Source organism: Spermophilus citellus (assembly GCF_964194105.1).
Source record: "Spermophilus citellus genome assembly, chromosome: 5".
Taxonomy (NCBI): Eukaryota; Metazoa; Chordata; class Mammalia; order Rodentia; family Sciuridae; genus Spermophilus; species Spermophilus citellus.
In genome coordinates, this window is record NC_138186.1 from 144,814,063 (window position 1) to 144,886,151 (window position 72,089).

Genomic DNA, 72,089 nt, shown 5'->3' on the forward strand with positions numbered 1-72,089 from the left:
ATATAAAGACTTAACACCAAAAAAGCAAATAACCCAATCAATAAATGAGCAAAGGAGCTAAACAGACACTTCACAGAAGAAGAAATACAAATGATCAACAAATATATGAAAAACTGTTCAATATCACTAGCAATTAGAGAAATGCAAATTAAAACAACATTGAGATTCTGTCTCACTCCAGTAAGAATGGCAATCATCAAGAATACAAGTAACAATAAATGTTGGGGAGGATGTGGGGAAAAGGGTACACTTATACATTGCTGGTGGGACTGAAAATTGGTGCAACCATTATGGAAAGCAGTGTGGAGATTCCTCAGAAAACTTGGAATGTAACCACCATTTGGATCTAGTTATCCCACTCCACGGTGTATACCCAAAGGACTTAAAATCAGCATACAATAGTGATATGGACACATCAATGTTCTTAGCAAAATTCACAATTGCTAAGCTATGGAACCAACCTAAGTGCCCTTAATAGATGAATGATGAAGAAATGTGGTACATATACACAATGGAATATTACTCAGCCATAAAGAAGAATGAAGTTATGGCATTTGCTGGTAAATGGATGGAACTGGAGACTATCATGCTAAGTGAAATGGGCTAATCCCAAAAAACCAAAGGCTGAATGTTCTCTCTGATATGTGGATGCTGACTCATAATAGGCGAGGGGGTGGGAGGGAGTGGAAGTTCACTAGATTGGATAGAGGAGAATGGGGAGAGGGGGGGAGGGGGATGGGAATGGGAAAGACAGTAGGATGAATCGCGGACATAATTTTCTTATGTTCATATATGAATACACAACCAGTGTAACTCCACATAACCTACAAACACAAGAATGGGAAGTTGTACTCCATGTATATACAATATGTTAAAATACATTCTACTGTCATGTACAACTAAAAACAACAACAACAAACAAAAAAGAAACAAAATGTCTCCAGGCACTGTCAGATATCCCCAGGGGGCAAAACTGCCTAGTTAAGAACCATTGCTGCATTTTATAAATATAAATTAACTTATTAATTATCCTACGAGTACTCATCTTGTTGATACTAAAATATACTTACATTCGGAGATCCATAATTCTCAAAGTGCTGTCTTTGGTATGAATTAATAAACGTTTTCCATTGGGATGAACCTCCAAATAACTTATTGGAATCCCCTTAAATTCAGTTTCCTTAATTTCCTAAAATGAATTAAAAAATCATAAACTATGGAGCCTGAAAAGTAGAAAATTAATTTAAAAACATCACTTGCAATTCTTGCAGTATATAGAATACTGTAAAACTGTTAGCAAAAAGATTCCCAGCAACTGCAGTTTTGGACTGAAAACGAAGCTGACAAATCTTATTTTTTGTAATATGCAATACTGCATTTAATTAGTATGTGTTTTTTGTATATTGTTCATTTTCAGTCCCAAACAAAAGGCACATTCATCATACACATCTTCTGACACTGCATTTTTGGTTTAACATCATATAAGAAAGTTTCTAATTTTTATAAAATTCAAACCTAAATGCAGAATTCACTTTTCAGTTTCCAGTCCAATCTCATACTTTTCATATACTTCTACTTGTCTTGAAAAATCATAAGTTACAGACATGTCGTTCTGAAATCATTTAATTTAGATTATAACTTTAGGTAGGGTTTTGGGAGTTTGGAGATACAGTTATCTGATGCAGCTAAAGAAGATATTAAATAATGATGTCAGGAAAGATACCTGCCTACACCAGCCTTGCCCAAGGAGAATTACTATTATCTTACCCTGTATGTTAAAATCAACTCATAATGGATAGAAGATCTAAATGTAACACCAAAAACTATAAAATTCATACAAGAGAACATAGGGGGAAAGTTTCTGAATACTGGTCTTGGTAATGAGTTTTCGAGTATTACATCCAAACCTCAGGCCACAAAAGCAAAAAAATCAATAAATGAGATGACATTAAACAGGTTTTGAACCACAAAGTAAACAGTCAACAAAACGAAATGGTGGCCTACAGATTGGGAAAAATATTATGTGTAAACCATGTGTCTAATAAGGGGCCAATACCCAAAATTTATAAAGACTCTTACAACGTAGTAATGGAAAAACAAGTAACCTGAGTAAAAGATGGGCAGAAGATCAAAACAGACATTTATCTCCATAGAAGACATAAAAATGGCCAACAAGAATAAGAAATGAGGCTCAACATCATTAATCATCAAGGAAATATAAATTAAAACCATTATGTGATAATACTTCACACCCGCCAGAATGGTTATCAAAAAGTCAAAAGTTAAAGATGTGGAGAAAAGAGAACTGTTCTACACTGCTGTTGGGAAAGTAGAGTCAATATGGAAAGATTATGGAGGTTTCCAAAGAAATTGAAATGAGAACTACCATATGACCCAGCAGTCCCTCTTCCAGGCACTTAAGGGAAATAAAATCATCATCTTGTAAAGATAGCTGCACTCCCATTTCCATGTTCACACCAGAAACTATAAATATTCATAGAACAGAAATACAGGAAAAGCCTCTGAATATTAGTCTTGGTAATGAGTTTATGGGTATTACATCCAAAACTCAGGCCACAAAAACAAATAAATGGGTACTGTTCACAATGGCCAGCATATGGACACAGTCTGTGTCCAGCCATGGATAAATGGATAAACTGTGATATATACCTATAAACACACAAACACACACACACACACACACACACACACACATGGAATGGGGGTGGGGCTATTATTTATCCCTAAAAAAGAATACGTTCTTTTCATTTCCTGCAATGTGGATGAGCCTGGAGGATACTATACTAAGTAAAATAAGTCAAACAAAGAAAAGAAAAATACTGCAAAAATTTTCTGCATGATCTCACTTATGTGTGCAATGTTAAAAAATAAAAAATTCAAATAGAGAGATTATTAGAGGCTGCAGGGGTAAAAGAAATGTAAAGATGTAGGTCAGAGGATACATCATAGAATGAACACATCTAGAGAGTTAATGTATAACATGAGAACTACAGGTAGTAAAACTGTATTGAATGGAAGATTCATGCTAAAGGGGTAGATTCCAATTGGTCATCACAAAAATAACAATAAAGAGAAACTATGCCACATGATGGATTTGTTAATTTTTCACAATGGTAACCTTTTTACTGTATGCATGTATTTTCCTAATATCATATATACCTTAAATATACACAATAAAATTAATTTTTTAAAAATCAAAAGAATATTATCAAAGGTTATTCTTTTTTAGCTTACCAGACAAAAGAAAAGAATTGCAAATGAATATTACTTAGGCTAAAGTCCAAAAACTCAAAGAAAAGTCTCTTAACCTTCAGGCAGAACTCTAAATTAGCCACCTTCTCCCTTATTGCTTTTCACTCCCTTCATTTAAGAGTGTCTCTGGACTTCTTCAGCACTGGTCATGGTGGGCTTCACTGAGCTACAGTTCTAATATTAGCTGCTGAGCCCCTGCTACCACCGTTTGTCACTAAGACCTGCAGCCAGCTATTTTTTTTAAGTCATAGACAACAATGAAACACACCACAGATGAGGATTTCAGTGAGTTAAACTACATCAAATTTGAGGTGACAGAGCACTGGTGGGGAGTTGAGCAACTGGAACAGGAGCAAAAGTGACAAAAAATAAAACTGCAGAACAAGTGTTAGGTACAAATTTGAGAAAGTTGCTACCAGATTTAATGCCTGTAGTGTCTGGTGATTTCCTCCATATTTTTCTTTGATTACATCCATGTTCAAACTAAAAAAAGCCCTTGCTTTGAAGAGTATTATGACTGACTAAGAGTATGTGCAACAGTATATGAGTGCTTTATGGCTAAGGGACAGATGATTGTAACTTAGCATTCCCCACACTGCTGGTGAACTACAGCCAAGGATATAATCACTGTTTCTCCAGTTTGTCATATGGCATTTTTCCACTAAAAAGACATTCTAGCTCATTGCCTCACTTCTTTAGTTTTTTATTTTTTCTTTACTTTTTACTTATTTTAAAAATTTCTTGTCTTTTTCATTTATTTAATTTATTTATTATTTTAGTCTTTATTTAAATATGTTATATATGATGGCAGAATGTGGGCTAGGATGCAGTTCAGTAGTATAGTGCTTGCCTGGTATGCGAGAGATTGTAGAATCAAGACCCAGCACAACACATGTGCGCTTACGTGTGCGCACCCGCCGCGCGCACGTGTACACACACACACACACACACACACACACACACACACAAAGTCCTGGCCCAAATGAAAATATTCACTATGTTGTCATCAATTAGTCATCAGGAAGATGTGACAGTTAATGATAACTGACTTTTTAGGGACTGAGAAAGAGCTGCTGTTTTAGAAAGAATATCTTTATGTCCTATCTTAAGGTCATGTGGTTGAATATTTTTCCCAATTTCTTTAATTACATTCCAAATTACAAAATATGATTTCATACCTTATCTATAGTCCAGTGGCGCACTGAATGTTGCAAATCATTAACTTTGACGTAAGTATTCCAAACAACAATCACCCCTGTGCAGTCTCCTGAATACATGTGATGGCCTATTTTAAAACAACAACAACAACAACAAAAAACCCAAACTCAGCTATGAATATTGCAAGAGTTAAAAACAAAAGCTATGAAGTCTAGGGAGAGGAAACCACAACCCAGTGGAACAATCAAAGAACTGGAGTGCCATTAAAAGGCATGTTAGTTTAGAAAAGCCAAAAAGCAAAATAACTTCCAATCTAATTCCAATTATCTTTAAGTGAATTTTTCATTCTTTTAAATTATTTGTGAATACTTATTTCCGTTTCTCCCTTACCTGAATTTTAACACAGCAAATGAGCATTTCAGTGTATGGGTATACAGCTCATACTCTACAGCCAGATTAATTGAATTATTCAACCAGCACCTCTACTCCTAATCTTTGTTATCCTATATAATCTGCTTTATAGGCTTAGAAAAGCATAATACCTAAAACCCACTGAAAACTCAATAAATGAACAGAGATGAATAAAATAATAAATAACAAATGTTAATAGTTTAATCTCAATTCTTTAGCATTAAGTCATCTTAAAGTTGAATAGGATCTTAAGCATCAAGTTCAGGAATCTCTTATACACCATTACTAATAGAAGGGTGTTTGCTAAGTGTAAATTTATTATTTTTATAAAATAGCTTATTCAACTGGTGAATTGCTCTATGTGTTAGAATGCTCTTTTTAATTCTGAGCAAAGAAAAATCTGACTTCTGTAGCTTTGGCCTCAATTCTACCTATTAGAGAGACATTTTTCACATTTGCATATCTTATGGCTAAATATTTTTTTAATTATCTCTTTTATAACCTAAGCTACTTCTGACAATTTTTCAAGACACTTTTCTTCTCACGGCCTTTCATGTATATGTTCCAAATTTACTGACATCCTTATAGATGAACATTATTATTACAGATACATATTATCATTTTGATCTGAATCCCATTTTAATTAATGAATGCTATAGCTTACATAGCTAGTGTCTGAAATAATGTATAAAGTGAGTAATTAACAGACTTAATAAAATTCTTTAAGAAAAATAACTTATATTTTATATCTTTAAAATATCATCTACATTATTCATATGCTAGGAGAAACCTTTAAATGATTATAATTTTCCCTTTTATATGTGTGTGTACTTGATATGATTTGGATATGCCCCCAAAACTCAAGTATTGAAGGCTTGGTCCCCAGGGGAGCCATATTCAGAGGTAGGGCTTCAGGGAAGTGATTGGATCATGAAAGGCTTTGACTCCATCAGAGGATTAACCCACTTATAGCTAAATGGACCACTGAAAGGTGGCAGAAACTGTAGGCAGTGGGACAGTTGGAAGAAACAGGTTACTGGGAGATGTGCCCTGGGATGGTATTACTTGTCCTCTGTCCTTTCCTCTCCCTCTCTGCTTCCCCACTGCCCTACTGTGAACATCTTTGCTCTACCACACTCTTCTACCTTGATTCTGCCTCACCTCAGGCTGAAAGCAATGAAGCCAGACAACCATGGACTAAAATCTCTGTGAGCCAAAATAAATCTTTGTTCTTCCAAATTCTTTTTTGAGTTATTTGATCAGTGATGAAAAGCTGAGAAACACTATTTAAATAATCCTGGTGCTCATTTAACATATATATTTACATTCTTTTGAAATTTTTCCCCCACATTTCCCTAATTTTGGATCCTTTAACTTAAAAGGTCCTTAAAAACAACTAACTAAGAATAATCATCACCAATCCAAGTAAATACATTAAGAAAATCTGATACACAACTGACTGTTGAGAGTAGATATCAAATGAATCTGTTGAGAAATTTAATAATTTTAAAAATATAAACAAAACTCTCTCAGTGTCAAACCTACATGTAACCTGTACCTAAATATTCACAAATAATCATCATTACATAAAATCCCCCAAGCTTAAATAAGCTTATTAGTAAAATGAAAATTAAAATCAGTTCTTCATTCAATTAGCCCTCCTTGTGAACATATTCTCTGACATACCTTCAGCATCAAAACAGAGAGAATTGATAAAACTCTTGTGAGCATCAAATTGTCGAACCAATATGGCAGAATCTTCTCTCATATCAACTTTCCATATCCGTATCATAGAATCATAGCATCCTGTCACCACCAGCTCTCTTACAGCTGGATGAAATTTAGCCGAGTAAACAAAAGAAGGATGAGGTAAAACTCTGAAAGTATTTGTATTGTTTATTTCATTTTTCCATATCCTGTAAAAATAGAAAAGTTATATATTGTTTCTGAAAGGCATTTAACAGTTTATCTAAAAGCTAATAGACAATAAGCCTTAAATAAGTAATTAACAATGACCAAGGTAAAGCAACATTTATAGCAATAAAAAAATATGACCATGTATTTGATGGCTGAAAAATTTCACAGCCATTTCTTATTCTCAAGCATAATATATCTATTAATTATAACCTATAGGGTAAAATTAAAAACTGTATTTTTATTTGGATATCTCTATATTTTTAAAATCTACCTATTTTCGATATTATTTAAACCACATTGAATAGTTGGTAAAATATTGCTTTTAGTACAATGTACTTTTAAAAATATGGAGAGAAACTTAAATGATTGGCCATTTATGTTGTATATATTGCTTCTGGAAAATGCTTACTAGCGCTGGTTTAGAGAATAGGATTGACTATTGATTTTTACATCTGTAATTTCAAAAAAATTGATTATGTAGATAATAAACATGAAGATCCCAAAGACTTTAAAGCCGTGTTGAAATTACTCTGAATTCTTGAGCAAAATAAAAATAATATCAAAGATTCTGATAAGCTATGCTACATTGGGCACTCTTTCTGTGTTCAACCCTCTCAGTATTTCTTCCTCTAAATAATGGCTGATTTTATACAAAACTTAATATTATTATTGTCTTGATCAAAGAGTGAACCAAAGGGTTAAACTGTTTTGTTAGGTATTTTACATTTCTGTGATGTGTAAAACTAGGCAAAATCTAGCAACAAAAAGGTGTTATATGAATGTGGAATAGTGAATTTTTAAAATATGTTTGGTTAAGTTATTAGAATTAGAATTTTTTTTAAATCAGGGAGGATTATAGTTCAAAATGTTTTGAATTACTGCATAAGAATTAAAGCAAATTAAGACCTTTATAAAACCGTAAATAAAAGAAAAATATAGTTGACTATTTAAAAATAACAATTCTATGAATTTTCTCAGCAGCTGCTTAAAATATGGAATATGCTCTTCAATTACTAAGAATCCAAACTATTGATGAAAGAACATGTTTTCAAATGAAAATAAAGCACATGTGTCACTACATAAACATTTTTACCACAGTAAAAATTTCAATAAACATGCTACATGAAATAGGATGCCTACTAAAAGAACAAAATTGCTAACTTGCTAAAATAGTTAAAAGAAGAAAATCTTAATTGCTTGTTAATAAATCTTAGTGGCATTATTTGAAATATTATAAAACAGGCAGAAATGAAACAAACTTATCTTTAAAACAGCTCCATGCAATTAAAAGTAGATACAATATTTTTAAAATAAAAATGAAGCATTTTGTATAAAACCTGATCAGTTACTAGTGGTGGTTTTTACAGAATACAAGATCAAAGGACATATATTAATGGGTTTAGAGGAAATCAGGGTGCTCATAGAGAACAAGGAAACACAAATCTGTAAGGAGTGGGTGAGCACATACCCCAAAATAATTATATTTGGGGATGAAAAAAAAAACATACCAAAGACCAAAGTTAAAACAGTATTGTGAGGGCTGGGGCTGTAGCTCAGTGGCAGAGCACTTGACTAGCATGCATGAGGCACTGGGTTCGATCCTCAGGACCACATACAAATAAAAAAACAAAATAAAAGGCATTCTGTCCATCTACAACTACAAAAAAAAAAAAAAGCAGTATTGTAAGGTACACCAAATGGGCCTATTGGAGAACCATTCCTCAGATTGTATTAGGAACTGTTGATGTGAAAACACACACACACACACACACACACACACACAATTCTACAAATGGCTAAAGAAGAGGATTTAGACTAAAGGCATATGGCAGAAAGCTAGTTAGTGAGAAAATGTTACTCAGGAGACATTAGTGATAACATAGAGCAGTGATTCCCAGGAAAAGAGAAGAAGACATGGGCAGTAATTACATTTGCCACTTCTGATTATTAGGAATCCTAATTCTCTTCCTTTTAACTTTAGCTTATTCCTTGCAAATATCCTTTATTTCTTTCAAAAACCTCCTTGTCCTTGCTCTCCCTTCATTCAGTTAATGATTTCACAATATTTTTACAATGTAGAGTCTAAACAAAGCTACATAAAGAATAACATACTGCTCTATAATGTATTGTATGTTGTGTGGGGAAACCCAGGACAGCTTCAAGAAAATTTGGGCTGAATTTTTAAATGACAACCACAATTCACTATGGCTCATAAAAGGCACTTAATTTTTCGTGGAATGATGGAATTAGGCAAAAAGGGTAAGAGAGGGGCATTTAAGTATAGGAGGAATAAGTCTAAGGTAAAATGGCATGAGATGACAAAGAAGATATGTTAAGGGTATTTCCAAAGATTGTGTAGGTCAGGCAAAGGGTATCTGGCAAGTGCATAGAGAAGAATGTAAGAACAATCAATGAGGGATATGTCTTTATGCCGTGGTAAGGAGTTAGAACATTTCCCAAAGGCAATGGGTATTCAAAGACTTTTTAAAGTCAAAGTATTATGAAAGATGGTTTTAGAAAGATTAGATTTTAGCACAGCAGAGGCAGAAGAGCTAGAGATTGAACGCTGGGAAAGTGAAATACCGACATAAGAAGAGATACTAGGGCTTGAAATAAGGCAAATGCATCAACAACAGAAGGGATGTGACAGAATTTTGAGTCTTTGAAGAGGGAGAACTGGCAGACTTCAGTGCTTGTTAGATGTGGACAGAAATGGTGGGAATGGAGTAGATGAGCACAGTTTGAAAAGACAAACTCAAAAAAAAAAAGGTGGGAGACAGAGACATTAGCACATAAGAGACTCAAAGCTGGGGAAGGGGAGAGAAATTGCCATATACATACAAAACAGATAAAGATGGGTGCATTTATGGATATTAGGAAGGAAACCAGAAGGAAATAAAGAAAGTTCATGTCTAAGTTTGACAGTAAACTGAAGGTAGTCATCTAACAAAAACTGGAAGACTGTAATTTAGTATAGAGAACTTGAAGACTGTGATTTAGAGAACTTGGTGCACAGTGAGCTTTGGATCTGCTACCAGAGGAATGGGAAAAGGAGCTGAATAAAAATAAGAATAAAGATTGCTCAGTAGGGACAAGAGCTCAGGTGACTAAGACTCACCAATCTACAAACAATCCTTAACAGAGCTATGCATTTTCCTTTAGTATTACGGACATCAGACTAAATGGATGTCCCTGAGAATACTGTTCCTGATCAGTTCCTGAGCATATTGGTAAAGGGGGAGTAAGAAAGTAGGTTCCCAGCTAAACAAAGAGGGAAGTTAATTGTCACAAACTGTCATCTTTTTCATTTACATATAAACTAAACAATGATAAAAATCATTATCAATTAGACATTTTATATAGAAAAGAAGAGTAAGATCAATAGAAAAAGGGGCCCAGAGGCTACAAGTCACATGCTAAGTAAAGAGGAAGCAAAAAAATGTAAATGAGAGTGAAGTCATAATGGATTTTAAAATGCTAAGTGTCACACTAAACTATAGAGAGAACGTGTCCTCCTAATAGTTGTTGGAACCAAATTAAATGATGTATATAAAAGCATTTTGAAAAATTATCTACTAGCATTTTTAGAACACATTCAAAGTCAAATAAGCATCTAAAAACAGTATAAATAAAACTTTAAAATTTAGCTTTTTAAAAAATTATTGATACTTACTAAATTGAAAAGGGACAATTTAAGAAGATATTGAAAATGCAAATAATTAACAATCTACAAAACTCTTTAAAACATAAACCACATACTTATTTATTCCCTCTACGTCACTATATCTAAGTAATGAGCTCTATTGGGTTCTAGCCCCTGAATCCAGCCATGGCTGAATATTAAAGATGGAATCTCTGACATCAGAGGAAAAATTTCAAGTGTATAATAACCTCATCTCAAGCTATTAATCAAAGAGTTTACTTAATGATCATTTCAAGATGGTTAGGACCAGAAATCCTACATACTATATAAATAAATATATTTAAGAAGAATTCTTTCAAGGAAGAAATTTATGACTACTTATTTAATCAGTCAGTCTACATGATGCATATTTATGATGGTCCCTTCATAGGTAAAACAAAACAGAAGCATAAGTGTAGTTGTATGACTTCATCTTCTCTTAGCTTTACTCCATGGCAAAGAGCATGCAAAATCAGAACTTGCTGAGTATACTAACCTGGCAGTGCCATCAGATGATGATGTAAGAATATATCGATCATCTGTTGACCAGCAAAGGTCATAAATGATATTGAGGTGGCCACACAATTCTCTCATGAAACGTCCAGAAGGAATTTCATATACTAATAAAAATATTTAGAAATTAATAGGCTTCCAGATAGAGGATATTTAATTCAATGTTACCTAAATACACAATTCATAATAATTTAGACATATGTTAAAAACTGTGTAAGAAAAATACAACCAAAGACATATGCAGTACAAACAAAATTTTACAATTTATTTAAAAATAGTTTTTCATTACCTTTAGATATAAGAATTTACACATAAAATTTTATAATATGCTAAAGTTATATATTATTAATCATTTTAATCTCTCAAAGCAACCCCGAAGTATCTTTGATAATTAATTGATCAGTCTTATAATAAATAACATTTACATTGCAATTTACTTTAAATAGTCTATAATATGGGGCTTCACAAATAAGGTTTTATTTATTCTACGTGAAAAAGAACTAAATGCTGACCCAAATTGTAATTATTTATAGTAATAAGAAATTTAAACTGTTATTGTCAGAAAAAAATTCTAATGTATAGACACTATGGCTGACCTGAAGAGGCGCTGCACCAGTAAAAAGTGAAGGCTAAGGCAGAGTTTTAAATTGTCTTCCAAAACACTGAAAGCATATTCCAACACATACACACAGCTTCCTGGCCAAGGACATCAGACCTATCCACTCATAGTTATTTTTTAAAAAACTCTGCCTGACCTATAAGCTGACCACTAAACTGAGTAGAGACTACAATATTAATACATGACAAAGAATAAAGACTTTACAGAATTAGTCCAGGAAAGTCACTAAACAAACCTATAGAGAACTTTTGGTAATATCGCCATTTTGATAATGTTAGTTCTGCCTATCCATGAACAGGGTATATTTTTCCATCTTCTAAGATCATCTTCTATTTCTCTCTTTAGGGTTCTGTAGTTTTCATTGTATAAATCTTTCACCTCTTTTGTTAGGTTGATTCCCAAGTATTTTATTTTTTTGAGGATATTGTGAATGGGGTGTTTTTCCTCATTTCCGTTTCAGAAGTTTTGTCGCTGATATACAGGAATGCCTTTGATTTATGCGTGTTGATTTTATATCCTGCCACTTTGCTGAATTCATTTATTAGTTCTAGTAGTTTTTTTGTAGACCCTTTTGGGTCTTCTAGGTATAGAATCATGTCATCTGCAAATAGTGATAATTTAAGTTCTTCTTTTCCTATTTTTATGCCTTTAATTTCTTTTGTCTGTCTAATTGCTCTGGCTAGTATTTCAAGGACTAAATTAAATAGAAGTGGTAAGAGAGGGCATCCCTGTCTTGTTCCAGATTTCAGAGGGAATGCCTTCAACTTTTGTCCATTCAGAATGATGCTAGCCTGAGGCTTAGCATAGATAGCTTTTACAATGTCAAGGTAAGTTCTTGTTATCCCTAGTTTTTCTAATATTTTGAACATAAAGGGATGCTGTACTTTGTCGAATGCTTTCTCTGTGTCTATCGAGATGATCATATGGTTCTTATCTTTAAGTCTATTGATGTGGTGAATAACATTTATTGATTTCCGTATATTGAACCATCCTTGCATCCCAGGGATAAATCCTACTTGACAATTACTAATAGGGCATTATGTAAAATTGTGGATGTGTAACCGACGTGATTCTGCAATCTGCATTTTGGGTAAAAGTGGGAGTTCATAACCCACTTCAATCTAATGTATGAAATATGATATGTCAAGAGCTTTGTAATGTTGTGAACAACCAATAAAAAAAAAAGAGTCACTAAACAAATAGCAATAATAATAATCCTGGTTTGGATGAGAGGAAATAGGAAGAGGAATATGATTCCCAGAGCTGCTGTATTACTTTTTTTAATTTAAATATCCAGTTTTCAGCTCAAAATTATGATACACAGAAAAACAAATAGGAAAATATGGCTCATACACAGGAGGAAAAAAAGCAGTGAATAAAAACTATCCATACAGAAATTGAAGAAAAAATAAAAAAGAAATTGAAGAAGCCCAGAGGTTGGTCTTTTTCAACAAAAACATAATATTATAAATATGTTCAAAAATCTGAAGAAAACCGTGTCTAAAGAAGTAAAGTATAACAATGATTTCTCATCAAAAAAGACTGTACCAGTAAAGAAACGGAAATAATAAAAAAGAATAAGGCAGAAATTTTAGGGTTGAAATGTACAACTGCTAAAAGGGTTCAACAGCAGCTCTGAACTGATGGAGGAATTACTAAACAATGTCAGGTCACTTGAGATTATTCTGTCTGATGAACAGAAAGAAAAAGAATTTAAGGGGCTGAGGTAGTGGCTCAGCGGTAGAGCACTCGCCTATCATGTGTGAGGCCCGGTTCGATCCTCAGCACCACATAAAAATGAATAAATGAAATAAAAATACTGTGTTCAACTACAACTAAAAAATAAATATTTTTTTAAAAAGAATTTAAAAAAATAAATTAATAAGTCTCAAGAGACCTGTGGGACACTACTAGTTCTACCAACACAGGTACAAGGAGTGTCCCAGAAGAAGAAAGAGAGGGGCAAACAGAACACTGGAATGACTGAATACTTAGCATATTTGTAAAAAACAGTAATCCATACATTTAACAAGCTAAAATGATGGCCAGATTTGGACACATCATAATAGTTCAAAATCAAAAAGTCATCCTCTATTTTAAGATTTAAGCAATACACATAGCACTTTTAACAAGTAACTTAAGCATAAAGTAACAAGTCCATCACAAAAAATTTACAACATATAAACCAGAATGAAAATAATTCTTTCACTATCCCCCCAAAAGAAAAAATATATTATTAATATCTTAGAGCATATTTCCCAAGAATCTTTTTCTACTATACATAGGTTTCTTGGTGAATTTTAAAATAGCACAGTGGTAATTGAATTACATAAATAATTTTGTATTTTAAAAATCTGTTTATTATTGCAATGGGAAGGAATAGTCATTCAAAAAATGCCAATAGAATCAATTCTGACTAAATCAACCAAGGCATAACAAACTACGTGAAGCTAAGTGAAGTTCAACATGATCTGGGGGTTAAGGCAGAGGAGGTTAATGCCATGAGGAGCTGCTTTCTTCCTCCTGAGGAGAGCTGGCTTTCAAGAGCGAGTCATAAATACGGGACTATTTAACACAGAATTCTAAATCTAGAACAGTATGATAATGCTCACGTAAAAAAAAAATCTCTAAAGCTACAGAAAAATAATCTTTCTTGGCCTCTCTGTTGACTTCTCTGTTTTAATAAGAAGTTTTTATCTGGGTCCTGCTAAGCCAATTATTAGCATTCTAGTGCACAAGTTTATATGAGTTTTTATAATTCAAATAACCACCTTTATCAACTAACCATATTGAACTAAAATCTCCCATGAGAATTATTAATCCCTTATATTTCTAAATTTCTGTACTTAAAGTAGAAAATGTTTACAAAAATTCTTCTGCATGTTTAAAAAAATTAATAGCTTTCATTTCAGAATTTTCACTATATTTGAAAAAATATAAAAGTTATAACAGTTTTAAAATTTATACAACTTATAAAAATACAAAAGTTATATAAAAGTATAAAAGAACTGTTTACCTGAAGGAATCTGTTTAATTTACTGGTATTGGGGATTACTCGAATTAAGATTTCAATGAATTCTAAAAACTAAACAATGTCCACCACACAGACTACAATCAGATTAAACAGGTAGGATCATTTCTCACATATAATCGGATATCCATCCTGGCTGGCACAGGCTGCTGCTAATATTCTTCCATTGTGGGAGAAATCAAGACAAAAACATCCTCGCTCTCCTGCATTCAGTGAGAAGAGGTGCTTGTTTGGGATACGGCAAGCCTAAAATACATACATTTAAAAGTCATGTTAGTAAACATTAAAAATACAAAGTCTAGTTAAATTTAAATTATTATAGTGTCTTTTCTTAATAAAAAGGGAAGAGCAAGTAGGTAGAATAATGAAAAACCATAGTAAATTACTTACTAACCAGAGAATTGGTTCTCCATAAAATTAAGTGAAATTGTTCTTCATGTCTAACTAGTTTTTAATTCATACAAAATATGAATAGAAACATTTCAATATCTGATACTCTAAAGCTGTCACTACCACATTGCTTTTATACAAGCACAGAAAAGAATATATGTCACCTTATTTTGTAACAGCAACTAATAAGTCACTTTTGCTAATGTGACAAATTTGTTTTTTTTTCCTTAACATAACCACTTTGTTTTTAAAACTACATATGACCTAGTTTAAGCCCAGAGTATACAAATATTCGTTTTTCTTTTTCTCTCTTAAAATAACCATCCTCTGTGACTGTTTCTAAAATATACCATAATTCCCTGCCCACCTATTTGTGGTTTTCTTTCTGAGGTTTTTGGTTAGTAACAGCAACTGGGGTCTGAAAATAATAAATGGAAAATTCCAGAAATAAATAATTCATAAGTTTTAAATTTGGTACCATTCTAAGTAGTGTGATGAAATAGCATCGTCCTGCTCCACCCCATCTAGAACATGAATCACCTCTTCATCCTGCATATCTATGTGACATAGATATCAACAGATGTAAGTATAGATACCAATATGCTACCTATCACTTAATAGCCTTCTTAGTTATCAGATCAACTATCATATCTCAGTGCTTATCTTCAAGTACCCCTTATTTTAATCAATAATGGCTCCAAAGAACCCAAGTACTGGCAATTCAAATATGCCAAAGAGAAGCCTTGAAATAATTCCTTTAAATGAAGAGGTGAAGGTTCTAGATTTATTATAGAAAAGAAATCATATACTGAGGATGCAAAGATCTATAATAAGTTTTTATCTGTGAAATTATGAAGAAAAAAATTGTGGTAATTTTGTGTCATACCTCAAACTGCATGTTATAGCTCCAGTGAGTAATAAGTGCTTTGTTAAAATGGAAAAGGCACTAAATTTGGAGGTTGAAGACATGAACAGAAAAGGTGTTCCAACTGACAGCAACATCAGAAAACATTGAGCCTATACAAAAATTTAGCGAAGGATCCCCTGAAATGAGTGACACAAAGCCATTTATTGCAAGGAAGGGAGTCTACAGATTCTCATTTGTAAATTAAACTTTAAAACAGTTATGGATAAATAGAGGAACAGATAACCTATGGAGGGTTTAGTACTATCTCTGGTCTTAAAATGTATTTATTGGATACTTAGAGTAATTAATCATACCCTATTGGTCTCTCATTCATTAATTTCATTAAAATTTCTTCATAATTTATATGGTTTCATTCCCTATTCCAATTTTCTGGGTATTAATATCTACTATAGAAAACTCTACTTATTTTTTCCCCCAATATCTCTCTCTTAACCTTTAGTGGGTCTTACTTTTGTATTTCTTGTCATACAAAAAAACTGAATTAAACATATACTGAGCTAGTTGTGTACTGTGAATATTGTACCTTACTATAAATGCCTTTGAGAAACACCATAAGCAATCCCTGCTATTAGCTAAGAGTATCTATTATTAGCTAACTATAGCTAATAAGGATATTCAGAGAGTTAAGTCTAGCTTAATGGACTCAAAGACTATTAGGCTTGCTCTCTAGATGGAAGAGCAAACTCAAATTCCTAGTACAAACAAATCTCAAAAGATCTGTTTGTACTAGGAATTTGATACTAGGAATGTATTTGCTACTTGGAATGTGGAATAATAATGTATCAGACAACAGACGAACTCTTGACAGGAAGAAGGGGTAAGAGGAGAAGGGAGGGGGCAGGGGGTTAGCAATGATGGTAGAATGTGATAGACATCACTATCCAAAGTACATGTATGAAGACATGAATTGGTGTGAACATACTTTTATATACAGAGATATGAAAAATTGTGCTCTATATGTGTAATAAGAATTATAATGTATTCCACTGTCATGTGTTTTAAAAATAAAATCAATAAAAAATAATTTATCAGACATCATGGAAGACAAAAAAAAAAAAAACAATCTGAAGGAGATGTTTGGAGGTTTTACTTACAACCACTTGCTGCTGCTTTTAGAGAAAGTGTAACTGAGGAAAACCATACCTAATCATCCAGCTAAAATCACTGAAGCTACTATCATGTTATGTGTATTTCCAGGGTTTGACATTGTATCCTGCTTTAGGACTTTCACATGACATTGTCAACATTTATTATCTGAAATATGATTAAATTTCTCTTCTTCCCAGAACCTTCCATTATTTCTCACATCCTACACAATCAAGTATCAGGCAAGACACTTTACCTCTTATGCAAACTCTGCTTTCCAGTCAGCAAAGTGTTGCAAGAGTCTAATAAATGCAAAGAAGCCCTTTTCACTTATTTGCAACTCTGTTTCCATATGAAATATCCTTCCCTACTCAATCCTTCTTCACTACCCCTAAATCATCCATACTAGTATCTCAGAATCCCTCTTGTGAATGAATATTCTTTCTCCATTCTAGTTCACCTTCTTCATATTTCAAGTCTCAACTTTATCTAGCTTCAGGATTACTTCAGTCTTAAAATTGTTTTTGAAGATCCCCCCAAAGCTTTTGTTTATGTAGACATATCCATGGAAATTTTTCATTAGAATTTAAAATGGAGAAATTTTAAAAATATTTAATTCACTTCAAATATAATACTAACAAATCCATTAAATGTTAACAAAAGAACACTTATGAAAAATAACTACATGAAGTGAAAGTGTGTGTACAGATTTGAAAATCTCCATAACATCTGGCTTAATAAACGCTAGGTTTTCATAACTACTTCTGCATTCACCCTCTTGAGATATCACATGCCATTTGGCCTCTGGAAAACTGCAGCATGTATTTGAAACAGAATGAAAATAAAAAGGACTACTAATGCCTTGGAATCATTATGAAAGGAGACTCACTTTAAGGATTACCTTGAAAGGGCCTCAGGATTCCGAAGGTCCCTGAACACACTTTGAAAACAACTGATGTATAAAATTACATTTATATTTATTTTTCCTCAAGACTTTCACATGAAAGTGAACATCACTAATTTCTCCTTTCCTTAAGGGCATAATCTAGTGTCATTCTCTCTATATTAGAGGTTGAGTATCCTTATTTGAAATAGTTGGAATGAGAAATATTTCAAATTTTGGAGATATTTTGGCTTTTGGAGTATTTACCTGGACATTTGTGGCTGAGCATCCCTAAATTGAAAATCTGAAATCTCAAATTCTCTAGAATTCAAAACTTTTTGAGAGTTTTGTATTTTCACATTAGAGATGTTCTACCTGCATTGTTTGAAGTATCCCAACCCCAATAAAGATATTTTAAAATGCATCTATAAAACTGGTCTCAAAAGAAAGTTAAATGTGTTACAACACACAGCAAATGAAGAGGCCTAGAAAAACAACCATTCCTATTTCTACATTAGAGATTTGGATAAAATTTAGATTTTGGATAACTTCTGCCCATGGCTCAAATGTATAAAATGAACTACTCCATCCTTTGTAGAAATAAGTAAGATATTTATAAAGCTGTACTACCAATGTTTTTGCCACTACAAAAAATACTAACGAAGTTAGAATAACTTAGGAAAAAGTTTAAATGTTGCTCAACTTGTTGTAGAAGGATATGCATATATATGCTATCTCCTTCAAAATGTGATTCAGGAAAACCCGAGGCTGTAAAAAATTCATGAATTCATAAAGATTAGGAGATATGTATCTTACATAACAAAAATCTGTTTTGACTCTGTTATGGGCTAAATAGTGTCCATTTCCCAATTCATGTTAAAGTAGCAGTAGAGATAAGAGTATTTAAAAAAATATGATTAAGTAAGAAGAAGTCATTAGGGTAGGGTAGTAATCCAACAGACTTATGTTCTAGTAGGAAAAGACACCTGATATAAACATACACAAAGAAAGGATGATGAGAAGAAGCAACAAGAGGGTAGTCATCTGCAAGCTAAGGAGATGTCACAGAGGATATCAGCCTTGCTGGCACCTTAATCAACATTCATATATTGAAACCCTAATCTCCAATGGGATGGTTTTTAAAGACGGGGCCTTTGAGAGCTTATTAGATCATAAATGTGGAGTCCTCATAAATAGGATCACTGCACTTAAAGGAAGAAACATGTGGTACATAATCTCTCTCTCTCTCTCCACCATGTGAGGATATAGCAAGGAGGACATTTGTAAGCCAGGAGGATTTTCATCAAATTAGGAAATCAAATTAGCTAACAACAATTTGGCACTTATTTCTAGAACAGTAAGAAATAAAGGTCTGTGTGCAATCTCAGGTACTTGGGAGGCTAAGGCAGTAGGATCACAAGTTCGAGGCCAGGCTTGGCAACTTAATAAATAAAAAGAACTGAAGATGCAATTTAGTGGTAAAGCATCCCTGGGTTCAATCCCTGTTCCACAAAATAAATAAATAAATAAACAAACAAATGAATGAATGAATAAACATCTGCTTCACCTGTGGTATTTTGCTATAGCAGCCATAGCAAACTAATATAACTTCTCTGGTACCCAAATGAAAAATCTACTATACATATAATAGGAATTCTATTATTTGTCAAATGGATTAATTAAAAGTCTAAGATTAAGGTAATAAGTAAATATCTAAATCAATCCAGTATTATTAAATACTTCACCTGCCCAGGAAGTCGTTTCCATTTTACTACTTCCTTTGAATCTTCTAATCCAGGTTCTGTGTCGACTGAACTTGATTCACGGTGGCGTTCACAATACACTGGTTTACCTTTTTCCTCCTGAAGTGCCATCATAGAGCGGTAAGATGGTTTTATCTAGACATGTATAGAAAATGAGAAAATTTATATCACATTCATGTTTCCTAGCAAAAAAAAATATGTATATTATGTATATATATATTCACATTTATACATATATATTGCTTTTAAAATATGGAGACAAATATCGAAATGTTTTATAAAAGGCAATCCATAAAAAAATTCTATTTTTATTTTTTCATTATTTCAAGTAAAAGTTCTATAATCAAAAAGTTTTAAAAGTTTGAAAAAAGTTGATTCTAATGGTTGCATGAAATGGTTCTAATAACCTTGTCCTTTCATTTTCATTTCCTCATTAATACCTATCTGATATTTTACCATGGCTATGGTATACTATGATATTTACATCTTATTTTTTTTTGAAATGACAAAACTAATATTATAAAAACCCTTATTTAAAAATTTAAAAAACCCTTATTTCTTAGTGATTTAACTCCATTCAAACCAATTGACCATGTGGTCAAAGTATATAAAATCAGCTACAGAAAGTGCAACTGACCTGAAAGATTATTTTATTTTTTTATTTATTTTTTTTTTTAAAGAGTGAGAGAGGAGAGAGAGAGAGAATTTTTTTTTTTTTAATATTTATTTTTTTTTAGTTCTCGGCGGACACAACATCTTTTGTTGGTATGTGGTGCTGAGGATCGAACCCGGGCCACACGCATGCCAGGCGAGCGCGCTACCGCTTGAGCCACATCCCCAGCCCAAGATTATTTTATTAAAAATAAAATTTTGGGGCCTGGGGTTTTGGCTCAGTGGTAGAGCACCTGCCTCGCATGTGTGTGGTCCTAGGTTCGATCCTCAGCACCACATATAAATAAATAAAATAAAGGTATTGTGTCCATCTACAACTAAAAATATTAAAAAATAAACAAATAAATAAATAAAGTTTTATTTGGACACATCACATCCATTTATTTATTGATTGATTCCATATCTATATTGCTACATTTACACTACAAATTTGGGTAATTTTGAGAGAGATTATATGGTCTATAAACTCTAAATTATTTACTATCAGGCCCTTTATAAGAAATATATTTCTCATAATTTTAAAATCATCCTTTCATTTTAACTAAAAAAACAACAAATTTTAACATTTTTTTCTAACACTGAAATCTACATTAAAAACTTAAAATTCATTTAAGTATCTCTCTGAGTATTAACCATTATTAACCATAAGCTTAATATATATCATCTCTTCAGGCATTTTCCTATTATAAAAATCCATTAAAAATTTTGAGACCTATCTTTTTAAAACTGGAAAACATATTATATCATCATTTAATTTCAACAATAGAAGGTATACATTTGTATGTGCTATTAACTTACACAGTCTGGAACTTTCAGTCCTCGCACAGTTACATACAATGTTGAAGGATAACGATTTCTTGGACATTTGGACCACCATTCAAAAACCTCAACAACATTTAATTGAGATCGAGGTTTAGCAGGTGGGTAGTACAGTTGCAAGCGAAGTTTTGAATTGATATTTGCATTTCCATTGGCTCCCAGTAGCTTAAAAGAATTCATATAAAATATTACTTTCACAGAAAATAAATAATACAATAAAGCAATAATATGTAGTCAGAAACTCTTTTATAAATGATCAATGTGGCATGCTGAAATTTCTTGGATTTATAAAGCAAAGGAAAGAACATTGACATAGTTGGTTAAGTACAGATTCGGATTATTTTTGAATAAAGGTAAACCAAATGACAGGTAAAATATTTTTTTCAATAGCCCCCTTTTTATCTGTACAACCACTTCAGAATACAAAGCATTTACATTACTGAACCAGATGCCACTCTGCACAAAGGAGTGATCAATACATATTAAACAGAAACAATTTCCCATTTATTCCTTATTACTATTTTTAATGGTTAAATTATTATGTTTTTAAAAAGTCAACATCATCAAGATACTTAAACTAATTCAAACAAATCATTATATTTTCCCAATATTTTAGTTCATCTTCTTAAAATGGTCTATTTAAAGAAACCTACTAAACAAAATGAATTAAGTAAAGATTCTTATTAGAAAAATTCAAAAATCTCACCAACTCTTTCAATAGAACACAACTCTAAATAGGAAATCAATTATTTCTTTGCAATGCTAAGGCTTAAAACCAGGGCTTCACACATGCTAGGCAAGTGCTCTACCATGAACTATATCCCAAGCCTTAGGAAATATCTTTTTAATATTTGTGTCCTGTACAAATTAGGAGTAAGTAGAGTGATAGTTGTGAGAATTTACATTAGCTTGGGCACAGTATGAAGGTGACTTAAACCAAAAGAAGAGTAGTCAGTGAGTGCAGAAGACATATTTAATAACATTTACTGACTGATAACTTGAAACATTAAAAGAGTCAAGAAAGACTCCAAGGGAGTACTGTCCAATAGAACTTCCTATGATGGTGGAAGTGCTCTACACCTGTGCTTTCTAGAACAGAACCCACTAGTCACATGGGGCTACAAAACACAAGGGGCTGTAGAACCAAATTCATAGTTATATTTAATTTTAATTAATCTAAACTTATTTAGTAACAAGTGGCTTGCAGCTACCAAAATGGACAGTGTAACTGGGAGACTGGGAAGATGGCAGTACTACCAACTGAAAAAAGAAGAGAGAAAATGGGTAAGAGATTAGTTAGGATGTTTGTTCACTCTGGGGGAGTCTGAGATATCTATAGGTCATTTGAATTAAAATGTCCAGTAAGTAACTGCATTTACAAATCTGAAGGACAGAAAAGGAAAGTGGGTCCAAGAGAAGTGAATTTCAGATGAAATCAAAAGTAGGACATCAGACTACTGCAAGAATTTCCTATGTGGATCTTCAAGGATATACAATTGCTCTCATTCTACTCCATTCTTCACATTGATCAAAGTAATCTTTCCAAAACATGGTTCAGATTGTTTTATCCTTTTGTTTAAATCCTGTAATGACTTCCTATTACTTTTTAAAAATTTTATCATGGCTTGAAAGTCCTATGTAATCAAGACCCTGTTGACCTCAGTAACCTCTTTATGCACCATTCTTTCAGTCTCTACTCTCCAATCTTAGCAGCCTTTTTTGTTGTTGTTGTTATCTGAATAGATCTTGCTACTTATAATAACTGGATTTTCCTAGAACTCTCCACTCCACTGCTCCCACCTAGGTAGTGCTTCCTTAGGAAAGTTTTCCTGATCCCACAGGACCCTTGCTTCATAATCCAACCCATAACTCTTCACAGTATTTACAAAAATTAATAATTATCTATTTAGTTATTTTATGCTTGTTTTTCTTATTAGAATATGAGGTCAACAAATTTGTCTTCTTTAAGTCTACTGACTAAAACAGTGGCCAGCACATAGAAATGGCTTACTGAATATCTGTTGAATTGAATAAAATTGGCAGGGTCATATATATCTTACTTGGTGCTGCATCCCCAGGACCAAAAAGTGGAAGTGGTAGAGGATAGGCAATCAGTAAATATTTGAGACTCTTAACGAGTGTCTCCAAGTTTGTGTTAACATCACTTTCACGATGCAATCTTCCTTTAAGTTCTAACTCCTTATATGAGACTAAACTGTCTAGGGAAAAGCAACCAAATCTGGAGATTATTTTAAATGTGTTTAAAATGAATGAAAAACATACCTTAAGAAATGCCCAGGCAATTTTCCGAAAGCCACATTCTTGGTTTTGAACCTCAGAGTTATTCTTAATTTCATCCATGCTCAAAAAATCAACAATCTTGGGGCTGGGGATGTGGCTCAAGCGGTAGCACGCTCGCCTGGCATGCGTGCGGCCCGGGTTCGATCCTCAGCACCACATACAAACAAAGATGCTGTGTCCGCCGAAAACTAAAAAATATTAAAGTTCTCTCTCTCTCTCTCTCAAAAAAAAATTTAAAAAAAAAAAATCAACAATCTGCAAGTAAATTCCAAAAATTACTTCATAGAATACTAGACTATCTAAAATTTAATATTTTCTAATAAAATATTGTTAAAAATTAAAAAAAAATTTAGTTGTTGATGGACCTTTGTTTTATTTATTTGTGTATGATGCTAAGAATTGAACCCAGTTGCCTCACCCATGCCAGGCAAGTGCTCTACCACTGAGTCACAACCCCAGCCTAATATATTGTTAAAAAAAAATTTTTTTTAAAGAGGGAGGGAGGGAGGGAGGGAGGGGAGAGGGAGAGAGAGAGAGAGAGAGAGAGAGAGAGAGAGAGAGAATTTTAATATTTATTTTTTAGTTTTCAGCGGACACGACATCTTTGTTTGTATGTGGTGCTGAGGATCGAACCCGGGCCGCACGCATGCCAGGCTACTGCTTGAGCAGCCCCATATTGTTAAAATTTTTTAAAAAATCATTTGAATATTTAAAAATGTGTTCTTTATATAGAGTAAAATCATTTTTATCTCATTTCATTCACCTTTGAGTTAACTCCGCTATTGAGGGTTCATTTTTTGGCCACTTTATCTCTTATCTCTTATTAGTAAATCTTTTATTAAGATTTATTTTAAACCTAAGGCAAAGAGTTAATTACCTCAAATATTACGGCTATGCCAACTACACTGCCCTAATCATCTTACATTGTATGCATTTATGGGAATGCCACAATGTAACCCATAAATATGTATAATTATAATGTGTCACCTAAATGTAAAAGATAATTACTTAAGTGCAGTCTAGGCACAAATACACCAGGCATAAAATTCTTAAGTTTTATCATTTAATATGTATCAGAGCAGACTTCAAAGGGTTCATTATTTTAAAAACTCAGGACATTTTTTCTGAATCCTTGCTTGGATCACCTTCCTGAAGTTGGGGGCTTTCTCTTTGGATACATGTTGTAATTAGGCTTCTCAAGAGATTTCTTTCATACCTTCATCTTATCCATATATTAAATCTCAGGGATTTGCTATCAACCTGCCACAGAGATTGATTCTAGGTACTTGTTAGAGGCTATTGCTTTGCATTCATGGTTATCAAAAGATCAGTTGAGAGATATTAAAACTTTATAGAAGACTGCTTAAACATTAATATGGATTTCATCCATCCCTATTCTTTAGATTCTTAAATCTTGTTTCAGATATAATACATGTCCAGTGAAAAAGCACTGACAATATAGAAAAATACAGAAGCAAAGTAAAACAATTTGTAATCCAGACCTACAAATAACTACCATTAGCATTTGGCTTATACAAATGTAAACCTTTTTCTGTGCATTTCTAAATATATGTAAGCATGTGACTACAAATACCACACTCTTTTGCAAACTATTTCATATAGCATGTGTTGGCTATATCTCCATGTCATTGCAACCTATGAATATCATCATGTTAATGGCTGCCTAGACTAGTCTACCTAAATTTCTGTATTATAAAACAAAATAAATGTAATAAAAGCCATAATTTATTTAATCAAATCTGTTACTGATTAAAATTAGGTTCCTTAATGTCTCTCAAGTTTTTGCCATAAACAGAGATGAAATAAATATTTGCATATACATCTTTGTACACATGTTACTTTCCTTTTAGGATAAATATCTTGGAGTAGAATAACAGTTTTAAAGACTTCTGATGAACATTATAAAATTTTCCTCAATAAATTCTTCAAAAATTGAAATCAGCAGGCAGGAAACACACTGTGGTAAAACTTAAGTAACCAAAATTGATAATCCAATAATCTATCATTCTTATACCACTTAATAATTAAGTGATTATAAAATGACATATAATAAATCACAATGACTAGTTTCTTTCTTTCTTTTTCTTCTTCTTATTTTTTTTAAAGGAGTGGGATTTATTCAAGTGTGAAGTATAGAAACAGGACTCTTGCAGGGGCTAAAGAGGACCCCGTTACGGGTTACCCCCAAATCACAAGTTTCTAGAACAAAGAAAAAAATTCCTTGAGATACAAATTACATTTCTTTTTAAAAAATTAGAAACTTTATATACATTACACATAACATAATCATAGATGAAATGATAGAATATTTGTATTATAAACAAACATAAATAATCTGAAAGTCAAGGATCATAAAAATAAGCCATTCTACAAAATGAAACATCAGCTCCTGTCATGCCAGGCACCTTGTTCCCATACTAAAATTTTCCAGTTTGGTTAAACTGGAAAGCAGGCTTTCTCTGTTTCACTTTGCTAGCAGAGAGAGAACATAAAATAGAGAAATTAAATGTGGTATTCAAGGTTGAAATTATCATCAAATATAAATTACCTAACTTAAAAATTGGAGTAACTTAAAGGAAATCACTCTACGCCAAACCTTGATATCCTTTTCAGTGGGGGAAAAAAAAAAGGAAAAACTTATAATTACAAATCCGCTCAAAGACTATCTATTTTATAAATCTTTCTCTGAGTACTCTGACCCTTCACTTCACATCTAATAAGTTCTTCATCATTTTTGGTTATATATGACATTGTATTAGTTAACTGATCTATGTATGTTTCTTTCTTTTTTTTTTTTTAATCCAGGTGGTACACATATTCTTATGGAGTCTGATACTCAGTTAAATAAGCTTATACTATGTAAATGGAGGACTGCACTCATACAGATAAGATTTATCACTTTAATTAACAGTCATGAGGCTGCTGTAAGGATTAAATGATGTCACAGCATAGGTCAAATGGCTAACTTCTGGCACGGAAAACTATCACTGTTTTATCTGTACCTTCACAGCATACTGCACACTACTTTGTTGAATTATTGAACTACTTACCACTTACATTTAACAACTTATGTTTGCACAATTAAATATTAACTAAAATTTAGTTTGAATTGTTTAATCCAATTCATACCTCAAAGAACAAGATGACTTTAGGACTCTCATCAAACTCTCGAAGCAAAGAGGGAAAATTCTCATTAAATATAATTTGTTCTTCCCATTCTGGAAGTCTTGATTTTAACTGTTTAAAATCATAAGGCTGAGTCATAATAGGAAGAATATAATCCACATTCTCTTTTTCATAGCAAGATGACACGGGTCATTCACTGTTCAAAGAAAGACATTTCTGTCAACAAAATTCATAATTTTTAGATGAGAAAAAATTATGATACACAACCAGAAATAATAAATCATAATATAAAAGGAAAAATTATTTTCATAGTTCATCTAGAAAATTATAAATTCATAAAACTTTAAAGTAAAATAGTGCCTTACTATCATTTTGTATTTATATACCATCAGTTTTCACAGAATTATAGGAACATAAAGTGAGACATAATTATACCTTCACTATATAGTGGAAATAAAGCAATTCCTTCAGAATTTTAAACAAATTTATGATGATAGCACAATAAGTTAATATAAAAAAGGGACAGGGCCAGGAGTGGTGATGCATGCCTATAATCCCAGTGGCTCAGGAGGCTGATGATTTCAAACCAGCCTCAGAAAAAGCAAGGTGCTAAGCAACTCAGTAAGACCTTGTCTCTAAATAAAATACAAAATAGGGCTGGGGATGTGGCTCAGTGGTTTAGTGCTCCTGGGTTCAATCCTGGGTACACTAAAAAAAAAAAAAAAAAAAAAGCACAATTTTTGGAGCTATCACATTTTCTTTACAACTGAATAAGTGAAAGCCCTTTTTTTTTTGACAATTTTCATGTTTTCTGCCACTGCCATATTTCTGAACAACTAATTTTTTGAATGTTAGTATCATCATCTATTTTATTTACCTTGTTCTTTTACTTGGCCCTCAAGTATGTATTGCCAATAGCAAATTCAAGATTCATTTACCTCACTGAAGGCAAATGACAGGTAACATATTAATTTAAAAAAAAAACTGAGTTACACAACTAGAACATTTACATGAATATAAGATGATTTTCAAAGTTTTGTGGCATTAATTAGCTTGGGAGAACCTCTTTTACTTGAAATGAACAAATGTTCTCCAGTTCTTTTGCGAAAACATATTGATCAGTTAGATGGTAGATGAACACTTAGAACTAGTCGACTACTCTTACACAAATTCATAACTCTATTTCCATTGACAATACCAACTTCTACTGCATACAGTTTCAATGTCAAGGATTAGCTGCATTATTAAAAATATTACCTATCGTCTTTCTTGACATATTGACCAGTATTCTCATCAACCACATGAATTTTTACCATTGGGTGAGAAATCATAAAATCTGATTTAAGTCGATCAGTTCGGTGAATGTAAACTCCCAAGACAAGGTCATCATCAAGCAAGCATTTGGGATAAACTGGACTATCACGGCTTGTTATTTCATGAACACCATCACCATCAATGTCTTCATTATCATCTGAAACTACATGTATAGAAGAAAATCAATGTTATAATTAACTAGCCTCATATTTGAATTTACATATGATTTAAACCTTATGATCTATGATTATTTCACATGGTTAACAAAGGAACTTCAAGGGAAAAGAAGTAAAGGCCAGAGAGCAGCAGAGCACACATAGAGTAAAATATATTTACTAATGCATTATATTATAGCAGGGTGAGTAATGTTTTTTCCCAACAAGCACCAATAACAAAAAATGAGTCGAAACATAATTTTATCTATTTTCTTTGTGTAATATATTTCATTCAAATAATTTATAACTGGAACTTCTGTTTTTGAGTAGAATGTAGTAGGATGCAGCAAGTCAGTTCTTCAGGAAAAAAAAAAAACACAAACAATTGCAAAAATCTTATTTTAAAGACCTTAGAAAACTACAGTAACAGTGTACTAGATGGACTAAAATTCCAGAGAGAGAGAGAAAGTGGGTGTGGGTGTGGGGCAAAGACTGACTCAGTCAGAGGTAAACAGACAGAATGGCAGCTGCTTTTGTCTCTGGAATATTTGCTGACTCAGGGTGTGGGCTGAGAATCAAGATTTGGTCCAAGCAGAAAGAAGTTCACCAGCAAAGTTTTCAGTGGTTTCCTGTGAATAAAGCGATAAACCTGGAAAACGGAGAAGCCTTAAGCACATGGCCAATTTGCCTCACAAATTGAATTCTGGGAGGGTGGAGAGGTAGTGAAATCTTCTGGTGGCTAGGTGGTGCTAGCAGAACGTATCACACTAGGGGAAAAGGTCTGAAACAAAACAGGCAGGCAAAGAGGAAAGCCTAGGTTTGGTCAATTTTCAATGGATGATAGAATCCCATAATAAAAAGATAACTAAAAAATCAATTGCTGCTCAAAATTGAACAACAGACTTCTAAATAATATATAACCAAATAAATTAAAATAAAAATATAAAAATTTTGTTTGGTTGAATGATAATAAAGATACAGAATGTCAAAAAATTTTAGGGACACAGCTTAAGGCAATACTTAGGTAGAAATTTAAAGTCTTACATGCCTATGAAAGATAGACTAAAATCTTTCTTATAAAATTCATCTTATAAAGCTAGAAGTAAACAGCAAATCAAACCCAAAGAGAGTACAAAGAAGGAAATTATACAAATAGAAGAAAAAATAGTATACAAATGTACAATAAAAAAAATATCAAAGCTACAGGCTGAGTCTTTGAAGACTCAGACCAAAAATCCTTGAGTGGATCAAAAATTGAGAAAAAAAAAAAAAAAGACAATATTATGAATGAAAAAAAAAATGGTACAACCTTCTTGATGCTATATACATTCAAAACTTGAAAATTTGAATTAAGTGGACATATTCCTTAAAAAATATATCCTAACAAAGTTGCCAGAAGAAATAGAAAATGTGAAGACTCTGATATGTAGTAAAGAAACTAAATCTGATTAAAATTCTTCCTATAAAGAAAATTTTAGTCTAAAATATTTTATCAATAAATTCTTCTAAATATTTAGAAGATATTTTATCAGTAAATTCTTCTAAATATTTAGATATTTTCTCCAAAAACTGAAAAAGATGAAGCATTTCCCAATTCTTCTAAGACAACCAAAACTTTTATGTCTAAATTCAGGGCATTTTAAGAAAGGAAAAGTACAACTAATCTCACGACCACAGATATAAAAATACAAAGTAATGGCAAGCCAAATAAAAAAAGAGATTTGGAGGGGAAAAAAAAGAAAATCCATCACAACCAAGTAGGTACCTTCAACCCTCCCAGGAACACAAAGATGGCTTAATATTTAAATAACAGTTAACCACACTTACACAAAAAAAGGTGAAATTTATATGATCATGTTGATAAGATGATCACATATGTACCTGACAAAATTCAAAATCAATTCATGATAAAGAAAAATAAAAGCCTTCGCAAAGCAGAAGTAACTTCCTTAATCTGATAAAGGGTACAGACAATTCACAGCAAACATCATACTCAATGATGAAAGAGTTTTCTGTCAAGGCTGGTTAAAAAAAAAAAAGAATACTTGTTTTTGCCACTTCTGTTTAAGACTATAATAGAAGTCCTAGCCAATGTATTGAGAAGAAAAAAAAAAAAAGAATAAGATACAATAACTGAAAAAGCAACAATAAAACTACCATTACTAACATATTAATGATCATACATGTAAAAAAGTCAAAATAATCTAAGAATAAACTATTAGAAGTAATAAATAAATTTAGCAAGATTACTGGGTACTATGTTTAAAATTTAAGTACATATGAAATAAGAAACAAATTTTTTAAAAAATGCCTTTTACAGTATTATTAAGTAATATCACATACTAGGAATAAATCTACAGAAAGACTGCCAAAATTTAAAATATTATCAAGATAAATTTTATAAGAAACAAATACATGGAAATGCATGCCAAATTCACAGATTTCAAGATAAATATATCTAAAAATGCCAGGTCTACTCAGAGAGTTGGTATATTGTGAATCTTTTAGATTTATCCAGTTTAGATCAAAACTGAGCTTGGTTGGCAGGACTAAGGTGGATAGGAGGAGGGAAATTGAGACATCACTTGTAAAATTCACATGGAAATGCAAAGAGTAAAGAATAACACAGATAATACTGAAGAAGGAAAAAAATCTATAGTACACTACTAAATATCATGACCTATTATAAAGTTATAGTAATTAAGGTATTTTTTTATACAAACTGTCTATGTAACTGAGTAGAGACTATAAAAACAGATCCACATTTAACATAGTCTTGTTATTTATCATAAAATTGACACTGCACTATAAAGAGAAAAAGATAGTCTTCAGTAAATAATTACTAAGTCAATTATATACTCATGTGAAAAAAAAGTCTTGATTTAGTAGTTAAATTAAAAAACAAGTGTTTAAAATGTCTTGCTCTAGTAGTTACATTTAAAAACACTTGTATTAAATTAAATTTAAAAAACACTTGTTTTTAACTACTAGAATCAGAAAATATCAATGGTATCCTCAAATGACTAAAAACCATAAATTCTAAAATTGTCTATTTTCGTCCCCAAAAAATCATACACAAAATCAATTCCAGATGAACTATAATCCTAAACATGAAAAGTCAAACAGTAAAACTTTTAGCAAAACATTTTCAGGACTTAGGGAAGATTTCTTAAACAAATCACAGACAGCTCTTAACCATCAAAGAAAAAAATTAGGGAAACTGGGTAATATAAAAATTTATTTTTCAAAACTACCAATAAGAAATAATAAAGCCTAGAGTGGGAACATATTTGCAACTATTTGTGTATATTTATATCTGAGAAAAGATTCATATCTAGGTATATAAAATAGTGTCACATATCAATCAGAAGACAACAATTATTTTGTTTTAAAATGCATAGAAGACTTGAACAAATTTATAAATGTGAAATCCAAGCAGTTAATAAACATGAAAAGAATCAACATTACTAGTTTTAATTGGGATCAGGCTAAGGTCAAGGTTAATTGGGATATATATTATTATATATCCCTAAGAATGATTAAAAATTCAGAGGTCTAACCAGGTAGACACCATGTACATGCTGGTGAAGATGTGGAGTAACTAGAACTCTCAAACACTGCTAGTGTCTATTGGTAAACCAAGTAGGGAAAATAGAAAGTAATGATTAGAGCAACAATGTACATAAACTATGACACAGCAACTCCAAGACTGTGCTCAACAAAAAATGTATATCTATGCTCACAACAGATGTGAACAGAATGTTCCTTTCAGCTTTACTTGTAATTGCCTAAAACCAAAAACAACTCAAATAACCATCAATAGGTTAGGTAAGTTAACTGTGGTATATTTATACAATGGAAATCTATACTGTACAAAATCAAGAACTGAGAATGTATAAAGTCAACTGTCTTTACTGCTGGTATAAATTTCAAAAATAACACTGAGTTAAGAAGTCAGGCACAAAAAGCACCTTTATAATTTTATTTGTATCGATGTGCAAAAATGATCTGTTAGCAAACAAGGTAGTGGTTATCTCTGCAGAGCAATAAAGTGAAAGGGGGCCTGAGGAGGGTGTCTGAGGACTAATAATGTTCTGTTTTTTGATTTAGACAACAAGTTTATAGGTATGTGAAAATTCATTAAGAAATACACTGTGATACATATACTTTTCTGTATGTATATTGTGCTTCAACAAGTGTTTTAATTTAACTACTAGAATCAGAAAACATCAATAGTATCCTCTAATGACTAAAAAACCACAAATTCTAAAATTGTCTATCTTTGTCCCAACGTTTTACCAATTACATGGGATTGGGGGAAAAATAGAATAACAGGTAGGAAAAGGGCAAGAATATACAAAGAAAAAGGAAAAAATCAGAAAATGTAGAGACAGAAAGCAAGAGTGGGAAGGGAAATTTGGAAGAGGAGAGAGCAGTTGAATTAGCTGAGGAACCAGGTGGACGCCATGTTTAATACAGGGACACAGCCTGAATATCTGAAATATTGTTTGACTGTTGACCATTTCTATCTTTCACAACAGAGTCTTAACCACTTAGGGACTCTAAACTCAATGGTTTAAAGAAGAAATTCTGTATGCCACAAAAGTAATGACAAAGTCTGTATTATTCTAGAGTTAATTAAATTAAGAACTCAAAATGACTCAAGTAATACAAACCCATCACAGCAACCTATAATTACAAATGAATGCTTTTAATCAAGATGAATCCAGAACAAGTACCAAATATTATACATGTGATTATTTTAAACTATATCTTTAGGCCTAATTTTAAGAACTAAAATTCCTAGAGTCAAAAGCACACCATTTCTCATTTAATTAGTGTAACAAACCTGCTTTAGTCTTCTTTTTTGTCTTTTTTGGTTTGGACTTTGTGTTATCTGGCATGTTATCATCTGCATTTTGTTCCACTGAGCTTATTTCATCATCTTGATGAGAATCTGAAGTAATGTTTCCAACTGGCGAGTACTTCTTTTGTTCATCTTCAACTGTGTCATCAGAGATGTTCAATGTGCTGCAAATATAAACCAAGTACAAGAAATTACAAATATATTAATATTATAATAATCATTATTCATTGTAGAACAGAGTGAATGGTAAACAGAAGCAAGGATATGTTGTCTTCTGCTGGAAGATGCATGTATTTTCTTATATAACAATCAAATATCAAACTAGGTATTATAGGGACTATTTTATGCTTGGTGAGGAATTATATATCCCAAGGTCAACACATCGAGCTCTAAACCCCAGGGGAAAAAATAAAATAGTCTTTTATGAGCAATAGATCTGTCTTACATAGGACCACTGATGCCAAGTAAATAATTAATGAACTTCTGAATCACTTCGTGTAAAGGCAAAAAAAAAAAAAAAAAAAAAAAGCATTATAAGTCTGTTCTGTTTTCAGGAGGTTTCAGATAAATAACTTTTGGTTTCTAGGTAAAAACTAATTCCGTGTGTTTTCCAGTGTGACTATATTTTCAGAAGGCTATCATTAAAATAAAAATCTGCATCATATAAACCAATAAATGATAAGAAAGAGCAGCCAAGAAGTATACCAAGTTTAAAGAGAAGCTGGCCTATGAAAGTTTGTTTGCAACTATTTAAGGATAATAGCTTCCCTCTGCATACTATCGTCATATAAGACATGGTTTTAATTAAAATTTGTGAAATAGTTCTACTTTATAGTAAGAATGGCTTTCTAGCTCTACATCAAAAAAGCTATGAAAAAAGGAAGATTCACTGTATTTACAGTATTTTTAGCAGCCCTTATGATTCCTGTGTCTTCATAATCATTTCTTTGTATAACCCCCTTCTCTTTAAGTATGAGAAGTAGTGGAGTCACCCAATACTACAATGAGATCTTAAACAGACTGTGACTTCTGTCTTGCTCTCACTCCCTTGGATCCCTTGCTCTGGGGAAGCAAATGGCCACATTGTGAATAGCAAACATGGAGAGGTTCACGTGGCAGGGCAATGATATCTGGCTGAAAGCCAATCAGGACCTGAAATCTGCCAACATGCATATGACTGATCTTAGAAGTAGATCTTCCGAGGCCTTCTAATGGCTATGTCCACGGGCAGATTGTCCCTATCAAGACTAGCAGTAGCTTTAGGCCCAGCTAACATCCTGACTCCTGCCTGTGACAGACCCTGCCAGACTCAGGGGCACCCAATGAAGTTATTTCCAGACTCCTGAAACCACATAAACTGAGAGACAATAAGTGTTTGTTGTTCTAAACTGCTATGTTCTAGGGTAATTTTTTAATGCAGCAACAGGTAACTGTTGTAGTATATATATAATATATATTATATATACTAACATATCCCTTTAGCAAACTGACTATCCTTCTCTTTGTTACCACTGGTCCATTAACTTGTGATGATAAGAGGGGAATTACTTTTAGCCGAGAGCTTTAGAGGAAAATGCCCTGGAATGCCAAGGAATAGTCATCTACAGAATGTTCCCACCTTAAGTTCCTTCTAGATGACTGCAGAAAAAAATTATGGCAGGTAAAAGGCATTTTTTAAATCTCACTGTTTTCTCTAAAGAGAGAATCTATAAATATAAATATACTCACAGAAACCCAAATGATAAACACAAGTATATATGTATAGTCATTATATATATACATATATATGTATATGTATGTATATACATATATGTATGTGTGTGTGTATATACATATACATGTATATACATATATATATAAAGACTAAATACCAAATTGCCAACAGTGATTATCTTTGAATGATTGTTCTACAATGAGAAAATGTTATTTGTATAATAAGGAAAGTTATATTCATATGTCCAAATGGGCATTTATAACTCAAAAAGGGGGAAGTAATTAGGTTTCTATTATTTATAAGGAGAAGTACGTGGGTAAAGATAGAAACTCTGGAGTTAAGCTGCCAAGATCTGGCTCAGCCTCTGTGACTTAAACCTTTTAGTTTCCACATCAGAAAAACAGAATGATATTACTTTTCTTCATTGGGTTGTAATAAGGAATAAATGAGTTAATTTTCATAAAACTCCTACCACAAAGTTAAGGTGCTACATAAGGTCAGCTGCTATTCTCCTAGTGGCAGTGTCTCCAAATGAAAGATCAAGAATTTTATTAAACTACAGATGTCATGCAAGAGCTGAAAATAAGAATATATTAAAAAAATATGTATCTATGTAAAGTACCTTGTTTCAGCTTTAGACATGGCTGGAACTTTCTTTTTCTTCTTTTTCTTTTTTTCACTGCTCAATTTGTCATCATGCAATAAAGTATCTGAGGGAAAATAAGTTAACTGTTCTTTCAGTTTCTTCCTTATTTTCTTCTTAATTTCCTTTGCCATTTCTTCAGCTACCTGGAGCTGGTATGCTTGCATGAGTTCTTCTTCTCCTTCTAAAGTATTATTTTCTTTTCCTTCCTTTGTCTTATCACTTTTTTGATGATCAACACCGGACAATGACTTTGTTCTCATTTTCTGATGTGCAAAATCTACCTTCTCAGAAGTTTCTGGTTCCATTTCTTGTGTGGTCTTTGTAATCTTTTTACTTGGCTTCCCTTGCTTGTCTTCCTCTACACTGACATCATCATTTGAATCTTCAGCTGCTGAATGTGTATTCTTCAATTTGTTTTTAGTGACTCGAATGCTCTTCTCTGGGTTATTAGTGTTAATACAACTTACATCATCACTTTTGGTTTCTTTAATATTCTGAAGACCGCTTTTAACAGTGCCAAGCTAGGGAATAAGACACAACAACAAAGCTTTAGCTAAGGACAGATGAAGTTTATATAGATAAAAACAATGACTAATGTTCAACAATGTGGAATATTAGGAAGATTATGTTCTGCTGAGACAGAGTGATAACAGTGTAGAGCCTTTGGTGAGCATTATCCTAGCTTATGTTCCAGAATTAGACTAGTAATCTCTAAAAGTAACTGGAGATTAAATGAGTTAGTTAATTAACATGGGGAAAAGTCCTTAAGGACTTTTCAGATATGAGTTAATTGCTCAAATTTTAAATGCTATTTTCCTCACTGGAAAAATGATCCAAACTCTAATCTAATTAGGAGATGAGAAACTACTAAAAGAGTCACTGTGGGTAAAACATTTCTAGTTCCTCAAGAGAAAACACATATGGGTCATTTGTCTTGCTCCATAATTATACTCGAAAACCAAAGTCTTTAGCTCTAAGATTATCCTGTAATGAGTCCAACTGTATAACTAAAACACTGCTAAATGTTAAATATCAAGTTAAATCAAATGTCAAACTAAGCATACAGCTATACTTCTTTCTCCAATAAAGTATTATTTGAAATGAGATATTATTTTAATAGGAAAAAAGAGGCTGAAAATCACAAACGAATGTTACTAATAGTAAAACAAGTATTTTGAGAAATTCTCCAAAGATTTAAGTAGGCAAGATTAGATCTATTAAGAAACCATCAGAGAAAAAAACACAATTGATAGGGAAAGACGTCCTCAGATACAGGTGGTTCTGGAGAAGCAATTAAGAATCAGAGTCAGCTATTCTTAAGAAGCAGCAAATATGCCTGAGGACAACCTATTATTGAGGAGCTGGAATGGATAACTCTTGTGGTAGCTCACCCAGAGGATTAAGCAGTTGAGCATAAAAAGAAAGGGTAGCATGCTTCAGGTAGGCACACCCCACAAACAGCAAAAGCAGACTATGTTAAAAACAAAAAACAGGCAGAGGAAAGATTCTCAACATAAAGACAACCAGACAAGTAAAAACTAACAGACACTAAAGGAAAGCAGTATAATTAAGGTGAGCCATGAAATCCAATGAAAGAGAAAAATGAATACCAAAGGAATATAAATAGTATAAACTAGTAAGAATTTAAAATAGGCATCATATTAAAGAAATACAAAAGAATGTTGGGTGAACCATAAATATTAGAAATAAAATTCTGAGTGACAGAAATAAAAACTTAATAGATGCAATGAAAATCAGAATGGACAAAAGCTAAAATCACAATTCAGAACTCTCTAAAAAATGGATATGCTTACTACTGAATACTGAGGCCCAATTTTTAAAATTCTTCATGTTTAAAAGCAGTTAGAAAACATTGATTACATATGAAAAGGAGATGAAAATGCTGAAAGAACACCAAACATAAAGTAGCTCAATACATATTCAACATAGAAAGAAAGGGTAGCATGCTTCAGGTAGGTACACCCCACAAACAGCAAAAGTAGACTATGCTAAAAACAAAAAACAGGCAGAGGAAAGATTGCTCACTTAAAGCATTTTCCTAATTCTGTCTATATTTAATGATAAATTATGAAGCCATAACTTTTTAAAAAATCTTCCATAATCAGAGCTAATAAAAATTGCTTCCCTTAGAAGGATCCCGAGTTCAAAGCCAGCTCCAGCAACTTAGCAAGGCCTTAAGTAACTCAGTGAGATTCTGCCTCTAAATAAAATACAAAAAAGGGCTGGGAATGGAGCTCAATGGTTGAGCGCCCCTGGATTCACTTCCCAATACCAAAAAAAAAAAAAAAAAAAAAAAGTTGCCTCTTTTAAGAAATCAATTTTCATATATTCTGTTTTAGAAGTGATATATGCTTTAAAAAATAATATTTTTTTAAAAAACAACAAAATAACCCCCCAAAATTAGAAACCCAAAGTTCATCCTTGATTGCCTTCCACAAAGAAAAAGATTGCTGATCTTTTTAGAAACTTCTCTTTGGTTTTTTTCTATGAATATAGTCATACTTCAATAACACTGAATTTCCATTATGTTAAAATGGGCCATATAGATATCTATCTTTCTACTTTTTCAGTGAATACTAGAAATGTAGCACCAATATTGCACAGATTGTGAGGAAATAGTTGTAAAAAGACATAATCAAGAATTAGACACATAAGAAATATTTTGTGGTCTCAAAAAATTTTTTAAATGAAACTTTGGGAAAACTAATAAGATGAAGCTTGTTTTTTTTAATATTTTAATTCACTCTGATCCATCAGCCTTTGTACAAATAATATTAATTTTATATGACTTTGTATCTGTCATTGATCTTTTTCTTTGTTCAGTTCTTTTTTAAATAGTACAATAAATATAATTCCCAGCTTATCTCTGGTAACATCCTGTACATTTAAAAGGATAATAATTATATTTTCATTATTTTTTTAAACACTTTATTTTTTGTGGTTTTGATTTCCTTTTTCCCCCTTATAGTTTAATGGAATAAGTTATTTATAAATTATAAACTTGATTAATTTCTAGTTTTGTTGTAGTACAATAACAGATGTCTGCTTTGTGGAATTTAATAGCTTCATGGACCTGGTTGTGACTGAATTTGAAATGGCCCAAAGACATTTGCTCATGTTCCTAATTTATCTTTGTCCATTCTTCATCGTGTCTGCTTTTAAAATTATTCTGAAAAAAATGATTTACCAAAAATTCACTACTTTTAAGTATATAAATCGACTTTGGCAAATGTATAGTTATATGGTCACAATAATCATGATGTATTTCCATCACCCTGCATGTCTTTATGAAGTCAACTCCTGAAGCCAGTGTGATAGTGCATGCCTGTAATCCCAGTGACTCTGGAGAGTGAGGTAGGAGGATCATAAGTTCAAAGCCAGTCTCCAGAAATTAGCAAGACCCTGTCTCAAAATAAAAAAAAAAAAAAATTTAAAAAAATACATTTCCCTAACTCCTAATGACAATGAGAATTTTTACATGTTCTTATTTGCTATCCATACCTCTTCTCTAATTTTAATTGGATTGTTTTCATATCACTGAGTTATAACTGTTCTTAAAATGTTCTGTATCAGATGGTGCTTTGAAAATATTTTCTTTCAACCCAAAGCTGATCCTTTCATTTTCTTAGCAATGTTTTAATTTTTGAAAACCTCAATTTATCTCATTTTCTTTTTATGTCTTATGCTTTTATATCCAGAGCAAGGATACCAAGGATACCAATGAGTTCCTAATATCTGTGTTCCTTAGGAATATTGGTTGGTAATTTTCTTGTAAGTTATATAGCTTTGGTTCTTATATGTAAGTCTTTGATCCATTTCTAGCTATTTTCCAAACATGATATGGTCACAATTTATTTTATTGCATATAGATATATGATTATTTCAGGACCACTGTTGAAAAGTTTTTCTTTTCCCTTACTGAATTAACCTTGACAATTAAGAATTAAGTGACCAGAATGGGGTGTAACTCATTGGTAGAGCCCATACTTAGCATGCACAAGGCCCTGGGTGCAATCCCCAGTACAAAAATGAAGAGAGGGAGGTAGGGAAGAAGGAAAGAAAAAGGAAGAACTGAGTCCATTTCTAAAGTCTATTCTGCTCCATTGATACATATGCCTATCTTTATGACAATATCAAGCTGTCTTGATTACTACAGCTCTACTATGGGTTTCTATTCAAACTGTGTAACTTCTCCAATTTTGTTCTTTTTAAAATTGTTTCGTTATTCTGTTTATATTCCCAAATAAATCTCATATTTAGATTTCCAATTTAAAAACCTGCTGGCATTTTGACTAGTATTGAACTGAATCAAAAGATTTTCAGAGAATGAATATTTAACAACACTGCTTCTTCTAAACTATGAACAGGATACCTATTTAAGCAAATCTTTATTGTTAGCATTTTGGGGCCTTTCAGTATATACACTGAATATAAATGTAAATATACATAAAATTATTCATTATACTCCCTTATTATCCTTTTAAAATCTATAGCATATGACTTTCCTCTCAGATTCCAAATATTGGTGATTTGTGTCTTCTTTCCTTTTTCCTGATAGATCTAATTAGAGGTTATGCAGAAAAAAAACTCAGCAGACTTTAGTTGCTAAAATGCAGCAAATTTCAACATCTTGCACATTTTTGATGCATTTATCCTTGAGTGCTACGTATATTCCAGATCATTTTTCTATATTTAAGATGATCATATGGTTTTCTGAATTAGCCTTATGAAAAGAATTCCAGTGAATAGTTTTTCTAACACTGAACTGACAATATATTCCAAAAAGTCATTTTGTATTATCTTTTTTTTTGTAAGAATGAGTTCCTAATATTTCATTGATGATGTCTGAATCTGTGTTCCTTAGGAATATTGGTTGGTAATTTTCTTGTAATGTTTCTAGTCGTGGTATCAGGGTAATGAGTGTTTACAAGAAGGAGTGAAGAATTAGTTTAGCCTGTTAAGAGCTTGTATAGAATTGGTATTAATTCTTCCTCAAACGCTTGGTGAAATTTACAATGACCCCACCTAGAATCACTTTTATTTGTGAAGTTTTTATCTATTTCTTTTAGAGGGAGCTTTGGGAGTTTGTATACTGCATGTAATTTATGCATTTCATCTCAGCTGCTAAATATATGGTCAGAAAATCATTCATTATACTCCCTTATTATCTTTTTAAAATCTGTAGCATCTATAGTAACTTTCCTCTCAGATTCCTAATATTGGTAATTTGTGTTTTTTTTTTCTTTTTTCCAAATTAATCTGGTTACAGGTTATGCAGGGGGGGGGGGGGGGACTCGAGACCAGTTGCTAAAATGCAGCAAATCCCAAATAAGATCCATTTTTGGGACCAGCTGTAGGTAGGATCCTAAAAACTGAGCTTTGAGTTTTTGGAATGTTATGTGTGATAAGACTGCTTTTATATGCCTAAAGCCTTGGGCAACACTGTACCAATTTGTTCAAATACTAATAATGTGATTTATGGTAAACATCTATTTTTGGTCTGGGAGACTGATATCAGAGTAACTAAGGTCATTCACACAGGCACTGCATGCTTATGACACCTTGCACAGACACACACATACACAAAACCATGAACAAGAAGGCTTGGTAGTTCCTGGTTATCAACATTTTGCACATTTTCACAGTTGCTGGCAGAAGTAAGAACTGTACAACACTACAGGGAGCACACTACTGGTTTCTCCTGCAGTGTGCCTCATGCACTTTTTCCTTTTGTTGATTTTAATGTTTCTTTCTGCTGTGATAAACTATATGAACATATCAGAGCTTTTGAGTTCTGTGGGTCCCGCTAGTGAATTATCAAGCCTGAAGTAGGCCATTAGAATGCCCAATACATAAGATGATCAATTTCTTTTAAAAGGATCTGCACTTGAATATACTCATGCTGACTATAGTTTTTCTCATTTCACTGTTTACACTTATTATTTCCATTTTCTATTTGGGGCTTAATTTGTTCTTCATACTGTTTAAGAAGGCTTCAATAATAGATCTGAGACTGCTATTCCTCTAATAAAGTTCCTCTTTAATTTCAGCATTATGAATTTCCATCTGCTTTAGAAGCATTCCACATTTGATACATTGTGATTTCATTTTTCTTTAGTTCAAAGTATTTTCTTCAGGTTTCTTCTTTAATATAATGGCCATTTTTGGATCCTGTTTAACTTTCAAATATTGAAAGATCAGACATATCTCTTTCTAGTTTAATTTAATTCTGTCATGGTCTAAAACATGTTCTGTATCATTTAAAGTTTTTATTTTGTATCTATAATTTTTTGCTTATATTTAAAATAGTAATATCTAGGCTTATGGCACAGGTTGGTATTTGTCTCAGTGTGCCAGAAATTGATTACTGTTGTTTGTTGGATACAATGTTCCAAATTTGTCGACAGTGATTTGAAGTCATCTATTATTAATGATTTTTTGACTACTTACTCTATCAATTTCTAAGAGGGAATATTAAAATATATAATCATAATTGCTGATTTGTCTGTCAGTTCATTTCCATTAGTTTTTGTTTTGTGTATTTTAAAGTTCTTTTACTGGGTTTATACACTTTTAGGATTATTTTCTTCCTGAAAAAACAATACTTTTATCATTATAAAATATTCTTCTTTAAGCTAGGCAATATTCCTGTTTATCCTTGGTAACTTTTTACGTCCTAAAATATACTTTTTCTGATATCACTATAACCACTCCAACTTTGCTTCAACTACTATTAGTATGGTATTATCTTCTTATCTGTCCTTTAAACTTTAACCCATCTGTGTCTTTATATATCTAGGGGGTTTCTTATAGTAAATATATACCAGAGTCCTATGTATTTGTCAATTTGAAATCTCTATCCTTGAATGGGTCTGTTTGCTCCTTTTATATTTAAAGTGATTTTTTTTGATACAACTGAATTTAAGTATTCCATACTGTTATTTGCTTCTATTTGTATTGCTGGTTTTTTTCCCTCTCTTTCTGCCATCTTTCTCATTATCTTTTTGTTATTCCATCATAACATTGCTGGGTTTTTTAATCTATCCCCCTCCCCACTTTTTAAGTGATTGCTCCAGGTTTTATAATATAAATCTTTATCCAAACTTACCAAATAATGCCACTTCCCATGTACTTTAAGAACCTTAAAAGTATAATTCTACTTTACCTCCTCCCCTATTTCCTATGTTCTTACCTTTTGCTTCCACACACACATTCTATCCCTATTTTCACTCTTGCCTTAAAAGTTATCTTTTAATTAAAGTTTTTTTTTAAATGAGAAAAATTATTTCTTTAGTATATACTAGTTTCTGTGCTCCTTTGTGCAAATCTACTTGGTTATTATCTTTTTAAAAATTAACAATTTCTTGTACTTCAGGTCTACTGACGAAGAATTCTTTCAGTGTTTACTTAAAAGGTTCTTATTTCCCTTTCAATTTTGCAAGATATGTCTCTCAATATAGAATTCTAGGTGGTGATAGTTTTTTCTTTCAGTGTTTTGAAGACACAGCTCCAGTCACTTTTAGCTGAAATAGTTTGTTTGCTGTCATTCTTTATTCTCCTGAACAAAATGCCTTCATTTTCTCTGGCTTTTCAACAATTTTAGTGTGATGATGGAATGATTTTGTTCATATTTCTTCTACTTATGATTTGTTGAGCTTCTTGTATCTGTGGGTTTACTGTTTCCATAAAATGTGCAAAATTTTTTCTTTGAATGTTTTCTTAACTCCTACTTTCTCAAATTTATAGTACACACAATTAAAATGCTTAATACTGTTCTATAAGTCACAATGTTCTGTTCCCTCTCCACTTTAACATTTGAGACCCTTTTTAGTGATAGAACGTTATTTCTTCAAGTTTCCTAATTATTTCTATGCAGTCTCTAATATGCTAATTCCATTCAGTTTACTGGTAATTTCAAATATTATATTTTTTAATCTCTAGAAGTTTTATTTTGTCTTTTTTATATCTTTTTCTATCTCCCTCTACATTGTTTCTATTAATTGACTTATTTCTGGTTCAAGGTCATATTATCTTTCCTTTTTATAAGGCTGGTGGATTTCAATGGAGATCAAACTATGCATTTGTATTGCTCGCTGCTAGATTTTCTCGGGATTCCTTTAAATATTGTTGGTCTTTGCTCTTAGACATAAACTACTTTGATCAGGTGACACACACTTGTAACCCCAGTGACTCAGTAGGTGTTGAGGTGTTTGAGACCAGTCTCACAAACTTAGCCAGAACCTGTCTCAAAATAAAAAAAAAAACAAAAGAGCTGGGAATGTACCTCAATGATTAAGTCCCCCTACATTCAATCCCAATACAAAAAAAAAAAAAAAAATTATTTTGATGAGTATTTAGTTACCCCCTAAGACTGGGGTTCTAAATTTATCTTTGATAGAGCTAAGATAATTACAGATTTATGTTAAAGAAAATACATGGATGATATGAGTAATACCTAGAGAACCTAGAAGATTTTCTACCCTTTAAAATTCAGTACAAAAAGCAAAAATATTTAGAAACTTTAGCTCATAGGACAAATACGATATCAGTACTATCAAGTAAGTTATAAGAATAAAATGAGGTAAAAGAAAATCAAGATAATATAGCATAAGCAATCAAAATGAGAAAAATATGGCTTAAATTTCCCCATTTAAAAGAAAGATTTAAATGCAATTCTAAAAATACAACTATAATGTGTTTATTCTCTACTTATCCATTTATTTGTTATTACTATTGAATAAAAAACCACTCCAGACAGTAGTACAAAATAATAAAGTTTATTATGTTATCAATCCAATAAAGCCTAATTTATTAATATCCTGATACTCTGATCCCATGAGCCATCAGTTTAATCATCACTTGCACTTATCATGTACTTTACTTACCGTCCATCACATTGTCTGGCAAAACTCCAGGCACTGTTCAAACTTAGTCATTTTATAATGAGTTTGAAAAATCTGAACCACTTCAAACACTGGTGTATTTATAAAAATATAGTCTATAAATTCAACTGGGTTATCAGCACTGTTGGACAAGTCTTCTATGTACAATAATCTGTTCACTTGCACTTCTCCTTACCTTCTCCACAGTGGCTACTTCAGACCCTCTTCACTCATCTCTAATGTCCAATGGTGTCACTTCCTAACTCATTTCTACAGACATAAGCCATCACATGGGAAGCTGGAACTTTCTGCTACCAACACTGCAAACACCTTCTTTTTCTCTTTTCTTCCCAATATAAAAATGTGAATTTTTTCTATTTGTGGTCTATATCTCCATTATCTTCCTGAAATCAGTGTTTAAACACCTTAATTCAATCAATACTATCTTCATAATATTCCTCTTCACAATCTTCCTAGAAGAGTTGTTAATGCGTGCTATATTAACTTACCCTTTTACCATCATTGTACCAAAAGCCTTGTTCACCACACTACTACTAATAAGCTTTTAAATACTTATTTGGTCAGCAAAAAATATCATCTCAGTATCCCACTCTGAATCTCTTTAACTATTTCTATATTCTATTAGTTAATGTTATTTTCTCATACAATTTGTTTTATTTTTCATGAGTTTAGATTACTTAGCTATTTAGGATCTTAATATTTATGGCATCTAATTATACTACTTAACAACAGAAATGAAACTTAATCATAATGTTGTTCTGAGGAGTAATCAGATAAATAACTATAAAACATTAAGAAGGTCCTTCTGATTCTAGTATTCAATACATGTTAGTAATTACTTTTAGCTACATGTAAAAGTATTAACTCTTAGGACTGTAAAAATATTACATATTTTTCTCAATGAATTAGTTGACTTTGCTTTTTGACAAAAAGAGCATCTTACACATCCTATTCATTCATTCAATAAACATTTACTAAATCTTCTGAGAATAGTCTATTTGGGATGTTTTTATCCCTTTTAAGACCAGAATATCTTTCTTTACAGGAAGATTAAACCAGCTAGTCATTTTTATTTTCTCATTTAAGTATTTATCTACTAATTTAGATTTTTACATTTAACTTTTTAAGCTGTCTGAAATGAAATTTAGTCATATAAAATGAGGTTTTAATTGAACTTTTTCTTCAAAACTTAAAGTATCCCTATCAATATTATTTCTTGAATTATATTTATAATAAAATGAAATATCTAGAAATCGTATAATCCCTTTTCTTGTTTTAAATTTTTAAGTTAAATCTTCCTTTTTCATTCTTCTGCATTAACTTTAGTCTAATTTTGTTAACTAAAAAAGTTCACTGACGATTATGACAACAGTGTGAAACCTAAACCTTAAAGAAAACTGGTAAGTATAAAGTCTAAGTCTGTAATATGTGCTAACAATTATTTACAAGTTTTTTTTCATTATGAATCTATACTTTTGGAAAATTTATTTTTAAGACCTTTTGGAGGTTTCTGTAGTTTCTATGTGATATTTATCTATTAGTTCCTGTACCTTCTTCTCCAATATCTTCATATTGTTTCTCACTCTAATTATTTTAATTTACTACCCTGTTCCCTTTCAGTTGATTCACATAGGTTTCCTAATATTAGCATTTAGACTATCCACGACCATTTGTTCTCCTAAGAGAACATACATTTGCCTACAGTATACAAGAGCAAAATAGGGAGGCAGTAGAGCAGAGTTGTCATGATTACAAGATACAGAATAAGAAGGACCAGGATTCCTACACCTTAGTTGTCTGAACCCAGTTAAGTTCCTGAAACTCTGGTGCCTTGGTTCTCCAATCTATACTAATTTTAAGATTCTTATGAGAATGAAGTGAGTTAATAAAAGCATGGAAAGCATTTGGTATGGTGCCTGGTATGAAGTAGCTGCACAAAAATATCAGTTTTTAAAAAAGCAAAACTATCATTATTTGTTTTATACTCTAGCATATTTTGTAATTATGTAAATATCAAGGATACAAACTAGTTTTAATGAAAAGAGATCTTTTCTATGTACCCTAATAGTAAAGGAAAAAAAATGAAGTTTAGATGTATATAGAAGTATATATCCTTCCTCCTCAAAGGAAACCATGGAAAACTACTAAAATCTTACACAGTATTTCATGTGTACATGTGGATCTGAAGGAACATAATTTTCACAAACATAAATATAAAATATTTGTTTTTTTAAAAAAAATTACTATTTTGTTTCCAATTAAAATGATTTCTTCTTGGTTATTTTTATATGCTCATATGGCTTTTATTCAATTTATTTGTACTAACTTCTTAATTATGCACCAATATCCATTTATTAAGATAGTCTTGAGATTTGGGGGAAAACTATTAGGTTGATTTGGATAATTCTTTTAACATGATCAATTTCAATTGTTCAAATTTTATTTAGAATTTTTTATTCTTTCAATAAAGGCAACAGCTCCAAGTTTCTAAATGCTCTTCATCTAAATTTTTGCACTTTTATTTTAAACTTTATAGTCATTTTGTCTGGTACATGAATCTTGCAAGTGGAAAATGTGACTACTTCAAAAATTTATTATACAATCTACTTTTTAAAATAGAAATCTTAAGCCATTTACATTTAATGTCATGACTAAATATTTGCTCTTAAATTTCTCACTCCATTACTTTTCTTTGTCTTATAAAATCTAATTTCAGTGATTTTCCCTGATCCCTAATGACTCAAAAATTATAATAATCCATTTTATATGCTATATATTATTTTAATTATTTCACATTATAGGATGAAACTGTAACTATACCCTAGGCAGTAGTAATAGTTATATGACTTTTCCTTCCTTTCTAAGAGAGGATGTTTTGCTCAATCTTTGGAAACCATTTAATTCTGTTATTTCACATTATCATCGACAGTCAATTTTTTTTTTTTTTTACTTTATGATGGTACAAGAGAGATGTTCACTCAGTAGAAACTGTACTTCCAATTTTAAATTTGAATCTTTTCCAATCTGGTGATGTATGGTACAGTATGTTCCCAGTCAGCCCTACAATCATAAGGGATTAACAACTGACACTCTATAGTGGACTGCACTGCTAAGCTATTTGGTAGGTTAGATGTATTAAATGCATGTTCAACTTACTATGGGTTCACTGAGACATAATACAATTGTAAATCAAGGAGCAGCTGTATACATACATAGTAAAAATCTTTAGGTTTAATTTTGGCATATATATATATATATATATATATATATAAATAATAAGACATTTCTATATATTTAACTGATTTCAAGGTTCATTCAATATTTGCAGATTATATGTTTTCTACGCTTTTATTCGTGTCTGATAATCATATACATCTTCAAATATAACATCTTTAATAGCTTGTCATTTTTTTTCAGGAGCTCATTAAGCTCTCTGCTCATATGATTACTGCCCTTGCAAATGACTAACAATTTAGGTTACTAGACTTCTTGGGTCAGTTTTCCCCTCAATACTCTATAGATATTTCCCCATTGTCTTTTGGAGTCAGTGTTTTTAGAGAAGTCTGAAATGTACTTGATGCTTTTTTTGTTTAGATATTTGTAAAATTTATTTTTCTTCTGAAATAAAAACAAAACAAAAACATTTCTAGATACAGTTCTCATCTCATAAATACCTGGAATGCAAAATGGACTCATGTCTTTCAAGATCTTTTTTTCTTAACCTCAGGCAGGTTTCTTCATCATTGCTGTTTTGGTTTCTATTCCATGAGTACTGTCTGGGAACACTTATTTGTAAGTCAAATATATCCTCATTACTTATTTACTTCAGTTTTGGCCATTTCTCCCATGGGGAGTGCCTCAAGTTTGTCTCCCATATTACTGACTAGATTTTCTCATGGTACCAATTCCATTAGTTTAGGCCTGAGATAGTTTTAAGGAAGCAGATGAAGAAAGAACATGGACTTTAAAATTGGAGGGACTATGGTCCTAGATCCCACTTTTTTGTTTTCTGACTATACAACGTGGACAAACAATTTAAAATCTTTTAAAATAAAATTTCTCATGTGCAAAACCTCTGAATGATTAACACGACTATAAGAAATAATTGTTGTAAAATTCTTATCACCATGCCTGATATGTAATTAGAACATAAGGTAAACCTGCCATTATTGTAAATTCTTTTATTACAGGTTTTTTTCCTTGCTTAATTTTATTTCAGACTGCTTCCTTTTTCACCTCAGTCTGTTATGTTATGTACACAGAAATTCATGTTCTTGTTCCAAAGAGTTGCTATCACTTCAACGTTTATTAAAAGAAGTAACACTGAATTGTGGATAAGAGTACACTCTACAATCAGACTGTCAGTATTTGAATCCCTGTTTTCACAACTTACTACATTACTTTTGTCAAGACACTCCAAGTCTATGCTGTAGTTTCCTGGTCTACGGAGATAAATCTTTATCATTCTGTTGTTTGTAGCAAGTATGCGAACACTTAAAAAATGTATAGAAGAGAGCCTGAAAGACAGAAAGCACTGCACTATCTAGTAAATGAAAGTGGGTATTCCTCTTCTACTTCCTGGGATTAACAATTCCAGAAATATTTGGTTTTCCTCTAAGCCCTCCAGGAATATTCCCTTCTTTTGAACTAGAAAATCTTTTTCTCCCCCACCTATTATCCTTATTTCTGAATGCAAAGTCTATTTAGGTTTGGTGTTTGCTAAGAGAGGCTGGGTAAATTATGATGTTACTTCATACCTGTATGTCCTCAATATCTTAAATGGACCTTATAACTTCTGCTCATTATCTTATTATCCACTTAATTAAGAATTCTTGGCCTAAACTGCATCTTGCTCATAACTCACAAAGTCCAATTCTCTAACAATGAGAGAAAAAAAGAGGTTCTTCTTTAACCAAGTGAGTTCATAAAAACATTCTGCAGACAACTGTTTCCAGGGTTCTTTTCGCTTTGTTGCAATGTAAAATCCCCACCTGAGGGGAGGGCATGTACCAATACACAGTGTTCTATTCTGCACATCACTGTTTCCTACTATGCTGCACACTGTAGCTTACTATAAACGGTACTTGTCTGTGGCTGGATTCTGGCCAGCGATACACTAATTTTGCCTCACTTGAGGGTATATACTGGTACACTGATGACTACCAAATAGAATACTAATTACACAGGTTTCATACATATACATTGGGTAAAATCTGATACAAGCAAAATATAGGATATATCATTCATTAAAAAAGCTCCTTCCAGAGAAAAATTATGTATCACTTGGCAGGACATGCAAGGACTTATTTTTGTGTATGTGTAAGAACACAAGAGATTATGTTCAAAGGAGAAAGTGCAAAAGAAATGGTGAGATAGGTGTAAAACATGAACAGTTTACTGTGGATGCTGTTATAGACTCTCATAATACCACAGGAATCAGGCTAGTTAGTTGCTGATTTGCTTTAGTATTGCTTTAAATTCTGTATCTTTCATAAGTGTGCTGTCCAAAATTCTTTATTTAAATGTGTGGCTGAAGCATAAAAAGATAATTATTGACTTAAGGCCATTGATTTGCTCTGTTTTCTTCTGAGAAAAATCAGTTAGATTAAATCTAAATATAGACAAGTCACTGACTATCTGTAGATATTACTTCTAACATTCTTCATATTCTGGGTTTTAAAAACCTTTGTTTTCCTCAAAAATGTGTAATATGGCTAGTTTTGAGTTTCCTCAGTGTTTCTGGTAACCCTCGCCAGTGTGCCTATGTTCTTCTTTTAGGACAGCACTCAAGACAGAATTCAATACTCTAAGAATGACTCTAAGAATGATGTTGATTCTAATGTAAACTTTATTTTACCATGTGTTATGGATCATGATGGACGTTTTTAATTTCCAAAGTTCCTTAGAATTTTAATATGAAAGCCATAATTTTATTCAGATACGTAAGTCACCATAACCAAATGATCAGTTACTCACTGGGATGTTTTCTCTAGATTTGGCAAGTTTTTTCTTCAGTTTTTTTCTTTCACGAATTAGATCATTGTGGGTCTTAAGTAATTCTTCAAAGCGAATTTTGGTTTTTGCTTTGGCTTCACTCTCAACTACAAAAGATAAAGACTCAGTCATTTTCTAAATAACTCTACTGTAACACAAACCTTTACTACTATGATATTAAGAAATAGTCTGTGAATACCTGCATGAGTTCTCTACATTATAACAAGTGAATGATTCCTACTTCTTAAAATAGTTTTTTCTTTTAGCTGTGGTGACTTCTCACCCATATACCTCTTACCTCTTTAGTCACTTCCTCTAAATGTCTCCTTTGCATAGTAGCATCTATCACTGTTACTTGCATGACCTTAGACATCTATAAACTTCATTTTCTAATATTATCTGTAAAATCAAAATTCTATCAAAGATCATTTGGCATGAAAAATGACTAACATTTGTCTAGCCTATAGTCACCATTTGACAAATATTAAAAGTTATTTTTTCCTTTAAAACACAAATCATATCATGCTATTTCCCTGCAGATTTAATTTAATTTAGGGTAAAATAAAACAAGTCCTTCATATGCCCTAAAGGGTTGTACACTTCCTGACAGCTTCAAATCAAGACAAACCTCCCCTTAAATACCTACATCCTGTCCATAATGTCAACCTTCTATCTCCTCCACCAAAATAAGCTCCTTCTCATGCAAATGGAGCTGCTTCTACATTGTTAAGCTATTTAAATGTTGCTTCTAAAATGGATCACTTTCTGACAACCTCATCTAAACTTTTCTGTTTCTTGTGTAGAAAGCCATTCTTTTTCTTTGTAGCACTTAACCCAACTAGAATATATATGTATATATAATATACATATATCTACGTACACCTACATAAATAATTCTCTCTCTCCCACCATACTATGTAGTGTATATTTACATCCCTAGCTACTAGCTTTGGTGGTCAATAAATATGTTTTAAGTGAAAAAATGATGACTGAATGAATGCCCCATAACAGGTATGGGCAAACTGTGGCCTATAGGCTAGTCATTTGCTTTTGTACATAATGTTTTATTAAAACCAGATATGCTCATTGCTATGAATTCTTATGGTATTTTTTTGATTTAAAAGAGCTGATCAGTTCCACACAGAGACCAAACCTAAAATACTCATTACCCTCTCTAAAAGCAATATTTGGTTGATGAGACTTACTTTATTCATTAATCTGTTAGAGTCCCTTAAAATGAGCCAAATTTAAAAACAAGTGTGTAAAATATGAATTTTGTACAAAAATTTCATAAAAGTCTTACCAGTGGGCATAGCTCAGCTTTATGGAAAGCATTGAAAAATAATGTAACGCTCTGACTCAATCAGGATCCTATTAAAACAAAGAGGATTTTTTATAACATGGATGTTCCAAATGAAAATTAAAACACTCTTCACTTAAGTTATGCCATGGTATTGCCACTACTTCACCAGTAAAGCTATACTCTCTTATCCCAATTTTTATGGAAATTAATTGAGTACATTTGAATTAATTTTAGGGTCCTGCAATAAGGTTAAGTAAACTGGATCATATATGAATAAAATATTTTTTTATTTGAAACCAAAAAAATTAGAAATGCAGTAAACATCTAACTTGGTATGTTAGCAGACTTTTTAAAGTGTTCTAAAAAATTAATGACTATTTTAACATGATTTTAAGAAACCAAGCCCCAGCTCAGGTTTGATTTTCCAAAACATTATCATATTAATAAAATATGCTTGTGGGTAGCATATTCATAGGTAATTTAAATATTTCTGTATCTGCCACTGAAAATTTTGCTATAATCGAGAAGACTAGCACAAGCATCTGTGCCATCATTTTCAAATAAATATCTCAGGGTATATTACATCAGAGCTACTCAAACACATGGGTATACTCTGCACATATATTCTTGAATTATCAATTTATTTAAAGATGAGGATGAGTCTAAAATGAATATATTAATTTCCACATAAGAATATAATATGCATGCATTTTTAAGAATAAAATTGTGTAAAAAAAAAGAAAAAAACATATATTTTGAACTACTGGGCATTATTAGTTAATGCTCCAGTTCCCTGGAGATCTATATTCCCTAACAGAAAAGTCTAAGAAATGCTAAAATTCCTTGATCTTCATCAATCAATTGGTTTACTTCCACCCTGAATTTTAACCCTGGTAAACGTTCTGTGACCACCATCAAACTGCTAGCTTTTGGACAGCAAAACCTGTGCTCTCTTTATCTATGTATCACCATTAAAAAAAAAAAAAAAAAAAAAAGCAGAAACAATGGTTTTATAGTCCAAAAGACTCAACTTGAGCTCATGTTCTGTCACTTACTGATGTGTGGTCTGAGGCAAGCTACTGAATTTCCCTAAGCCTTGGTTTTTCCTTGCCTGGGAAATTAAAATGGCATCTACTTTTATTGTAGAGAGAAAAGGAAACATCAAAAAGGAAAACAATCACACAATGCAGGTAGTGCTCCATAAAATTTCTTTATGTTCATTTAATAATTATTTAATAAATAAAATACATGATTAAATTATTTTAATCATACAATATGCATGCATTTTAAGAATAAAATTGCATACAATATGCATGCATTTTTAAGAATAAATAAATTATGTATTTACATTATCTCTAAATGTAATGTATTTATGCAAAAATTAAGGCCAGATTTAATAAAACATCCCTGCATCTCATATATGCCTTTATTTTAAAATTTCTCCATCCCAAGTCTTTTACAGGAGCTTCAAAGGCACACAACGCAGAAAAATTAATTAGATTGCGTTTCATCTCATTTTTTTTTTTTCCCACTGACTACCTGATTATCACCCAGCATGGGACTAAAGACCAAGGGGAGAAAAGGCTGAGAGGCTTGGATAATCCAGTCCTTCGGAATTTTACAGTAAAGGAAAAAAGAAACAAAAACACAGGGTGCATAATTCAAAAAATAAATCAACGACAGTCTTCGTGAATACCTGAGATTCTAAATATGGTTTTAAAACACTTCTGGTATCTTAATATCTTTCAAAAATCCTTTAAAAGAATTTCCTGAATCCCCATAACAAACAATCTTCTTTCAGAAAGCCCAAACAATAACAGCAATCCTTAATGCAACAGGTCAAAAATCTGTTAGCATCCCTTTCGGGGGAGCGGGGCGGCTGTATTTTCACAGTACTCCTGAAATGCAGTGTAATCATTCAGTGGGGAATCTTACCATATAATACACCCCCCATTTTTAGGCACACCTAAATGACTCTATTAACATAATTTGACTCTTATAAATGTAACCCATGGATCACCTTTTCTCAGATGTAATAAAGAAGGCGTTTCAGTACCAGCTTGACCCTCTAAAAAGAAACGAACACACTTAGAACGTATCTGCTCCAATGCGCTCAAGCCAGGACCTGGAGTATGGAAGACAATGACTGCAATCCCCCGCTCCACAGACTAGAAGACCTGAAACGTACGGGGGATCTAAGATCGCATCCCGTGCCCGCTCGGCGACGGCCCGCGGTGGCGCACTGCGGCCCAGCGCTCTCGGCCTCGCGCAGCCCCCACGCCGCCCCCGCTCCAGGAGCCCGGGGCAAGCCGAGCGCCCGCTCCCGGCTCCCGCCACCAGCGCACCCGCTGGGTACTCACGGAGAGGAGAGCGCTCAGCGATCGGTTCCCAACGAACCGACAGCTGGAGCGGTGAGAAGCAGACCCAGTACCAAGCTGGGCGGGCAGGAGGGCGGCAGCAGCACAGCCAGACCGGCCGCCAACGTCCCAAGCTCTGAGAACCGACTGTGTGCCGCAGTGCGGGCTGCGCGCCGCTCGCTGACGTCAGGCCTGCCTACGCCGCCGTTCCCATGACGACCGGAGCTGCCCACGCGCCTGGCCTGGACCGTGGCCGCGCCTGGGCGCCCTTTCTGCGCCCCGCCCCCGCGCAGGCCCCGGAAGTGCTGCATCGCTGCGCGGACCCGCGGGTCCTCCGCCTGTCGGCGGGCACGCGTTGCGGGGCCGTGCGCGCGCCTGCCGCCCCCGCGGCTCTGGAAGGGGTAAAAATCTGCTCCCCTTGGAGCGGTAAGGAAACCCCAGGATGCGCGGGTGTACCCTCTGTGCGCCTCAGAACCGTAACGAGCCCGGGATAAACAAAGGAGGGAAAGCCAGACGCGCAGGCTGTCGTGGAACCCTCCCTGAATAAGAAACATGAATGAATGAGACCGTGAAGCAAAGAAAAAGACTTGTCATCCCCCGCGCTATCGCGCCCACAAAATGAAACAAGCTTTTTAGCGTGGAAAATGAAGAGTTGTACTACACATAAAAATCTTGGCGGAAGAAAACCATCCGTGATTCTCCAGGCGCTGAGATATCTCACTATGTGTTGAAAACAAAAATGAAAACGTCATCTTTTCTTCATAAAACGCCCCCTCCCCCGTGCTAATTTCTGCTACAGGCGCCATCTTTAGCTCTGAGTCACCAAGGATGGAAAAATACTAGTTGCGTTATTCCTCAACTCTTGAATTAGAGGCCATTTTCTACAGTTATAGTTGTGCACCATCACCTGTTGCTTCGTTTGCACTGGGAGAAAGTTGTGTATATTTCTCTGGAAGCCAATTTTTCTATTCTCAACACACCTTACAAAAGAAATCTCACCTGTTTCCCAAAGTTCTATCAGGAGACAATAGGAAATATTACCAATCCAATGTATGCCAAACAGAGTTTTTTGATTTTTCACTCTAAATCTACTTCCCTTCTAAATTTTATTTTGCATTAAGTCACCACAAAGCTCACAGTGTTTTAGTAAGATAGCTTTACAGTATCCCGAATACATCTTTTAAACAAATCTTGTCCATTCTACCTTTTTAACATCCTCAGTGTATAGCAACTGCCCCTGCCTAATGCCAGCTTTCAACATTTCCCACTGGGTAATTGGAAGATAGTCCCTTTCCCCAGTCCCCTCACTCTAGTTTTGACTGTTAAATTTCATTCTCCAGACTGCTATCAGAATGACCAAACTAAAAATGTAAAGCTAATAAAGACACCCTCCTGAAAATTGTTAAAAGGCCATCTGTAGCAGACTATCTAATTACTTTTCCTGGGATTCAAGATGCTCCATCTTGCCTAATTTCATCTCTCATCAGCTCCTTGTTTTAACGTCATACAATATTGAATTATGTATACCATTCAATTTTAGGCACTCCATATATTAAATTATGTGCGCCCGCAAGATAATTTGTACCATTTCATGCCCCGGACCTTGCACATATTGTCTGTTCTCCCTGAAAATCCCCCCTACTTCTCCAAAATGCAGCCCATCCTTTGAATCTTAAGTTGATTAACTTAACTCTGACCACTCCTGCTACACCCTACTAGATTTTAGATACTGATTCTACAAATTATATTTTCATTGCATTGCATTTTAATTTCTCCATCCCCAGCATCTACCACGGTATCTATCAAATAATTGATCCTTTATGAACATTTGTTGAATGAATAATAGATGATATATACTGAGCTCTTTCTAGAGCTCTGCATTATTTTATGCCCTTTTCATCTGTACCCACAACCACCATTTAAATATAAATTTGACAAGGCCAACCATCCATGAAAAAAGTCAGAACAGATGCTGGCTTTACTGATTGAATTAGTTTGCTTTGCTGCCATAACAAAGTAGCACACATTGAGTGGCTTAAAGAATAGAAATTTATTTTCTCACAGTTCTGGAGACTAAAGTCTATGATGAAGGCGTCTTCACTTAGTTTCCACTTTCCCCTTCTCCTCTTCTAGGGGTGTAGTCAAACTGGATTAGGACTCACCCTAATAACTCCATTTTAACTTAACTATCTCTGTAGAGATCTGATCTTCAAATCAGGTACTTGGGGATTAGGACTTCAACATAAAACTTTGGAGATGTAGCACAACTCAGCCCATAACACTACTGAAGTAGAGTTCTGTAGCCATAAAAGATGAGGCCTTGTTTAGATTCCGACTCACAGGAACTAACTGCATAAAGACATGTTTTAGGCAATCAGAGATCATTCCTTAAGGGTTAAATATTAGATGACATTAAAGAAATTTTCTTAATTTCATTAGGTGAAATAATAGTATTATTGTTACATATAACTTAAGTATGTAAAAGAGTGAGGAGGTATCTAAGGTTTGCTTTAAAATGTTGCAAATTAAAAAACAAAAAGTTGGGAAAGGTGACACATGTAGATCTAAATTTTGATAATTGTTGAAGCTGATAGATACCTAGTATTTTATTAAACTTTTTCTTTGTTTGAATATTTCCATAATAAAAAGGAAAAATGAAGATAATATTACTATATTCTAGAAAATTTGAAATATAGAGAGCATTAAAAAAAAAAGGAAAAAGTACCTAATGCTACTACCCAAAGATATTCTTAATTGACTTTTTTGACAAATTTCTTTCCAGTCTGTTTTCCATGCATGTTATACTCTTGGTCATGTTTTCATGTAAAATGTTTATTTCTGCTTTCTTTAATTAACATTATGTTATAACTTCATTTCTACACTATTTTATACACACACACACACACACACACATATATATATACACATATATATGTTATAAATTCACTATGTTATAACTTCGTTTCTACACTATTATATACCACATAAACTTTATTAAAAATTCTAAACTTTGTTAATAATGTTTATATGCTGTAGTAAAATTTCAGATATTTATAAGGTAGGAACTAAAGCCAGCCATATGTGTTATTCACCGATCATAGTTTTTTACATATTCTTTCAGACCTTCTTTCATACATATACTAAATATTCCAAATTACAAACATGCCTTCATGCAGTTAATTCTGTCCTGCCTCATAATGTTTGTTCTTCTTTTTTTGTAACTTTGGTAGTGGGGCCTGAACCCAGGGCACTCTACCCATGAGGTAAGTTCCCAACCCCCCCCCTTTTTTTTTCCGGTGCTGGGGATTGAACCCAGGGCCTTATGCATGCAAGGCAAGCACTCTACCAACTGAGCTATATCCCAAGCCCCCAAACCTTTTTATTTTTTATTTTGAGACAGGATCTTGCCAAGTTACTGAGGCTGGCCTTGAACTTGGGATCCTCCTGCCTCAGTGTGGAGTTGCTGGAATTACAGGTGTATGCCATTGTGCTGGGCTTATTTTTGTTCTTTATCATGTACTATTGTCCTACAAGTCTTTTAGTATCAGGAATATGTATCTGTCCCACTCATTTTAATGTCTTCATCCTCTATCACTTTTTTTTTTTTTTTGCATGGGGGTGGGGGAACCAGGGATTGAACTCAGGGGCACTCGACCTCTGAGCCGCATGCTTAGTCTTATTTTGTATTTTTATTTAGAGACAGGATTTTACTGAGTTGCTTAGTGCCTCATTTTTGCTGGCTTTGAACTTGAGATCCTCCTACCTCAGCCTCCGGAGCTGCTGGGATTACTGCATGTGCCCTTGCCCTCTATCACTTCTATTCCAGAGTTTATCAATTATAACAAAAATGACAAAAAGTAATATGGTGTGTTTTTTTTAAAGATGAGCTGTTTCTTATGTTTCTCACATTATTATTATTAAATTTATTCCTCAGTATTTTCTATATTTATGGTACTATTTTGAATTCATTCATTTCTCTTATTGCATTTTCTAAGTAGTGATTATATATTTTCCTGCTTCTTCTTCTAGGGCTTCTTATCTCCTTGATGTCTCCATATTAGAGTATCCCGTAAGTTCTTGGACTTCTCTCATCTTTATTTTCTCCCAATTTCTTCTAGTTCTATAGTCCCATTGCCACAGACTACTCTCAAATGTTTCCCTCTAACCCATTCTTCTCTCCTGAACTTCAGACTCATAAATGTAACTGCATACTAGATGTCTCCACTGCAGTGTCTGATAGGCATCTCAAATTAAAATTTCTAATACCAAACTCCCCCAATATTCTGCCTACTCCAACTCTACTTGAAGCTTTCTCCGTCTGTATTGACAATGACATTTTTCCAGTTAACTCAAGATGAGCACTGTGTACCTTAGCATAATCTTTGACCTTTTTTCCTTTTCTTACACTTCATGTTCAATCTATCAGTTAATATAAATTTGAACTCAAAACCCATGTAAGAGAGGCTATGTTTATAATTTGGAGGAGAAATTTCTTTTTCCCATCTGAACTCCAGCCTTGACAAACTTCCTTGTTTTCCTTTGCTGGTATGGTCTGTCCAGGGTTCCAGATTTATGCAAACATCTTAGTTCCCACCCTGAACAAGTCCTTATATCCTGTCTTGGGAAGCCATTATATTCAAGGACTATATTCCTGGTATCTTTGGTAGGAATTCCCTCAGTCCTTGACTTCTCTTGTTTCAGTTCTCTCCTCTCTTTGGGCCCCTAAGAACTTCCTCTACTTTCCAGTGAGGTCAATGATGCAATCAGCATTTCTAGCTGATTTTCAATGTTTTTTTCAGTTACATATTGGGTAAAATTTCTTCTCTTTCAACTCATTTTACAGGGAATTTTGTGAGCTAACACCAATTTCTTTGCAATACTGATTGTCATCCACATTTAGCAGATGACTTACTGAAATAATTGAGCCTTTCCTATATGCTTCTTGTGTTTTGAAATGCTATGAAAACCATATGAATCTATAGATAAAGATTGGGTCAGAATTCACTGAGCTTTCCATAATATACAAAGCTGTCTATAGATTTGTATACATATGAATTATCACTTTATTAGGAAAACATTTTAACTTAGCCCCCACAAAAAAGAGAAATGATTTCAGAGACTGAGGAAAAATTAAATTTAATAATAGCAACAATACCAACATAATCGATTTCTGCCTATGCTCAATCTAAGTTTCTAACGCAAAGAGCACTAGATGGCAGTATATAAACATGTATCATTACCTGTACCTCAAAGATCTTGGTTTAAGGCTGTCTAAGGTCTTATTACATTTCACTGTGTACTGACCTGTTACCCACACTAATTTACTGAAATTTAACTTACTAGCTTGAATTGATATAATTGATGAGATGTATTTGATACCAAGTCTGAAAAATTCAGTTGCTAGACTAATGAATGTAGTACAGAATGGTGCCTGTACCTCCAGAGTTGGTTTTGGTGATATATATATATAAATCCAGAGCCCTTTCCTGCCATTAGAGGCCCCCTTCCGAATAGCACCTTTTCTTAGAGTTGGAGAAAATGCACATTTGGGACACTCCATTCTGTTCCTGAGTCATAACGTCTCTTGTGGATATTAATGTTTAAATCTTCGTCTTGTAATTAAAATGGTGTCTGCTTACCAGATTGGGAGCCAGTAATATCACTTACCAATTATGAGGATAAGGACTTCCCAACTCATCTTGTGAACATTGTCCAGGTCTTCCTGAAGGGACTTGGGTCATATCTCTACCACAGGTGAGAAGGAAGTTTCCTTGTTATCATGCTTGAGATCTTTTTAATATATAATTGGTATGTAAAATATAAAAAAGAAAGAAGAAGAAAATTAAAAGAAAAACATCACCAAAATAACTTAGCTTATGAACCCATTTTTTCTCTTTTCACCTGAGGTCATTTGTAATTTTAATAAATTTAAATAAAATGTTCAGGATGTTATTTTTAAAGTGCATGTTAATGACATCAAAGGGCTTACAAGGAAAAATGGCAAATTCTTGGTTCACCCTGATCCTATTCACTAACCTGCTCCTGAAACTAAACCCTTTTAAACAGTTTCTGTTTTTGTATCTTCTGGTGATTAATGCTCTATTTCATCACTATTTCTTGATTCATAAATTTTAAATATTGCCTTAATCTATTGCTAAGAGAGACACTTTACATCATCTTTCACATTACTTATCTATCTCTTCCCAACAATATCATATAAAAAAAGAGGTAGAATAGTAAAATAGACAAGAGCACAGACTGTGGGATGCTGTGACTGAGGGCAAGTTACTCAAGTTTTGTGAGCCTCATTTTCCTCATCTGCAAAATGGACATGATGAATCCGTTCTTTAGAGAATCATTATGAGAATAAATGGGTCAAGATATTTAAAGCACTAAGTTACTATATTAATTTTTCTTTGGTTCTTTTGTATATTTTAATGACACTAATATTACTATATTTGACTTTTCTTTGGGTTATCTTTGTATGTTTAAATAAAATACTTATTTTTAATCAAATATGTGTGTGTCTGTGTGTGTGTATATATAATATATATATATATATATATATATATATATATAATGTCTTGACACTTTATAAGATGAAGAAATTTACATTATGCTTCACTTTTCCCACTTGCATATCTCCATCTCACCGCCTATATTTTCCATCTCTGATTATTATATTTTCTAGGACATTGTCTTAATTTAATCTTTTTAGCTATCTGTTATACATTTTTCTTTAGCAATCATATTTATAATTTCTAAGATTTTATCTGATCTCTAGTGTTTAGTTTTATAGGATTTTAAAGATGTGGTATCTTACTGACTATTGTGTTAGGTAGGGTCCACTCAGAAGAAAACATTTAACACACTAGTGATTTAAATGGGGAAAAATAATTGTGAAGTAATTTGTGAGCTAAGTAAAAGATGTTTTAGTTACTAACAGGGAACTGAACTTGGAAAAAGAACTTGGAAAAAAGAACTTGGAAACTCCCAAGGAGAAAGCCCAGACCCTGAGCCCCAGACCTGTGAGTGGGCCTGGTTGCCAAAAGAACACTCAACCTGCTGCTCGGATTACAGGTGTGTGCCACCACGCCCAGCTGTTGGCAGCTTTTAGATTATTGCTTTGTTCCTCCTCTTCTTCCTCCTCCTCCTCCTTCTTCTTCACCAGGATTGAACTCAGGGGAGCTCGGCCATTGAACCACATCCATCCCCAGCCCTATTTTGTATTTTATTCAGATACAGGGTCTCACTGGGTTGCTTACCTCCTCACTTCTGCTGATGCTGACTTTGAATTTGGGATTCTCCTGCCTCCACCTCCCCAGATGCTGGGATTACAGGTGTGCGATTTTCTTACTAGTTATTAATCTATTCAATTTTTCTCTTTCTTCACGATTCAGTGTTGGTATGTTTCTGGGAGTTTATTTATTTCTTCTATCTTATCCAATTTTTTAGCTTGTAATATTCATGGTAGTATGTTATGATCTTTGTATTTCTGTGGTATTAGCTTAAATGTTTCCTCTTTTATTTGTAATTCTATTTACTCGAATATCCTTTTTTCTTGGTTATTCCAGCTAATGGTTTGCCAACTTAGTTCTTCAAAGATAAAAGCTTTAAATTTTTGTTACTTTGTATTTTCTTTCCTGTGTTTATTTCATTTGTTTCTGCTCTAATTTTTATTATTTCTTTCCTTCTGCTAATTTGGGTCTTAGTTTATTTTTATTCAAATACCTGTGGATGTAAAATTGGGTTTTTACTTAAGATCTTTTTTTTTCTTTATTCTTTTAAACATTGGAATTTGTTGCTACCCTCTTAGAATGGCTTTTATTATATCCCATACCAAATTATTGTATGCTGTGTTTCCATAGTTATTTGTCTCAAAATGTTTTTTAATTGACCTTTTGATTTCTTCTTTGACTCATTGGTTTTTCAGATGTGTGTTGATAACCTAAATGTCCATCGAAAGATGGGATATATAAAGGACATATGGTAGATGTACAAGTGGAATATTACTCAACCTTAAAACAGAAGAAAATCCTGCTTTTTGTGACAACATGGATAAACCTGGAGGACATTATGTTAAGTGACATAATTCACACACAGAAATACAAACATGTATGATTTCACATTTAAACTCATGGAAGCAGATAATAGAATGGTGGATGACAGGGACTGGGAAAAGGGAAAAAAGGAGAGGTGATAATCATATAAAAATTTCCAGTTATGTAAGATAAATATGTTTTGGAGATCTACCTATGCAGATAGTACCTTAGCTAATTGTGTTGTATACTTAAATTTACTGATGTTAGGGGACAGGCCAATGAGAATGATGAATGCATAAGGTTTAGAGAATAATTCTATAAAATGGGTCCACTCTGCTGACCCCTACATGCTTTCTTTTCCACGAAGCAATTTACCTACAGCCCTTCCTGGCCTAAATGGAAAGGATATGTCACATGCCTCAGCAAACTACCCATCTGCAGGAGAAATGCAGGCCCGAGATAAGGTGATAGGAGAAACCCAGGAGACTTGTGACCAGGTCCTGAAACTCTGGGAGATAAGGACAGTTCCTCATGATAATACAATCTCTAAAAATGTATGTTAGGAATCCAATTAGAACTGGTCAGCATGGACTAACATGACCTGGAATCATCATGATAGTGGGTACTTGAAAGCCTGATGTCATCTTGCTATCAGTCAAAAGTCAAGAGGTGGACCTGGGTGGAACTCTCTGGAAACTTCTCTGGGATCCCCAATGAAACTAGAGTACAGAGAGGTCCTTACTGAGAGGACTCATTCTATCCCTTGAGAATGTCCCCCTTTCCCCTCTCCCATCCCTTCAATAAACTCATTTCTGTTACTCTGAGCAATATATCTGAAATCTTTCTAACTTGATTGTAGGAATCAGGGTTTGAAGAGGGTCTTCAAGCTCAGTTTCTCAGAAGGCCCCAACTCTATAACACTAGGAAGTCAGATCCTAGGTCAAGTGTTCTTGCCTCAAAAGATAGAGGAGGGAAGAAGCTTTTGGAAGCACATGAATGTGTTTATGGCCTTGATGGTAGTGATGGTTTCTCAGGTGAATACTTATTTCCACATTCATCAAGTTGTATTATTAAATATTTACAGCTTTTGTATTTCAGTGATCCCTCAGTAGTTTAAAATAAGTAAAAGTGCTAGGGTGGTTAGCCCCTCCAAGTGGTGGCTCAGTGGTAGAGTGCTTGCCTAGCGTGTGAAAGACCCTGAATTTGATCCCTCTCACTGCCCAAAACAAAACAAAAGTAACTGTGCTTGGGGTTTGTTTTAGTCAGCTTTTTTGCTGCTGTGACTGAAAGACCTGACCAGAACAACAGTAGAGAAGGAAGGGTTTATTTGTGGACTGACGATTTCAGAGGTCTAAATCCATAGAGAGCAGGCTGCATTTCTCAGAGCTCAAGGTGAGGCTGAACATCATGGCAGAAGAGTGTGGCAGAGGAAAGCCGCTCACATGATTATCAGGAGGCAGAGCTTCCACTCTCCAAATAGAAAATATATACCCCATAGTCACGCCCCCAATGAACCACTTCCTCCAGCCACACCCCACCTACATTCAGTCACCACTCAATTAATCCCATCAGACATTAATTGACTGATTATGTTAAGGCTATCACCCAATCATTTCTCCTCCAAACCTTCTTGCATTAGCTCACACGTGAACTTTTGGGGGACACCACATCTAAACTATATAACACGGTTTCTTAGCTATTTGCTATTTTTTTTTAAATAAAGCAATGAAAAACTGCTTGTTGGCTGAACTTGTCAACTGATCAATGTTGCTTTAGAATATTTTGGTGGGTAATAGAGTCTTTGGTTTCTCTGCTTCTCTCCAGACAGTACAATATCTATAAAGAAGAATCTGGAAAATTTTTGCTAGAGTGGTAAATACTTCACTGCTAAGCATTCCACTTTTTGGGAAAGGGAACATAAGGAACAACTAACACTAATTTTCAATTAGTTCCCCCATGGTTTTTTTTTTTTTTTTTGTACTGAGGATTGAAGCCAACGGTACTTTACCACTGAGCTACATTTCCAGCCCTTTTTAAAACTTATTTTTTAATTTTGATACAGGTTTTCACTAAGTTGGGGCCACTCTAAGTTGCTGAGGCAGGTCTCAAACTTGTGATCCTCCTGCCTCAGCCTCCCAAATTTATGGGATTACAGGTGTGCACCACAGTGCTCAGCCAATTCCCCCATTTTAAATTCAATATTGTATTATCTCCTTCCAATTGGTGCTTTCTGAGTTTCTCTATTTCTGCAAGCCAATTTTCTCAGCTTTGTTGGATTCCACTTAGATTGGTTTCTTGATGCTACCACAACAAAACACCACAAACATAGTAGTTTAAAACAATAAAGGTGTACTGTTTAATGGGTCTGGAGAACAGAAGTGAAAAAAAAAAAAAAAAAAAAAGCCCAAGCAAGGCCATGCTTCCTCCAGAGGCTCTAGGGGAGAATATCTTCCTGGTCTCATCCAGCTTCTGGTGCTGTTGGCATTCCTTAATCACATCATTTCAATCTCTGACTCCATCTTTTGTGTAATTTGACCCCTCATCCTTACTCTTCTAAAGGTGATTATCATTGGATTTAGAGCCTACCCAGAACATTTAGGATGATCTCTACACCTTTAGCTTAATGTACATTTGCATAGACCTTTTTTCCAAATAAGGTTATATTCACAGGTTCTTGGGAGTAAGACATGGATATATCTTTGGTTATCAAAATTTAACTCACTACACCACTGTTCTGCAAGTCTCTTTAAGAAATTTGACTGCATTTCTTATCTATTAAGGGCTTAATTTCTGTCTTGTTTATTCATTATTGATTTTGTATATCACCTCACTAGATAGATATATTTGTATGTATATATGCGTATACATGCAGGTGTGTGTGTGTGTTTTTCTTATGACCGTTTATGAGGTTATTAGGAAAAAGAGAAAACAAATATGTTTTGTCAGGCTAACATCTTGACATTGGCCTATATAATTTGTTTCTAAAGAGTTTTTACTAGGTTGTCTCTGAATAAAATAAAATTATGCTAAAGTCTGAGAAAGTATAGAATAATCCAGGTTATGTAAAAAAGTTCAATTAGTAGTGTGTCTGTGTGTCTCTCTCTGCCTTTTAATATTTTTCAACTGATTCTATCATGACTCCCCAAATATTCAAATTCTCTGTTTCCAGGAGTAACAATAAACCTGAGTTTCTCTATTTAGCAATTTATATGACACTTCCCATTTAAGGTAGGAGCAAAAAAATAGGAAATGGTACTAACTTATGCAAAGCTAACAATTATGACATTTTGCTGACTTAAATATTTTCAAATATTTTTTTACATCAGTTTCCATGGTTTTGATTGCAATATCTAACTAGTGATAGCAATAGATGGCCCAGTACTATAGCCTTTCTGTTGGCCATGATCACTAATCAGTCATAGCATTTATTCTCAATAAGCCTAAATACACATTCAGAATTATTTCCAGCATAGCCTCCATGCATCCATACCAATTTACTGGAGCTAGCACATCAGCTGAAAATTGTTTGCCATCTCTGCTCTGAACTCCCTAGCTCACAGATATCATAACTTCAATGTATTTTAACACTGTAGATATCTCCTAATATAATAATGTTGACATTTTCCTGCTCTGAGCAAGCAGTTAGAGAAGGCTGTGAAATCTCTTCACCATGAGAGGATATAGACTTTATTCCTTCCATTGTGTGAGGACACAGCAACAAGGTGCCATCTTTGAATCAGAGATGGGGTTCTCACCAGACACTAAATCTGCTGGTGCCTTGATCTTGGACCCTCTAGTTTCTAGAACTTTAATCAATAAATTTTTATTTATAAATTACCTAAAGTATTTTTTTATATCAGCAGGTATAAACAAAGACAGGCAGTAAGTATTTCAGTTCTGAAGCAGTTGAGTGGAGATCTGGGCTAGAAGCTCTAATGTCCTAGAACTGGTGACCACTCAATGAGAAAAAACAGTTTTGAGGCTCAGAACAATTAGGAAAATTCAAGAGTCCCACCTGCACGGAAATGAAAGGCTAAAATCAGGATAAGTCTATCAAGAAGGTGTTTGCTCAAAAGTGCATTTTTCTCTTCTTTTTCCTATTATATGTTCAGTTGTTTACTTTCTATGTAGCCATGGACTCAAGGAAGGTGACTCAGTTCCACTTTCTCCAGGAGGTAAATATGATTCTCTTAGCCAATCATAGTATTTCTACTCTGCTAGTCTGCTTTTCAGAAACTGGTAAAAGAAGAGTCATATCTTTTTGGCCAATGAAAAATTAGAAGTAGACTGAGGTTGCTTTGCAGAAAGTCTTGCTCTTATAAACAAGAAGCAATAACTTATTCTGACTGTGGATATTGAGTGGGTGAGGAATGATATCCAGAGCTGCTGCAACCACTTAGCTCATGAGAAGAACTAGCATAAGTCAAAAAGCCAAGATGCTACGATGGTAAAATAAAGAAATGGCAAGAATCTTGTCCTCAATACTGCTGAGCTACTCAATTAGTCAACCCTGCAACTCCTTATGTTAGTAAGAGTTCTCCAGAAAAATAGAACTAATGGGCTGTTTGTATAAATATATACTAAGGAATTTGTTCATGTGATTATGTATGCTAAGTCCCAAGAGATGAAATTGGCAAGCTGGAGGCCCAGGAGAGCCAATGGTGTATTTCCAGGCCAAAGCCTGGCAGGTTCAAAACCCAGGAAGATCCAGATTTTCAATGTGTTCAAAGACAGGAAAAAAACTGATATCTCAGCTTGAATGCAATGTGGTACAAGAAATCCCCTCTTATTCATGAGATGATTAGTATTTTTATTCTATTCAGGCCTTTAATTGATTGAAATGAGACCCACCCACATAAGGGAAGGCAGTTTGATTTGTGCAGTCTATTTAATTCAATAGTAACCTCATCCAAAAATACCTTAAAGAATCCCAGATGGAATGTTTAACCAAATATCTGGACATGCAGCAGCTCAGTTGAGTCAACACACAAAATTAACCACTGTCATTTCCACTTTTGAATTTCTTGATAAAAGTTTCCCTTTTTCTAGGAAATAAAGACATGAAAAACCCTTTGATCTATCTCTCCATATTTTTGATCTGGAATTGCAGTACTATGGTGATTTTCAAAAATTGAGGTACACTGTAACTAGACAGGGGAGTTATCACCAAGTTTTGCAGACCCCATGACAATACTTTTAATTTATTCTTAAATTGTTTGTTTGTTTGTTTGTACTGGGAATTGAATGCAGAGGTGCTCTACTACTAAGTTACATCTCCAGTCCTTTTTATTTTTAAATTTTGAGACAGTTTCCTTAGGTTGCCAAGGCTGGCCTTGAACTTGTGATCCTCCTGCCTCAATCTAATTTATTATTTTTTATTTTTTAATTTTTTTAAAATATATTTTTAGTTATAGGGGACACAGTACCTTTATTTTATTTTTATGTGGTGTTAAGGATTGAACCCAGTGCCTCGTGCCTGCAAGGTGAACACTCTACCACTGAGCCACAACGCCAGTCCCTAATTCATTCTTAAATTCAACAAATACCAGTTGAATGATAACTATGTGCCATTGAGACATATACAATACTCCAGGAAACAAAATTATAAAGATTCTGAGAAGCTGATATTCTATTTTAATAAGTGAGTGATCAATTTTAATATAGTTTTATATTTGAGTTTATTCCAGGTTAAGAAATTAATGCCCCAAAGTGACAGCTCTTGCAAAGCAATGCCCATCAGCAGATGCCACAAGATGTCAACCTATAGACAGAGCACCTTCAAGTTTTTACACAAATGAGATCCAAGTTTGGCAGGGTATTAAGAGTTTCATTTAAATCAATAAAGGGACTCTGGATTTCATCTATTGTCCTAAGCCTGCTATAAACATTTATGTAGTCACCAATATTAAGCCCCTTGTTCCCGACCTTAACCCTACTGTGTACCTAGACTATTGCCTCTGTTCTTTGTTTGCACATCATTCTCTGCTGGAAATGGACTCCAGCCTTGAACCCCAGCCAAATTGTCTGGGCCTGTGAAGTCAACTAGTCTTGCCAACTTCTTCTCTCTAGGGGATCTGGATCTTATCCCAATGTTCTCCTCTCTACAGCCCACTGGCGAGGACCTTATTACAACCCAGACAACCCCTCCCACTCCAAACATAAAACTGTCAACTATCAGATAATAATATTTCCCATATAACCAATTCCTGGTGTTGTGCTCCCACTGGGCTTATTCCAGGTGGTGACTACCAACATTGATCTGGTTTGGACTCAGGTTTGGTGTGTCCTCTTAGATGATGAAATTGGGAGAGCTCTATAGTTCTATTGGTTAGATTTGCCCTGTCCTCACCATTCTTGGCTCATTTCCCTCCTACTACTCCATAGCTGAAGTTCCCTTCTGGCTCTTCTGCCACGACCAATCAGATCACAATACAGAACAGTAAGAATTTCCCCATTTTGCAGTATACACTTTTCTAAACTACTCTTTATATTTTAATGCATCTTACTCACAATTATAAGTAAGGTTTTATTCTTTATGTAGAATATTAGGCCACCTACAAATAGTTATTTTCAAAATTATCTAAGATTTGGATGCTGTATCCAATGTTTACACTTTTTGCAAGCAATATGGTCCTAATCCAATATATCATGCAGAGCGCAGATCAGTGTTTCTTCTAACTTCAACAGTGATAAATATTTATTAAGCCTCTACTGTGTTCATGGCACTATACCAGGTGCTGCTATAACCATTTTTCCTTTCCAGGAAAAATAAATTCAAATATGGAATAAAAAGCCCAAACTCATGAAACTGGACTGCCTTTGTTTCTTAAAAATTCAACATGCTGCAGCTGTGTGCTTAAAACTGGTTCAAACAAGATCATTAAATAAAGCATTATTATTGTTGGGAATCTAATATTGTCTGAATAAATAACCAAAGTGAAAACTGTCTCTAAAAACCATAGTGTATGTATATGCAGACTGTAATTGAGTTAGACATTCCTCCACTCTTCTGTGACATGGCCAAGTCAGAGTGTCTTACCATTAATCTTGAAGACATTTAAAGATATTCATTTTTCCAGTTCTTTTCCTTTGAAAGTATATGTGAACTTTATGTGCAATAAAAAAATCTCATAACTTTTTACTATTTTTTGATGTGCCATTTCTGTCAAATGTGCCTGGAATAAATCAGCTTTTACTTTTGGGATTAAAATTGTTGTTCCAAAGTTGTAGCACACACGTTTTCTAGTACCTTTACCATAATGGAAAAAAGAAGGAAGGAAGGAAGTAAAGAAAGAAAGAAAGAAAATGAAATGTATGTGTGTATATATAGTTTAATAACCAGCCAACTCTGTCACTATCAGAAAGCTTCTAATGTTGAATTTTAATTATTTACTTGAATGACTAGGACTTTTGTCTTTTATTTTTCAATTACATATTAGTGTAAAACAAATCGAAATGAAAAGTTTTTAAAGTAATTTTACATATCTGCATGATGATGTTTGAATTAAAGATATAAATCTTTTGATTTTATATTTCAAATGTTACATCTATCAACACAAAAATCTACGTAGCTATAATCAGTCAGGAAAAAATCTTGTTCAAAAATGATACAAGTTTTAGATAATTCTGACATTATTTCAACATATTTTCTAGAGTAGTTTGCTCTCTAAGACTTTTTTTTAAAAATATTTTTTGTTGTACATGGAGTCATTATCTTTATTTTATTTTATTTTTTTTACTTTTATGTGATGCTGAGGATCAAACCTGGTGCTTCACACATGGGAGGCAAGCACTTTGCCACTGAGCCACACCCCAGCCACCTCTCTAAGACTTTTTGACCCAAACATTTATGTTAAAGGCCATATTTTATAGATCAAAGTGTAGTTACTTTGTGGAGGAAGGCATTTGTTCTTGAACGGAGCCAGAAGCAAATAAATGATAAATAGTATTATGTAATAGACATTTCTGCAGACAAACGGTCTTAACTATCACGATTAAAATTTTAATGGCTAAATTTCCACAGATTAGTAAATTCTAGTTTTAATAATGATTCTTCGTTTTTAATGAAAGTCCTGCTTTTCCCATCATTAAGCTGATGAGAAATTGTGGAGAAAGCTCTCATTCCTATATAATAATGATGTTTTTAAAAAATGTTAATTTATGAACAATATTTTTCTTATTTCTTGAGGTATATATCATGAAGTTCAGAGGTTACTGTTTGTCCATTAAAACTAATTGGTCAGATAAGAATGGATTATAATTGTCAAAAGTAATACCAAAAAAATAGCTTTTAAGTAAATAGAGTTTTATAACAGTTAATTAAATCAAAGAATCCTTTAGTAGGAACTGTAAGTACTAATACTTGGCATTTAGTGCACCCTTGCTGTGTATTTTGTATTTTACTGAACATTTTGTATTCTTTATTTTATTTACTTCTCAAAAGAGCATTATGAAAAATGTACTGGTATTAAGACTTATTTTTTAATATTTTGTTTTTAGATATACATGACAGTGGGGTATATTTTGACATATTATACATACATGGGGTGCAACCCATTATAATTTTGATCCCATTCTTGTGGTTGAACATAATGTGGAGTTATATTGGTTTTGTATTCATATATGAGCTTAGGAAAGTTATTAGCCTTATTTTAACAATGCTGGAGCTGATGTTTCAAGGAAAGTGTCAGTCCTTAGAACAAACTCAGGGTCCTGTGCTGGGTAATCTGAGTCAACCTCCTCTGCTACAATTACATTTTTGTCATGTCTCCCTTACACAAATATGTCTTATCTGCTCTGTTAATTTATAAACTCATTGCAAGGAAAGATAATTTCTTTTTAGTTTTTATGTTCCTTAATTACTTTGGGCATAATAGGGACTGACATACATATGTGTATACATTTCATAAAATATATTAATAATGGCACTATGATATATAGTAATGTTTTTTTAATAAAATTAAGGGTTAAATAAGTTCATCTTATGACTAAATCACTTGATCATTTCTTAATATATTTAAAGGTCCAATATATTAGATTTCTTATTATTGATGTTCACAAAAAGTCATTTTTTATTCTGATATAAATAAAATGGCCCATATATCCGTTGGGACAGTTTTGCTGCCAAGGAGTACAAACATTCATTCAACAAATATTTACTAAGCATCTACTCTGTGCCAAGCACTACTGCAGTAGCTGAAGATACAGAGGTGAACAACAAAAACAAGGTTTCCATTTTTATGGAACTAAATTCTTGTGCAAAAAAGTAATAGAGGTGATTAAGACAATTCAAATCAGTAGCGGGATTCAGCATGATAAGAGGGTCTTCCGCTTTAGCATGGGTAGTTGGAAAGGCTCTACAATGAAGTTAAAATTTAGCTAAGACCTAAAGAATAGAGGAACATGAGCTTGGGTGGTTTGAAGAAGACAAATAATAGTGATTTGGCTGGACCATTAGTGAAACAGCATGATTTCCAACCTATCTGAAACCCAAGGCAGGAGTTTTCTGATCCTCACCATTCCAGACTTCTCTAATGAGTGGAATCAATAATTCCAGTCAAATGTTTCTGTGTTGGAATTTGACACCAAAGGTCCCTTTACAATTTTTGAGGCTAATTTCAACTACCTCACATTCTTGTTCTTTAGGTGATAGGCTAAAATACAATTCCTTCGGGGCCTTTTTTTTTTTTTTTTGTCCATATGTTGTTCTTTTCTCTGTAAATCAACACATATGGTGCTAGCTCTAGTACCTAAACATTTCAGCTGCAATCTTAGAAACCCACAGCACATCCCCAGTATGTTTGAACAGGGCTCCCTTGAGGTACAATTCACAACTGATACCTGACTTTGCTAGGAAGACAGCTCTTCTTTCACCCAAGTTTCTGACACCTGTGTCACAACATCACCCTCTGCTCCAAGTCCTGTAATTATCCCCGACTTCAGTGTTTTTTCTATCTAACTCCAGTGATCTTCACATTCCTCTCCCAGAAACCCTGACAACTACAGATATGGTGTTAACCTTGTACTCTACAGCCAAGTAGAGTACAAGAGTACTCTTGTATTCTACAACCATGCTGCCTTCTAGCTTCCAGTTTTCTCCATGTAACCCTGGCATACCTCTCCTCTCCCTGTTCGCCTAACTTTGGATTGGCTTTAGTGGATTGGGGGATGGCAGGAGAAG

General features: G+C 33.3%; 1 protein-coding gene across 1 annotated transcript; it reads right to left on the reverse strand.

The window, feature by feature from the left end:
- Positions 1–1,066: 1,066 nt before the first annotated feature.
- LOC308649521 (jouberin-like) lies at positions 1,067–54,421 on the reverse strand (the record flags this gene model as incomplete). Its single annotated transcript, XM_081295059.1, is given in 16 exon segments — positions 1,067–1,189; positions 4,452–4,558; positions 6,529–6,758; positions 10,938–11,061; positions 14,718–14,850; positions 19,637–19,789; positions 21,125–21,310; positions 23,429–23,524; positions 26,597–26,782; positions 26,786–26,789; positions 27,851–28,070; positions 32,912–33,093; positions 35,266–35,810; positions 50,190–50,314; positions 53,871–54,063; positions 54,116–54,421. Coding segments are annotated over 16 exon segments (2,913 nt in total).
- Between the last annotated feature and the right edge of the window lie 17,668 nt (positions 54,422–72,089).